The sequence below is a fragment of the Coloeus monedula genome (assembly GCF_965178545.1).
Source record: "Coloeus monedula genome assembly, chromosome: 21".
Lineage (NCBI taxonomy): Eukaryota > Metazoa > Chordata > Aves > Passeriformes > Corvidae > Coloeus > Coloeus monedula.
Genome location: NC_138801.1, coordinates 457624 through 527829, shown reverse-complemented (window position 1 = coordinate 527829; position 70206 = coordinate 457624). Strand labels below are relative to the sequence as shown.

General features: G+C 49.7%; 1 protein-coding gene across 12 annotated transcripts; it reads left to right on the top strand.

Annotated features, from left to right (window-relative positions):
* Positions 1-9660: 9660 nt before the first annotated feature.
* MVB12B (multivesicular body subunit 12B) lies at positions 9661-69139 on the top strand. 12 transcript variants are annotated; one of them, XR_014227011.1, is made up of 12 exons: positions 15502-15620; positions 15765-15887; positions 21230-21337; positions 24359-24455; positions 27243-27372; positions 27666-27788; positions 39782-39879; positions 59207-59262; positions 60617-60676; positions 64456-65699; positions 65968-66061; positions 68539-69139. XR_014227011.1 is itself a non-coding variant. In XM_082295249.1 (11 exons), exons 3-11 carry the CDS (start codon positions 15777-15779, stop codon positions 64540-64542), a joined length of 870 nt encoding a protein of 289 aa, XP_082151375.1. In that variant the 5' UTR covers positions 9661-9792; positions 14608-14725; positions 15765-15776; the 3' UTR covers positions 64543-69139. The 12 variants fall into 12 exon arrangements, 6 of the variants coding, with proteins under 6 accessions (XP_082151375.1, XP_082151376.1, XP_082151373.1 ...); XR_014227012.1 differs by having other exon boundaries at positions 66955-69139; XM_082295249.1 differs by lacking the exon at positions 15502-15620 and adding exons at positions 9661-9792; positions 14608-14725 and having other exon boundaries at positions 64456-69139.
* The last annotated feature ends 1067 nt before the right edge of the window (positions 69140-70206 follow it).

The window sequence follows — 70206 nt, the reverse complement described above, 5'->3', positions numbered from 1 at the left end:
CACTGCAAGGGTACCAGCTCCTGTTCTCCTTCCAAATGGATCCTGACGTGCTGCCGGACGCTCTACCCTGTGGCCCCAGGATGTAATGAAGGGACGAGCATCTCACCTGCACCAACTTCCTGAGGGGTGGCAGCCCCTGGGGCCAGGCTGTGTCACCCTGACAGCACTGTCAGAGCCGTGCCCTGACATTTGTGTCACCTCCACGTGATGCTACAAAGGCGACGGCTGCCCGGACTGAGCGGGCACTGTGCTGGGTGTGAGTAGGGCTGGCGTGGAGCCGGCAGCTCCTGGGGATGCACCAGGCCCCGGGTGGCTCCCGTGGGTACACAGAGCTGAGCTGGCAGCTGGGGCAGCGCATCACACACAGGAGCCACCTCCTCCGCGCTGCTGCTGGCCGGGCTGCCCCGTGCTCCTCCCTGGCAGTGAGCACGGATGGCCATGGCAAAGCTGCCCTTGGCACCTGCTGCCAGCTGGTATCCGTGTGCTTTTCTAGGAGCAGGACAGTGGCATGGTGGCCCTTTTGGGACAGAGGAGCTTGTGTGAGGCTCTTCAGCTTTGTGATGAAGGCTCTTCCTTTGGGTTGAACGAGTTATGGGCAGAATCATTTCAATGAATTTCAGCGAATTACCTGACTCCAAAAAAACTGGCAAGGTGTTTGTCAGCGATTCAAGACTCCTCTTTTCACAAAAAAAAATCCCAAATTTTCCTGAAAGGAGGAGGCTTTGGGGAACAGCTGAGCCAGGGTGAGCCTGAGCAGCCCTGCCTGTGGAGCCCATCTCACCCCAGGATGATCCACTGGGGCCATCCTCACCACAGCTGCTGCCGTGTCTGTACATCCAGGCATCCCTCAGTTCTTCTGGACTTTGGCCGACCCTCATCACACTCCAGCAGTGTCATGAGGGGCTCACAGTGAGGGGGGCTGCCTGACACCCATCCACTCCAACATGTTAAATCAAAACATATTTTTCTTCCACATGGCTCTTATTTTTAACATTTTGAAAAATCCTGTTTATGGTTTGTGTTTTTTCTATTTTTTTAATCTACCACTGGGGATAGACCCTGCCTGAAAAAAAATGGGTGTGCAGCCACTGTTAAGCCATGAAAAGCAGCGAGTGGACTGTTATCTAACACTGTTGTAAGGTTACTATTTATCTAGAGCAACTGAAGTTGGCACTCACATCTGGCGCCTGGTACTTAGTGCAATTATTTATGATTTCCACCAAGATTTAAAAGCTCATCGCCGGCCTTGTAATGCAGTAACTGATTGCACTGCTAATGTAATTAAGAAAAGATTATGATGTCCACGTGGCACACCAGATGGTGGCATTCATAGCAATCGGCACACACAACTGGCAGACAACTGCACAAGGGCAGTGAGGCACAGGCAGCTGGAGCTGCCATGCCCCCTATGAATCCAAGTTGTGCACATGGGCTGCCCCATTCACCCCCACAAACACCAGAGGCGTGAACGGGGCAGTCCACATGCAAGGAGATCCCTCTTGGTGGGTGGATGCATCCTCAAGCATCCTCGCTAAACCTGGGAACCCATTTGGTGGAAGTATCTTCAGTTTGCCACTCATTGTTTCCATCAAACAAAATTCTCTTGGGAATTGGTGACTTTTTCAGCTCACTGAGGTGTTGTGGGGAATGAACCAGATTTTTTCTCATGGGCAGGATCCTGGAGAAAAGGAGGCTCAGGGAAGACCTTCACTCTCTACAACTGTTTGAGAGGAGGTTGTAGCAAGGTGGGTGTCAGCCTCTTCTCCCAAGCAACCAGGGACATGACAAGATTACATGGCCTCAGACTATGCCAGAGGAGGTTCAGGTTGGACATCAGAAGGAATTTTGTCACAGAAAGGGGTTGTTAAGTGGTTGGACTTGATGATCATGGAGGTATTTTCCAACCTAAATGATTGTGATTCTGTGATCATACCTCTGGCTAGGTAACACTGCAGTAGGAAGTGAGCGAGCCTTGTCTCACAGCATGTGGAGGTTCATTCTTGCTATGGAGTTCTTAAAAAGAGTTAAGTCACTGTGGGGTGACAATCTGGCCTGGAAGTGTTCAAGGCCAGGTTGGATGGGGCTTGGAGCAACCTGGTCTAGTGGAAGGTGTCCCTGCTTATGGCAGGTGGTTGGAGTTGTATGGTCTTCAAGGTCCGGTCTAACGAAAACATCTCTAGGATCCAATGCATTGGAGGCATTTCTGCCTGTAGGAAGAGGTAGTTTGGTCTTGCAACTCCAGTGCACAGTCCTGTGCCAGCTGGGACTGGCCCAGCTCCAACTCACTGCAACAGATCTGTGTTGAATCCACTGTTTCTCCTGCCCAAATACTCAGTTAGCAGGAAGGGATCCACAGCCTTGGATCTAAGCAAGACGAGTTTGAAATTTGCTTCCCCATTTTGTCAGATGATTATGGGTTTAGGGAAAATTTTGCTTTCACATAAATGGAAGGTTTCTGGCTCATCATGTGAGTCTGGTCATTGAGGGAGTTGTACCTCTGCACATTTTGGGGTGCAGGGAAAGAGCCCTGCTGCTCTGTGCATGGCTGCCTCAGCTTGCGAGACTCCAAACTGAGAGGCAACTGCAGGTGCTTTTCAAGAAGCAGGTTCAGAAACTGGCAGGGAGCAGTGTCCTGCAGGAGCCTTTCCTTCCACCCATCCTCCTGGGACAGGGGCTCTTCTCCCACCATGGAGCTGGATTTAACTCTTGCAAAGGACAGTTCTGCTGCACTGCTCCAAATGCTGCTGTGGCCAGGGCTCTCCTGCCTTCTCTGGGGTTCTACATTCTCTGTCCTGTCCCTGACACCGCTGGATCAGTTATTCAGGATAATTGCCCGTTCGCTTGTTGCACCTTCTGTCGTGGAAGTGATGCTGCAGCCTTGACTGGCTTCCAGCAGGGCAATGGTGAGAGCAGAGTTAATGCTGTGCCAGAGCAGGGAGAGGTTTTTCCTGGAATCAGTAATGTATGCCAGGAGCTGGTGTCACCTAAAGCCCATTCAACACCCGGCTCCCCTCTTTGCCACTGCCTGTGAATTGAATAAAGCAGCTCTGACTCATCTGCTCGTGGTGCTGGAGCTGACACACGCCAATGTGCAGGATGTAACCTCACTGGAGGTTTTTATACCATCTGTATTTGCAACATGAATATTTCAGCAAATCTGACATTTTGGAGACTTGTGTCTTCCAGGTTTAGCGATGCCAGTATGTGGGTCAGGAGTGCTGCAGGTTCACCCGCAGCATCCTGTCAGTAATTTACTGCTCGGGCGCTAAGCAGCGCGGCCGCGGCGCCGCAGGGTTTGTTGGCTCATTGAGCCCACACGGCTCTGGAGCAACAGAAAAAACAGGTCTTGATCTCTTGCTGCTGGCCTCTGCCTAAAAAGCATAAAGCAGGAGGCAAACCCACGGCAGCTTTCCTGCCAGTGCCACTGTAATATGGATGGTGTTTACTGTCACTTGTAGGATGAAGAGAGCAATAGATGGGGCTGGACGGGACAAGGCGTTTCTCCCTCAGTGAACTGTCACAGCAACGGCCTCTGTCCTGCTGAGAACAGGCACAGGCCATCACACCTGTGGGAGGTGCAGGGTTTCTGGGAAGCTCCAGCCAGGAAGGAGGGCAGTAATTGTCCTAATGGCCCTGACCAGCTCCATACACCCACCACCCACACCCCTTCTTCATGGGTCCAGGAGCTCATTTAAGCTCCTGGCATGGCTAAGGCACTGATTCCTTCCCTCCTAGGAGGGTGGGACCAACAGGAGACATGGAACAGCCCAGAAATTAAATACCAGATAAGTTAACAAATAAATTAATAAACTGTGTAATAAATTGCACAGTTACCAAGAGATGGAGGGAGTAGGGAATCCTACAATGAGATCTGTAACAGCAAAAAAGAATCTCTGTGAGCAGACCTTCCTGCTCAACTCAGGTGAGATTTTTGTTCTCTCTCACAAATTGCCACCTTTGAAACATTTACATTGAAACTTTCCATACGAAAGCTGCACTTGGCACAAGTGTCCTTGGGGTAGTAAGGAGCTGGAAGAGCCCTTCTCTGGCTAATGTCAGCTCATTATGGGTTACTGGTGCGCGCACACATCCTGAAAGCAAAGCTCTGCTGTGGGACTGTGCTGGCTGGTTCCTGCCCTCGCCCAAGAGTGTTGTGATGCCTTTGGGTCAGTGACCTTCTGTCTGGGGACAGCCAGGTGGGGAATGAGGAATGTCTTGCTGTTCCCAATGACCCTTCATTAAGGATGTTGGGATTGCAGCTTTTCTGGTCTCCCAGCGATACGGTAATTGTCCAGTTATGACCGACTTTGGCATCCTTATCCACACCGGGTCCTGTCAGATGGATGGGAAGCTCGCTGGGGTGCTAATATGCACAAGCTGCAGTAGCCAAGGAGCCAAGCAACAGTGTCTAAAGCTGCCAGCTGGCCTGGGAATTGTCATGGAGGGAGCCAGTGTGCTCTTGCAGGAGGGGATGGGGCCCCTGGCATTCCCTGGTGCTGCTGCACAGGGGGACAGCTTGCGGCTGGATAGGGGTGCAAAATCCCTGGCTGCTGCAGTTTAACCAGTGTGTGAATTACTTCTTTTGGTTTAAGAGGAACAAGGGGCGCTGTCTGTGGCCCTGCTTTCAGGAGCTGGAAGACCAGAGCTGTGTTTTTGGGGTCCTGCATGGCTAAATGGAGAAAGGGCTGCACCCAAAGTCTTGCAAAAGCAGTTGAACTGTGCCGACCTTCCCAGTACCACTGCCAAAAGGTCACCTATTAACTGACTCCCTGGCATTCCTTTGTGCAAGCACCTGGCATTGGAATGCTGTCTGCTGCCAGCATGTTCCTGGGACAACAGCTTTGCAACCCTGATAGCCACATCCATGGGTTTCCCTGCACATATCCACAGGGAAAGCCATGGCCTGGCAGTAAGCAGCAAGCTGCTCCATCTGGCTCCCTCGGCCCCACCGGCAGCAGTGGGTGGCCAGGCGCTGTGGGGACAGCACCCACCCTGAGTGAGGAAGCAAAGCAAGCAGTAGCATTTCATCAGAGCAGGCCTGCAAAGAAAACATTATTTCCTCAAATGTGTTCATCATTCAAAATTATTCAAGCAAAGGTTTCCATCGTGCTGTGGCCATTACTCATAATCTGAGGATGTGGATGCGTGGCTCTCCTTGGTAATTAGCTGCATGGCATTCTCTCTGCCCTCCATTTGGTGGAACAGCAGTTGTGCCTTAGTCCCAGGGTGTATCCACAGAACAACAGGGCTGGTCCTGGCTGTGGGGCCTTGAAAAAGGACTCACGAGCCCAGATTTCATCCCTATACCACTAAACAGTGCCAGTGCCTGTGCACCCTGGGCCAGAGGCTCCCTGTGACCCTGGCAAGTCTTAGGATGCTTTGGGCCCTGTTTCCCTTGTGGAGGCAGCTGGTGACAGTCCTACCTTCAGGTGAGGGATGCCCTGAACCTCTTTAGGGGCTGAAACCCTGTCCTTGCAAAAGCCACCACTGGGTGCTACATAAATCAGTTATCTCTGGTAGGATTGCTGTATATTGCTGTCCTGTACATCATAACTGAAGTACAAATGCGACAACTTATCTAGTGCTTAGTAACAACTATGGGATAGGAAAGTTAATGGGAAATAGATCAAGAAACTGCTTTTTCCAAACCACTTCACTTCTTTCAGAGTGGGTGCCTGGGTTAAAGGAGATTAGGACCTCCTTACTTTTTTTAGAATAATCAAGGTGTAAACTAGAAATATAGAGGGGAAATTCTACTGCAAAGAGGTATTTTGGTGCACCAAATTAGAGGCAGCAGGTTAAACCTACCTTCAAGAAACATTAAAACCAGGCAGCAGCTGAGCCATGACCTGCAGCAACTCCAGCATGAAATGAAACTCTGGGCTGATTTTCCTCCAAAGGCAAGCATGGAAAACACGGAATGTGCAGCAATATTGCACTACTGTGCTAAATGTGGCTATGGAGAGATGAATTCCTGCAGCACAAAGGATTTTAAAGGACTTTAGCTTACAGGCAGGATGAGGATGCAGGACTCTTTACAGGTTGTTTCCCCCTGCAAACTGGGATCCCTTTTGGGTTAAGTCTGACCAGGGCTTGCTGGGAGTTCCTGCTGCCCGTGGGAGTAGCATGTGCAGCAGCACTGGGCCAGTGTCCCTGTGGGAGCCGCAGGATTCTGTATTTTGTCTGCTCTCAGCTGAAAGTGTAGAAACCTGTGCACAGTTATTCTTCAGAGGTGGTATCTGGGAACAGACAGATTTTGCTATTATGAAATGCTTGAAATGCAAAGAGGGTGGTGGGGATCAACCACTGTCTCCTGTCTTGGTCCAGCCTTTGACTGAGGAGCAGATTTGGCTGCTCACCTGAGGTGCTCTGGGCTGGCGATGCCAGGACAGGGGCCCTGCCTCCTGCACGGCCAGCCACAGCCCCTTCCTCGCCGGCTTTCCCCATGGAGAGTACGAGCTGCAGTGTGGTGGGCAGGACCTTGCCACAGCCAGCACTGGCAGCAATGAGGTCTCTGGCCACAGCACTGGGCTTCCTCTGGAATGGCTGTGGGATGGGCTCCCCAGGAACCTTCCTCACCCCCACAAATGCAGCCAGCAAACCACTGTGAGGTGCAAAGCAGTGCTGTTGCCAGTATTAAGCCCTGAGGAGTGGCACCAGCAGTCGCCATCCTTCCAGCCACGCCGTGCTGTGGCAGTCACACGGAGCAGGGTGGCATGAACGGAGCACGTCCCACACAGCTGGCAAACCCGGCTTGCATGCACAATTCTTTGGAACAGTACTCTGAGGGATCTGAGTTCTGGCAGCCATCCATTCAGGGATAAGCAAGCCATGTTTGTTCAGCCACAGCCCCAGTATGAGAGCCAAGACTGACTGAAATTCCCCCTATTAGGTGTCCTGAAAAGACGACACTGGTATGAACTGGACAGCATGTACAGGACTGCAGCGTGAGAAAAGACATGCTCTGAATAAAGAGGAGTAAATAAATGCATCTTGAAAAATATGGATGTAAAATATTCACAGGAAAGCATTATACTTGCAAATATTTATGCTTTTGAGTAACTTTACACAGATTCACCAACTCCAGTGTAGCTATGATTCATATCCCCAATACCCAGTATGTGCTGATTCAGAGCCCATGCCCTGTGCCCTGTGGAAGAGCACAATGGGGCTTTTCCCAGCCTCCAAACCTGCCGAGGTTTAAAGGTGCCTGCGGGCAGAGGTGCCAGCACTTGCCCTGATCTGTGCTGCTGTCTGGCTGCAGCCACTCCGATGGCAGCAGCTAAATCGTGCTGGGAGTGACTGTCTCTTTGGAAAACATGTGACTGCAGATCATGCCACAGACACATTGGGATATACGCTTGCAGTGAATCTTTGAATATTTTGTGGATACTAAGCAGCAATTAGAGTCTTCCTTTGGAATCAATTCATTTCCTACCACCGTGGTAGCAGGGAGCATCTTATTGAAACTCTCGGATTTTTAATATTATTACACTAAAGACTCTCTCAGTATCAGCATCTCCGTGGGGGAGCATTAGCACACTGTAATGTGTAACAACTTCTCCAGTTCAGGAAATCTTCTTGTATTTGTAATAGGACATTTGGGGCATATATTATGTATGGGACATATATTTCTCATTTCCACCAGGCATCATCTTTTCTTCTCTCTAAATTACTCTCCAAATCAAAAAAATGCATTGTATTCCTTATCGCTCAAAATATATATATTTTTTTAATCTTTGGATGCAGAAGCCACTAACAGTCATCAGGGTTGTACTCAGTAGGAGCCAGAGAGCCTTGGTCAAACAGGGAGGGAATGGAGCTGCTGTTCCAAACACTCAGTTATTACCATGGTTCAACAAGCACCAGCCTGAAATGCTTTACTGGAGAGAAGCACCAGTCAGGACAGGAGGAAGGTTTGGTCCCAGCCCAGGGTTGTGTCCAGGATGAAGCAGGACACCAGTTTCAGTTGTTTGCTTTATGGACAGGAACACAAAACCACTAATGTGTATGTTGCCTTCCAGACAAACCTCTCAAACACTGACTAATCAAAGCTTATAGTGTTTTGCTTGGTAGTAAGTCTGACCACACCAGGATGAAGAGCAAGGAGCTGGAACAGCCCTGATGATCAAACCCGAGAGCTCCCCTGGTCCTCAGCTCCGCAGGCACATCAGCACCTGGCCAGCTGAGCTCCTGCCTACCCCAGAGACAGCCAGAGAGGTGCAAAACCAACCTGGAGACACCCACAAAAGGAAAGAGAAGGGCTGTTGGCTCAACCACTCCTGCTCGGCTCAGATTTGCTAAAGCAGTGTAGAGACAGTACAAATAGGATGGAAGACACAAACCATTATCCAGGTGAGAAAAGAACAAGCTGAACAGACCTCCTCAAAAGATGGCCAAATCAAGCAAAAAGACAATGGGAGAGGGGGAAAAAAAGGGGGAATTAGTATTTTAGTTAAAGGCAGAATATCAGTCAAGGAAACACCCTGTGACCATAGAGATGGACCCTCTGATAAATGCACCACCCTGCCACGTGGTACCTGATTTTGTCAGTGGGAGGAAATCTGGGTGTCTGAGTGAGATCCTTCTCTTCTAAGTCACAAAGGCCAGGCTCCCCACACAAAGAAAACCCTGGCATCATGGAAAATAGAGTAAACCAGCTCTATAAAGGATCGGGGGAGACCATCAGCTCCAAGGGAATGAATAATGTCTGATAAGAGCTTTTGGAAGGGCTTTCGACTTGACCAGTAACAAAAATTCTCCAAGCTGTTCTTAACCCTTTGGTATTGTAGTTTTTCACTTTCACAGAATCTCTTGCTGCACTTCACACATATCACTTCTCAGCCTCTCACAAAGGGGAAGAGGTTTCTGCCCTTCTCTTTAATTCACATACACATCAACATGTTTCCTTCTCTCTCTTATTTCATTCTTCACCCCAGGATTTTATTATTCTGCTTTGGATTAGCAGCTCCAACTCTCTGTCTTGCACCAAAGGCTACTGATGTCAGCCCCTACACCCATCTTGCTGCTCTCCAGACGATTGTTGTTGACTTTGCTTCAGATAAGGTGCTCAAAATCCAGTGCAGGACAGCTGCAGGATCGGTTCATGTAATGATGGCTATGAACCATGCTCCTGTCCCACGATATGCTGCAATTCACATCATCTGCTAATTCAATGAGGGCATTGTCAGTTTCAACCCTGGCATGTGATAAGGTTGAGCAGAACCAGACCTTTGCAGACCCTCCATTCGGGATGTCTTCCGTGCTGTGCGTGGACCCCAAGGCTGCTGGTCACCCAGCCAGGCAAACCCTGGCCACTTTGGACCATATCTATTTAATGTGTTTTTCAGGCCATGGTGAGACAGAGCATCAAATATCTTAACGAATTCAAGGTAGCTCCTGAAACCACTCATCCCCCCAACCCCAGGGACTTTGATAACCAGCTTGTTTGACACCATTTGCCCTTCCTCAGCCCACAGCAGCTGCTGCCCATCTTCTGGATGCAGCCTGTTTCAGAAGGAAGAAGGAGCTTACATTGACCAAATCACAACTATTCAGCCATTTCCACCTGGCACCTCCCGTCTGCTCTGGGGCCGGGGGGGCTGTTCGGAGCATGCTGGGGAGCTCGGCCGGGCATCGCCCTGTTCCCGAGGAAGGGAGGTTTTCGCGAGGTGTCGCCCCCGGCCCTGCGGGGCCGTGACGGGGCCGAGCCCCGCTGCCCGGAGGCGCGGGCGGGGCCGGGCCGGGCCGGGCCGGGCGGAGCGCAGGAGGCAGCGCAGCGCGGCAGCCGCGGTGAGTGTCCCGTGGGACGGGCCGGACCGCGGGGCTCGGGGCGGGGGTCGCGGGGCGGCGCAGGGGCCGGGCCGGGCCGGGCGGGGCGGGATCTGGGCCCTGCGCGCCGCGGTCCGGCCGCGGTGCGCGCGGAGCGGCGGCGGCGGGAGCCCGAGCCCCGCCGTGAGCCCCGGGCCCGGGGCCGCCCCGAGGCCTGCCCGCCGTCCGCTCCGCTCCCCGCCGCTCCCCGCCCCGCGCCGCTCCGCCCGGGCCCGCAGGCCGCTCCCCCGCCGCCGCTCCTCCCGCCGGGCCGCGCCGCGCCGGCTCCGCCGGGCGATGAGGAGCTGCTTCTGCCTGCGCCGGGGGAGCCGCGACCCGCCGCCCGCCGCACGGGCAACAGTTAAGTGTCCCTGCACCCGCCGCGGCCCCGCTGCCGGCCCGGGCCCGGCGGGCTCTCGCGGCTCCTGCGATCGGCCCGGCGGGGCCGGCCCGGCGCGGCGCGGCGGGAGGAGCGGCGGCGGCGCTCACACGGCCGCGGCGCCGGGCGAGGCGGGCGGGCTGAGCCCCCGGGGCGGCGGCGGGAGCGCCGCGGGCCGGGGCTGCCGGGGCCGCCGGGGCCGGGCGTCGTGGGCTCCTCGCGGCTGGGCCCGGGTTGGAGTGCCCCGGGTTGGAGTGCCCCGGTGGCCTCCGTGAGACCCGGCGGCTCCTCCGAGGCTGGGGTAGCTGCAGGAACGGCCCTCGGGGACCAGCCCCAGTGACCTTGACCTGCTCTGGAATTTACTGTAAATTCTTCTTGGTGTCGGTTAGAGAAAATAACAAAACTCGTTCTGTTTCGTGTGGTCTTTTGCTGCATTGGTAGCATGGGCCTACCTGACTGCCCGTTTTTCACCTGTGCTTAGTGCATGGCTGGAGATGTGACACTGGCTGACTTCTTACAGCCGGGCCAGGGCAGCGACACAGAGTTGCCTGTGTCTTTAAGTATTCGCGCCTTGCATCACCGAGGCTTGCAAGCTTTCTCTGAGGTTTCTGGAGAGATTTTCAACGGTCCAAGAACACCAAACACCAAGCTTCGGTGTTCTCTGCACGTTCCTAGAGCTGGGGCATTCTCAGCTTGGTCACAGTAACACTGAAACCAGACAGGCTGGGTGTCAGCAGGTGTGTAACTGCTCAGGCTAAAGCTTGGGTTTCTCCATTTTGTGTTTTATTTTAACTGAGTGAGAATGTGCTCATCTATCCTTTAGGGAGCCTGTGTGTTGTGTGGCAGGTTGGAAGTGTCATCCCTATAATTTTTAGCTGAGATGGCCTTCCCTGCTAGACGAAGGCATATCTTGAGCTTCTGGAGGTGTGAAATAAAGCAGACAACATCTCACTCTTGTAGCATGTGCTTCTCTGACAAAGCAAATCCCAGGCTCAAGGGTACTGGTAGCCCCCAGGGACCCGTTCCTACCTCTGCCAAGATAGGAATAACTGAAGTGAATTTCATTTCAATTTTGCTGCCCTGTTGCAAGGTCATCTGTGTTTGGAAACCTATTTTGGTTTGAAACAGAAACGTTCAGAAACGTGTGTCCCTAGTTAGAAGTGCTGTGAAGCAATATAGGGTCTCAATTTTGCTCATTCTGTTGCTTAAGTTCCTGTTTCCATACCATTCAGTCACAAAGTGTGGATTCTGCAGCTGGTGCAGGGCAACGGTCTCCTATGGGAGCCTGTGTGCAGGGGTGATTCCAGACATGCCTTCGATGGGGGTGAAATGTGACACTGAAATTCTTCCTGTTTGTGATGGTGGCCTCCAAGGCCCTGATGCTGATTGCCACTGCAGGCTCCTGTTTTTCTGATTGAAACTATGTCCTATTCCATGAACAGAAATAGAAAGTTGGCTGGGGCCGTGTCCGGTTCCCGGACGCGGTGGGAGCGCAGTCGTGCGTAGGAGTGCAGCAGGGTGGCTCCGAAGCAGCACACATTGTGCCAGGAGTGCTGCCTGCCTTCGTAAAGGGATGGAGTGACAGGCTGAGCAGGCGGACGAGGCTTTGAGCAGCGTGTCTGCCTTGGTTTATGGGACTATTTCCCACAGACTGCAGGCACTCAGTGAGGTAGTTGATATTTTTTTTCCAGTTTTGCCTTAGCTCATACTTTTCTGCTTGTGGGAAGAGCAAGCCAGTGTCAAAGTGCAGGGCTTGTAGCTGGAGGAAGAAACAATAAGACCATTCTCCCTCCATGTCCCTGGCTATTTAACTTCAGAGCTTGACCCGCTTTGCTGGCAGCATGATGTTTCTGTGGCAAATACATTGAAAGGCCTGATCTGGTCATGTACTCGCCAGCTCTTGAACTTGTTGAAAAGGAGCACTGAGAGCAAAAAATGGTCTAGAAACTTACAATAATGCATTCATTTCTGAAAGTGGGTTCTTCTGCTGTATATATGTCCCAGCCAGAGCCCAGCAGTGTGTGTGGTCAGTCACCTCAGTGGAGCCAGCAGAAAAGTATGCCTAGGATAAACTAATAAAGGCGGATGAGCTACAAAGGAAATGGGAGAGAACAAGCAAAAAGGATCTAAACAGACAAACTTGGGAGTGCGGGCAGAAGGGGAGGTGTGTGTGACTGTGGGCATGGGCTGTGGGAAGAAGGCCGTGCCAGAAACTGGTGGTCCCAGAAGACCTCTGCTGCAGCTGGGCATCAAGATCTCTGGGACACTGCGCCTCCTGCCTTGAGGCATGTCTGGTTTGAGGGTTGGGAAGCATTCGGGATAGAGCCAGCAGCATGGTGGCTGCTTCTCCGAGAGTGCATCCTGTCCATCTCGTCCTTCGACCATCCCACCCTGCTCTGCTGCTTGGGGCTGGTGCTGGCAGGATGCATGGGGACTTTTTCTGTTAGAGACACATTCTTTCCCCACTGGCTTTGTCTGGGCGGCCCCACAGTGTTCTGAAACTTCTTCCTGCCCCAGAGCTCACATCCGGCTTCCCTTGGCTGCTGGGGTGTGCTGGGGACTGGATGTGGCCCCACAGCTGAGAACGACTTTCAGGGAGCATGCTCCCAACTAATGGGAAAAATGTTCTTCTCATTGTTTGGCCTGTTCCTAGAATAACCCTGCAGTGAGTGGTTTGGCACAGGCAGCTTACTGCAGGATGCTGACGGGCCATATCCTGGGCTGAGTGCTCGGCCACTGTGATGGTAGGTGAGCGTGCAGGTCAAACTCCCATTGCTAAAGAGAATTAAAATAACAAGCTACCTAATATGGCTATTTATAGAATCCTGCTCCTTAATTTAATCTCCTCTTTCACTGTTTGTTTTTTTCATTTTTAAGTTAGAAGGTGCAATGGAAAAGAAACCAAACTTTGTTGACACCCTTGGGAAGACGTGCAGTGTAGCTAATGGTCTGTGTGATTGCCGAGCCAGAGACTCCCCTCTGACCTGTGCGGAGTTCACAAAAACATTTATCCCAGTGTGCAAACAGACTGCTGCTGCTCCATGTTTGTTCTGGATGCATCCTCAGTGCCACTCGTACAGCAGGAAGCTGCCCAGCGTCACTGGCCTGGTGTGGCAGGGCCTGGCCATGCTGCAGTGGCCCCAGCAGGTTCACTCCCTGGGCAGGTGCTGTGCCTGCCATCCCTGTCGGCTGCAGGCACGGGGCAGGGGAAGGTACTGGGCTCGCTGGCACGGAGCTTGGTGGCCCTTGCTGCAGCAGGTGCTGCTTGGGGCCCTGCGCCGGTGCTGTGCCGTGTTGCCCCGTGGCATCCACCACGGCGAGGCGGAAAGCCCCACGCCCGGTGCTGCCGCCATAGAGGGGCTTTGTGTGAGCCAGCACAAAGTGAGGATTGATGCCGTCCCCCTCCCCCTCCTGTGCCGAGCAGGGCTGCAAATGGCTCCCACAAAGGTGCCCTTCTTCCTTCGCTGAGGACGGGGTGCCGGTGGGCTGAGGGGGACTGCTCTGCGGCACCACGCTGTGGGTTGGAGCACCCACCTTCCCCCCGTCTGTGCTGGTGCATGGGACCTCCTTGTCCTCAGCCTTTCCCAGGCTGACCTGGCAGCTGCTCCAGTTCCTGCCGGGGCAGCTGGCCCTCCCCGCAGCAGGCCCCAGCATGGTGAGACAGGACCTGGGCAGTGTTCAGCAGCTGGCACCTCACGAGGGCACATTTGGTGGAGGCTGCTGGCACCATGTGAGCAGATCTGCTTCCCCACAGTGCAGCTGCAGCTGTGTTGGAACCTGCCGTGTGGTGTTCTTAACATGCTGGGGAATACCATAATTTACCTGGATTTCAGTTCAAAATGGCCTAAGAGAAGCTTATGTCAGCATTCATTATCTTCCAGCTCCTCCCAATGGGTAGTAACAAGTCACCACACTGTTGAGAGTGACTTGAAAAAGTTTCAGAAAACGTTCGTGAAGAACAGATTGTAAGCTCTTTGTTAAATTCACATTATGTTTGTTCCATGCTGTATGTTTGGGGTTCTGCATTATTTGCGAGGCACCCGGGTGAGCTGTGGCGTGGCGCAGGCAGTGGCGCGGGGTCTGTCGTGGCTGTGCTGGTGCCTCCAGTGTTCCTGCAGCAGGGTCCTGTGCTCTTCACCCACTCTGAGGACGGGGAGCCTGCTGGGAGAGGAGGGCGAGCCCCTGTGGCTCAGGCTGTGCTCACCATCATGCTTTGAAGGTTTGAGCTGCTTTGGGAGTGAAGAGGGTTCACTTTGCTCTGTGTGTGCTGGATGCGTGTCCCGGTGCCAAAGCAGAGCTCTCTCCTTTGTTTGGTTCATCAGCAATGGTGTCTGCGCCATTACTGGTCACTAGCATCTGTTGTTTTGGACTCCTCAAGTGGTCTGGCTGTTCATGTGACATTATTATTATTTACATAGGGCCCAGACTTGCTCTCTTTTATTGCCTGCAGCACGATGTTTGTTCAGACTGGGCATTGTGAAGTGTAAACCCAGGTCCCACTGGCACCAGTACTCACCTCTGCCTTTTCTAGAAGCAGTAAGTAACCAGCCGTCTAAATGGCCTAGAAATGCTGGGGTTTGATTGCTCTGAGGAGGGAATTGAATTAGGCAGCTCTGGTTCACGGCTTGCCTGGCTGTGCAGCAGTGATGCTTGTTTACACAAAGCACTTGCCCTTTTGTCTTGGGGTGTGTGGGGGGTGGTTTCCTGGGGCATTCCTGCCTGCTGAAAGCCAGAGAAGACTTGCTTTAACTGGCTGCCTCTGCAGGAGACCACATGCTGAGGCAGTGACACCTCTCCCCATCCTCCACCTCAGTTGTTTCAGCCCCTTTCTTGTCCTCTCCTCCTGCTTCCTGCAGCAGCATCCCTCTGAAATTAGTTGGTCTTACCTGCTTCTGTCACTTTTGCCTATCTCCCTCCCCTGATGTTCTTGGTGATGTGTCTCTTCTGGAAGATGCTCGGGCCTCCTCAAGGCCTCTCTGCTTTGCACCAGCCCACCCTGTGCTTCCTCTGTGCTCCCTGGTGTTGAGGCTCCCTGCAGCCAGTGCGGTTCTGCATCCAGCGCCAGAGACATCTGTGCTGCTCCTTGAAAACGGTCTGGCTGAGGGGGGTGTGATGGGACTGAAGACTCATGGGGGAGCCCCAGCATGTCTTAACACCCACAGTGAATGGGGAACCTCCCTCTAAAGCCATTAGGAGCAGATTTCTTGCTGTTTAAAATGACAGAGCTGCTTCAACCAGCCTGACTTGGGGATGAAATTTGTTCTCTTTTTGGGAGGGAAGGGGTTTAGCTTTCGTTTTCCTGTCGTTGCTAGATGGAGACCAGCCCACGGAAGCAACAAAATAAGTCTCAGAGGCTGCCAGCCCAAATTCCAAACCTATTTGGCATTGCACAAGTTTACACTCTTATCAAAAGCAAATGAAAGTGCAGAAGGTGTGTCTGGCCTAATCCTGTGTTTACCTTGGCCGTCTGTGGTGTGTCAGCACAGGCACTGTGGCATGCATGTGTGCTCTTGGTTCTCTGGCTTCTGCTGGGGTGTGCTCCCCAGCAGCCTTTAATTCTGCTCCTTTCTTCCAGGATCACTCCATAATGCCTGAGGTGCGAGACCTCACCGATGCCTTGCCCGACGTGCCGATGGATCCCATCACAGGCGTTGGTGTGGTCGCATCCCGGAGCCGAGCACCGACTGGATATGATGTAGTAAGTAGAGCTGTTTGAGCTGCTGCTGCAGCTAATGCTTTGTTTCTGCACTAATGTGGCTTTATTTTGTTGGGAACAGCAAGTTCCAGAGAACTTGCCTTCAAACTGAGCTGTGAGAAGTCATTTGGTAGCCAGCTGCCCATCTTTCAGCCCACAGCACTTATTGCTTTCCTTCAGCAGGGGGTTGTGGGTGCAAATGTGCTACTTCATCTTTGCCACTCCAGAGGAGCTTAATTTTCTGGAGGAGGGGTTTACAGAAATAGCTGACCACTGTGGCAAGCAAATTTAATAATCCTAGTAACATTCATCCTGAAGGAGTCCTAAGTATTGTACAAATTATATCTCTAAATAAATGGATCCCTCATCAGCTGTTTAATCCCACATACCAGCACTGCACAATGATGATGAGAAGCTCCAGAATGGGAATCAAAGAGTTTTGCATCCAGCTGAAATTGCAAGGATGATTTTGATGGGCAGAATGCAAACCTCTAAGGTTTGGCAGGAGACTGGCAGCAGGAAAAGGCAGCTGGATACAGCAGAGATGAATGTGTGTGTAGATAAAGGGAGGTCACTGTTCAACAGCTGCTTGTTCCTTGGATTAGTCATAGATTAGTGTCCCAAACTGTGAAATACATAATACTGACCTTGCAGTGCTCTACAGAGAAAGATTTGGCCTGTAGTTCATCTGCTCCCCTTTCTGTGTGTCCTGCTCCAACTGTGGTACCACAACATTGGGTTTCCAGAGCCACACAGCTTGTGTGGTGGGAGTGGAAGCCATCTGACTTGAGGCTTTGCTCATACCTCTTCAGCTCTGGATCATTGCATACCTTGTTTACAGTGAAGAAGTAAAATGGATCAGGCTGAAGTAAGGACACAAGGGGGGGGAATTGTGAAAAGGTTTCTTAAAGACCTGGGAGGTTTTTACATTTACTGTGTTTTTCCAAGTGCTCATTACCTGTGTGAGCCAGGCTGTGTAATTAGCTGCTTGCCCTGATAAAGAAGCACGGGACAGTGTGAGACTTGTGATAACAGAATTGCATTTTGCCTAAATGGCTGGGCAGAGAGAGCACTCACCCCAGATAGCCTGTCTGTGGCTTAATGGGGAGTTGCAGTGCTAGCGCAGTTTAAACTAAACGTGATAAAAGAGTCTTCCTGTGGCTTAATCCAATTATGGTGGTGGTGTAATGCTGGTGAATGTGGGTCGCTCTCTCCTCAGGGCACAGTGAGGAGCTGCCTTTGCTCTGGTTCTGCTGCCTCACTGTCTGTTCACAAGGAGCACTGTCTGCCCTTGGAGCAGCCGTGGGGCAGTGCCTGCTGTCTGCTGTCCTTCCCCAAGCACGGCTGCCACGTGCCAACCACATCAGCCCTGCAGTGTGCCTGGGTGCTGCCAGCCGCCCTTGGTGTCCTGTCTCCTGTGCAGCACCCGCTGCCAAGGGGCCGTGCTGGGTGCCACGCTGATGTGACAGGGGACAGTGGCAGGCAGGACTGTCCTGCTCTTGCCTGGGTGTTCGTGAGGGTGGCTTGTCTGTGAGTCAGTGCACTGGAGCAGTGTGTGGTATGCCAGGTTGCCACTTCCCCGTGACTTCTCTGGAACCTGGTCTGGCCCAGCTGAAAGCGTGAAGCCGAATGTGTGCAAGTGCACTGCTGAGCACAGCAGAGAAACTGTGTTCTGAGACGTGGGCAATGTGCAGACCTGGGTGGCCTTGGGATCCGTGTTTCTGCAGATATGCCATTTCCTTACTGAGACACTGACAGCTGATTGCTGTAAAGCCTTGAGGAAGGCAGCTGTGACAGCTGCATCCCAGAAGCGTGCTCCTTGAAGCCCTCATAGTCAGAGGTGCACACTGCACCCTGGAGAGGAGAACCACTCTCATCTTTTGGGAAGCATTAACAGCAGTGTTTCTTGGGATGTTGTAGTCCCCTTAGGGTTCCAGTGGCTTTGTGTGTCACTACAGCTTCCTGCAGCATTCAGTTCTACAGGTGGATTCAGAGTTGCATAGGAAAGTATTTCCTCATGTAGTTTCACTGATGGTTTCAAGTTTTGTAGTGAAGTAACCGCTCTTCCTGAGATACCGATGTTATTTATAGGCTTTACCAGTTCCCCTTCTGTTTGTATCCTTCTCCAATGAACATCCTTTTCCCTTTCATTCTCTTTAAAAGAAATCTCCAGAAGCATAGGTGCTTCATCCCAGGTGTAAATTAAATGCCTAGAGATGTCCAGGTCCATTTCCCAGGTTCACATGGAGCCCCAGGGCTCGGCCTGCTGCCCATCTGGAGCTGGCAGGCAGCAGTGCCTAGGGGGTTGTCTTGGCAAATGGGCCAGAGCTCTTTTTTCCTCTGTAGTTCTTTAGTTAGTCCATAATCTCTATTGCCTTTGTGTCTCCTTAGAAAACAAATCCACTACTGGCACTTGTAATGACTGGCCAGGCCTTTCACAGCTGAAGCACCAAAGACTTGATTTTGCCAAAATATACAAGAGTGTGTCTGAACTTAGATTCCTGAAAATCCAACCAAACTGGCAATACTGAGTGTCTGGGTGGGGAGGCAAAGTGGGAGGCAGGAGCCTGGGATAGGAGAGAGGTGTGGTTCCCGTGCAGCCATGTTCTTTGCTGCAGGCTGAACACCAGCTCTGTGGTGGGGTTTGCTCTGGGGCAGCGCCCGAGCGAGCTGCTCACCCAGCAGGAACAGCCCTGACTCTGCCAGAGGGGCAGATCACCCTGTGGGGCAGGAGGTTTAAAGGCCCTGCTTGCCAAAGAGCTGACTGTGGTAGCAGTAGCCCCATTCTGACTGCTGTGCAGCAGGTAGATCACCCTGTACTTACAGGGCTGTCACTTCCTTACTGCATGTCACTGTCAAGTCCGCTGTTTGTAGCACATGGGTGAGGAGTGTCTTCCCCTGGCTTCAGGAGGAGGACCATTTCTTGTGCCTGGGGTGCTGCGTGCTCAGTGCCAGGTGCCGTATCCTCTGTCTCGCACGTTCCTTGCCTCTCAGCCAAGGAAGGACTGGGCAAGCTGGGCCTGCAGAGTGCTTGTCCTGCTGGCCAGGTCTGCTGCAGCCTCTCCCACTTGGCTCCTGTCCTGAGGGCATGCAGATTAGGCATGGCTCTGCTTTGAGAGCTGCTGAGACTTCTCCTTTGCTTGCAGGAGCCCAGCAGGTGATGCAAGAAGTTTCCTGTTTATATTGCTCTGTTTTCTTTCCCCATGAGTTTTCTGACAAGTTCATTCATGCTTACATTCTCCAGGCTTGGAAAAAGTCTTCAGCAGGATGATGTGAAGGAAGAGCAGAGCACTCAGGGTGCGTTGCTGGGGATGTTGCCTGCAACTGTTGCAGTTTGGCAACTAGAATTAGATATTTAGAATTATATTATATTAGATTTAATTAGAATTATATTAGATATTGGAATGGCAGGGCTTTTCATAAAAAAGGGTCTGATTGGAGGTTTGGAGGTGTTTTCCTTGTTAGGTTGGACTGTGACAGTGCCAGGCCTCCCTCCAGAGGGGCAGCAGTGCCAGCGCGGGGGCCCTTCGGATGCCTCAGCTGTGATGCAGCTGTGCCCTGTCAGTGAGTGGTAGAGAAGATGATACCAACTGAAGTGATGTACCTCAACCTCAAAAATGCGGTATTTTTGTAAGTGAAGTTCCTTAAGCTTTCAGAGGTTAGATAAAAAGGGCATTTGATAGCAAGTTGTAGCACCAGTTTTGCAGTTGGATCTGTTGCTGCTTGTTGATTTTTGGGCATGTTAACATAGCTGGCTAGCACAAAACTTGAACCATGTCGATTAAGAAAGTGATGAAATCTTAGTCTTGTCTTTCTAACTGTTTCTCGCAAGGTCTGCAGTTCAAGCTGACCATCCCTATATGCCAGCAGTTTTCCCAAGCAGACTGTTTCCTGAGTATCTTTTCGCCAGGACTGACTTACTAACTGGGGAGGGAGATGCATGTGGATTTTACATATTCCTAAACTAGCAGTTCAGGAAAGATTTGAATGCAAGGAATTGAAATAAGCAAAAAAATCACCAAAATCCTATTCTAAAATGTGGCTGTTTAAAAATCAGGCATATCTCTTTGCAGAGGCCTGAGCACAAAAGCTGTGTGTGTTGTACAATGGTTCGAGCTGAGCTGGGGCTTGTGAACAGCAGTTGCCAAAATTCGGGGAGCAGTCGGTGCACTTTGCTGCTTTGATCAGACCATAAACACTTGTCTCCCTGCTGCACTCGGGATAATCGGAGGCCTTGTCAGCACACAGCTTTTGCTTCCTGCGCCCTGCACAGTCTCAGCTCAACTAAACACGGGTGCAAATAGTGACAAGTGTCAGCTCTTTGTTATCAGGCTGCTCTGGGGCCAAGGGCTCGCTTGGTGTGATTAGGCTCACAAGAGCTGCAGTGGAGCAGTTTGTCCCATCTGAGAGGCATTAGGCAGAAGTTCAGCTGTGCTGCTGTGGAGCTTCAGGCTGTGCTGGAGTCTCCTGTTGGAGACGTCAGTTGGGTGTTAGTCTGATGGGGTAATCTTGTTTCTGCTGCCCTTCTCCTTGTGTTTGCCTTCTTGCCTCCTCTCTTACTCAACAACAAATGTTTTGGGGCCAGGGCTCTTACCAGCTTGCTCAGTGCGTGGTGAGTGCTCAGCTGCTGAGAGAAGAGCCCTTCCCCAGTGCATGGTGCTGCCTCCTGCCCACTCCTTGAATCAGCTTGAAGTGAGATTTTCTCCTGCACATCATGCTTAACATGCATGTGTTCTGGGGGGGGTTCAGGGTCTGTTTCCTTACCCACCACCATCGTGTGCCATCAATTCGGCTGGATGTGGGATTGCATTGGAAAGGGACATTTTCAGGGTGTGTCCTCGCATGCAGCTCTGCTGCTAAAATCCACCGGTGACCAGGGATTTCCACACCTGCTGGAAGCAGCTTTTTGACCTGGGAGCCAGAATTCCTTGATGGCTTTCCATGAAAATAGTCCCAAGATGGGTCAGTTTCTGTGCTCTGTCTTCACGGACCCTTCCAGCATGCCCGGGGTGCCCTTGCGTGTAGGGTGGTAATGAATACCTCGATGTGCTGACTTTTCCAGACTATTGTTTGGAGACTGTAACTGAAGTTGCAGTTTCCTCATTAGAGTAGCCTTTGTCAGAGCATCTTTAGTCAAGGGTCTCCTGAGAGACAGCATTTTTAGAACTTCTTTTTATACCTCCTCTTGAAAGTTCTTTGCACTGCACCTTGTGAAGAAACTAATGAGATGCTGTGAAAGTTTGGGCTGCTGTTAATTAGGAGAGGTCTGAGGAAGAAGTACTGCACATGTATTAACTTTATCTTGGCTCACATGTCTCCTCTCTCCCTCTGTCTCTTCTTTGCAGGTTGCACAAACAGCAGATGGCTTGGATGCTGACCTGTGGAAAGATGGCTTATTTAAATCCAAGGTCACACGGTACCTGTGCTTCACCAGATCATTTTCAAAAGAAAATGTAAGTCCGTTTGCTGAGTGTCTGCATGATTTGCATCTGTGCCTGGTATGCTCTTACCCATAAGATGATTCATTTTATGGAGCCAATTATAATTCAAGCAGGCGTTTCGCTGAGTTTGGGTGAGTAAGGAGGCAAACTGCAATGGCAGGATATTTGCCTGTCTGTGTTTCTCGTGGAAAGAAATTGCTGACAAAATCTTCTGCAATAAAAGCAGAAAAGGGAACGTTTGCATTTCAGCAGCCTCTCACACTCGTTTCCTGCTGCAGCAATGGGTGCTGCACACTCATGGTCCCGATTGATTTCTAACCCAAATTCCTCAAGAAACAAACAGTGCAGGTAGTGTTCGTGAAGGAAATACTGGTTTCTGAATCCAGGGGCATCACTGATATTTTATTGCAGGATTAGCTTGCTATCTTTGTTGGCTTTGGTGCTGATTCTTGAAAATGTGCCCACATTGTGCATATGCTACCACATTCTTGTAATTTGGTCTGACTATTAAGTATAAATTACTTCCTGATTAGCGGCAGTTTTCTGCCCACACTTTCTGTGGAGGAGAGGAGACTGTGCAGCAAGAGCTTCATGCATTCTGCTGTGGTTTTGGTTGAGGCTACTGTGAAAACTTTCTTTTTTCTGGAGGAACTGTTGACTTCTGCAATGAATGCACTCCATCTAGTGGGTAATCCTGCTTTTGGTCGCGCTTTGGATATTCACGGCGACTCAGTTGGCAGGGTCTGGAAGTACCATTTTGTACTTGTGCTTTCACCATGACGGGAACAGAAAAGTGATGGCAGCTTCAGGGGCTGCTCACGGGTCCTGGCAGGAGAGCTGGGGATTGCCAGTTCCCAGCATTTGACCTTTATTCTATCCGCTTCCCTGCCTGCCTCTAGATTAAAGTAAAGCTCCAGAGCCATGGGAAATATCACTTCCTGGGGTGGATGGACAATAATTGTGCTTTTCATCCCAGAGTATGTGCAGTTGCAGGAATAGTAGCCCTGGAATAGGCAGGGAGGCTATTAAATAGGTTTGTGTGATTTGAATATTAGGTTTATCTGTGGCTACCTGAAATGTGAAGTTGTCAGAAATAATTACAGGACAGTAGCAGCTGCTGGCAGTGTAAATACCCTCAGCTGGTGCCTGTTGGACTTTTGGCAGGAACCCTGGGCTCAGCATGATTTGGGACTACCTTCTTCATATTGATGAGGCATGAATTAAAGCAAAAGCTTCCCCTTCCCTCAGTCCTCTTGGCCACGTGGAATATATGATGCACTTCCCTGTTGGGAGCATCTGAGGGCTGAGAGGCCTCAGTTCCCTCATCTGGGAGGAAGGAAGTGAGAGGCTCCTCTCTCTCCCCCAGATGCTGATGTGTTGCTGCACTTTGGTTGGGAGTTTTACCATTCAGGGGTTTCTTTTGTGTTTAGCAAAACACTGGGAACTCTCTTCTCCTGAAGAGCATGTTGTAGTTAGGAGAGTTAATGCACTTCGGATATCTGGGTTAGAGCAGAGTCAGTCTGCAGTGCCTGGTTAGCAGAATCATCATTCTCAACAGTTCACAGTATGTGACCATTATAAGGACGTTGCTGTGTCTGAGTGTGGGGAGGCCCTGGATGGTGGGTCTCACAAACGGGGGGGCTTTGTCCCCTGCTCCCCTGTGCACATGGCAGAGCTGACTCCCAGGGTTCCAGCAGCCAACAAACTCATTGGAGGCACCTCTCCTACCTGTCTGCTGCTGATGGAGGAGTGATCAGTGGTTCAGCAGAAAGTTGCCACTGATGTAACACACAGACAGCTTAAATAAATAAAACATGAAAGATGAATCAGCAGCAACTACTTTGTCTGCTGTTTGCTGTGCCAGGACCATGTTAACTGACACATTCAGGCTTGGCAGCATCCAGCACTGCTTGCTACAAGATGCCCTGGACATGGGGGGTCAGAGGCGTGTGGGGGCTGCCCGGCTTCAGCCTCTTTATGTGAGCAGAGAATGTGTGCCACATTTGTGTCTGGTGGGACAGGGCTGCAGGTGTGCTGACCCTTCTGGTGAGGAGCTGACCGTAAAATGCAGAACCTCCCAAAAATAAACTCAGACCTGACCTCCCCTTGTTTCAGAGCCTGCAAATGTAAATGTTTTGTAAGTAGTTCAGTGAAATAATCAGAGAGTACAGGTTTGTCTGAAAAACTCTTGCCAGATAAAAACTAAAGTAGGTGCTTAGCAACCAGTAACAGTAAAACTCACTGACATGGTTTGATGGCTTGGGATGAAATTTTAGTTGTTCTGTACTGTGTTTCTGTTTATAAAGGCTGTGCAGTACCTAAAATGTGAAAATCTTTCATATGTGAACCCAGATTATTGGCAGCAGTGCTGGTTTCATCGAAAACTGCAAAGAAAATCTGGTCTCTAAACTATTGTGGAGGCTGTCACTCTGAATTGAGCTCTGAGCTCTTCAAGCCTTGATTAATAGGACAGGGCATGAGTTCAGAATTCCTATGGACTCCAAATGAAGTTTGTAATTCCAAATGGCCTGTGCTTCTGGAGTGCACTGCATTTGGAGCTAGAACCTTGTCTATTCAGTACTAATTAGCTAATGCATGTAATAACTTTGGCTATGTGTGCATAAGCCATCATCCTGTAATGCTTTCTGCTGTTGCTGTCATGGAAATGTCATGTTGCTGTGTAGATGTAGAGTGTGTAAGAACTGAGGGGACCTGCTCAGTGGATGAGTTGGTGAAGGTAGTATTTCTAACTGCTGTGCTTTCAGAGGGAAGAATGTGGTTGTGCTTCCAAGGATCTGGAAGTATGGCAGTGGATGAGGTGTTAGAATTTTGAGTGTTGAAAGTTGTCTGGTATCTCCTAGTCAGTCATTGTTTGGTTCCTGCAGAGAGGACTCTTGCAAGGGTTGGCTTGGTACGTTCTTCCCATTTCTGAAGTTGTGGTCAGATAAAATGACAAGGGTCCAGCAGGGGGAAGATCTGGGGTGTAATTTGGTGACATTGTCATAATCAACTGTTTCTTTTCTCTCTCCAAAGAGTCATTTAGGCAATGTCTTGGTTGATATGAAGCTTATTGATATCAAGGACACTTTACCTGTAGGCTTCATCCCCATCCAGGAGACCATCGATACACGTAAGTTGACATTTATTCCTCAGTCCCACTCCGCCAGTGCCTGTGTGGTCAGGCAGAAAAGGGCTGTGTCCCAGGCAGAGGGTCACTCTTGGCACTGTTGCTCTCTGGGGTGGCATGTACACATGTAGGGGCTGCAATAAAACAGCCTTTGGTTTTCTTGTCCTCCTCAGGCTGTTTAATGGGGCTGCCTGTCTGTCTCCACTCACCTGCTAGAGTCCCATGGCTCCAGGGCAGGAAGAGAGAGTTTATTTTTTCATTTTGAAGGGTGGACTGGGCCTAGCAGGAGCAGAGCTGCTGTGCCAGGGGATGTTCACAAATGCACTGAAAGGAAGGGGTTGTGCTCGTGGTGCCGGGTTTGTGCCCCCCCACCGTACATCTCCTGCCGCGAATGAACGTAGGGCTGGGGGGGTCAGGTATGCTTGTGCTTGCTGAGACAAGGCCCAAGTGTGGTGTCCAGGGGGAATACCATCCTCGTTTCTGCAAGGTAGAATTGCTTCACTGCAGCATTTAAGCGAGCAGTTCCCAAACAGTGTGTTCAGCTCCCCCGGGACTCGTGCCAGCAGCAGCTGGAGCCACGTCTGGTGGCAGCCCTGTGCTGTGCAGCAGGCACAGAGGGCGTTGGGCTGCCAGGGGACAAACCCCATGGGAGTGGAGCATGAGAGGATGGCAGGACTGGTGCTGGTGCTCGGTGTGCAGCTGCTGATCACAGAAGGCTGGTCCCAGTGCATGTCAGTGATGAAATCCAGCCTAGGAACGAGCAGAAAAGGGTTACATGAACCTGCTTTGCAGGGAGTCATTCATCTGGGGCTGCAGCACGTCAGGATGGGTTTTCACTCACTGTGATTTGGTTCTGATTGGAACCTGTGGCCTGGAAGTGAAAGGCTCTGAAGACCATTCCCTCAGGTCACCCTCTGCTTCTAGAAAATTCTTGGGCATGTGTGGTATAAGGTAGAATAGTTGGCTTATCCTGCTCACCCTTGGTAGTGCTGGACCTTACTGTGTGCTGCTTCAATTCCTGTGACAGTCCTGGTGGAAAGGTGGAAGGGGGCTTTGTCATTAATTTGAAATGCATTGGGTTGTAACTGCGACAGCCTTAAAGCAGAGGCACTGCCTGCACTAAGGAAGTGGTGTGAAAGAGAACATAGACAAAAGCAAATAGTCAGCTTTGTACTTGCAGATAAAGTCAAATAGGAGGCACTGATTGTGTTCAGAGTTAGATTTGTGGTTACAGGTGTCTCTGTGCTCCTCTCTAAGTGGCAGCTGACTCGCAGTTAGTACATGTAATACAGTACTCCTTAGTACTTCTGAGAAGATTTTCAGGAAGCCTTTAGGATTTAAATCCTAGACTCCTAAAATCAGTTTTAGGTGCTTCAAACAGAAGCCCTGCTTTTTCAAAGCAGGAGAAGACTAGACTTCAGGGATGCAGGTGTTTACCATCTCTAAAAACAGCACTGTAACTGCAAGCTGCATGCACAGCTGCTCTATTGGCACACCTCACACTGTCTGTAGGTTATTGGTGCTAGTGCAGCAGCACATTCCAGAGGCTGGGATGCATTGCTGTTTCCCAAGGTGCGGATTACGAAACAGGAGGAGCCTGTGGAGGCAGGGCTGCTTACCATCTGTTGAAGTGACAGCATCTTTTAAGTTGGAAGGTATTTATTCATATTAAGATGAAGGGTTTTTATTTTGCAGGCACTTGTTTGTAGTTGCTCGTCGTTTCTAGATTTTCATTCAGCATCTGCTCTTTAGATTTTCAGTGTATCAGTAGACTTCTGTCCTGCTTTCCAAGTGCCTGCATCCAACCAGGAACCTCACCTGGCTCACCCTGAGCCTCCTTAGGATGAGATGGAGCATTGTTCTCCAAATCCGTGTCTGTGTGCCAGTGCCAGCTGTGGTCACAGACAGCACCAGAGCTGGCTGTGGATTGTGTCTGCATGCTGGTAAACAGCCTGAAGGTCTGTGAATTCTTTATATGGATAAGCCTTAACTCTGATGGGCTTGAGTTTTTTGTGATGGATAACATGGAAATAAGTGGAATTGCTCTGTGACACATAGCAGAAAGGGCTGTGCAGTGCGTTCATCCACCCAGAGCACAGGTCAGAGCAGCACAGCTGCCTTGTGGGAGGTCCTGGCAGTTACTGCCTTGTGAATCTGGTTTGTCCTTACAAAGAACCAGGGCAAACATGCTGGGAGTATAATTTCTGTGCCTGCTGACTTGATCAGGAGATGCCACTAACACTTGGGATGTGTGAGATTTGGACAGACAGCTCTTCCACTCAACCTCTCTGCACGGCAGGCTCTGCCTGCTCCTCCTCACAGTGGGTTGGAAGTAGCTGGTTGGAAGCATGTAGCAGAATGAACTGACTGGTTGTATCAGAAGATTCCAGGTACATTCCTAGAGGCAGTGCTTGTGGGAGGAATGTTTAGATATGGCTGTCCAGGCCAGCAAGGCAAACATTACCTGGGAAAGAGCAAGGGAGTGCGAGAGGCATGCGGAACTGGCAGAGTCCCCTGCTGTTCTGTGCTGTGGGGCAGCACCGGGGCACACGTGGGAGCTGATCTCTGCAGCAGGCAGGAGGAGATCTGGTTATTGCAGTGCCAATAACACATCTCCTGACAGAACAATCCTCACTGAATGGCACTGCACTGACTGGTTTGTTGATATATGTCTGTTCTTTGGCACCAGTTCTGCCATAATTATCTGCCTAATATCTGGAGAGTCTATAAATAACATTTATACTCTAATCTTGCATAAAACCCACCCTGTATTCTGGGTTGTTTTTGCAGAAGAAATAGCTTTCAGAAAGAAGAGGCTGTGCATTAAATTCATCCCTCGAGATTCTACAGAGGCAGCGATCTGCGATATCCGAATCCTGGGGAGATCTAAGCAAGCCCCTCCTCAGTACACGTTCATAGGGTAGGTACCCTGCACTCCGAAGCTGTTGGCACGAATGCAGTTAGAGCAAAGCAAGGCACCCAGTGCTCCTGTAATTACCAAGTAGTAGCTTGTAAGAGCTGAAGCTTATCATTAGAAAAGTCCAAGTAAGTACAAGTGTTACTGAGTTTGATGTGCGAATTAACTCACCCCCCCTTTTTTTAATTACTCTTGTTCTCACTGACCAAGTTGTTTGTGAAACGCATCAGTGCCTGCTGCTCGTGCATGTGTGCAGCATTTGTTTGTAGCACTGATGCTTTGTGTTGGTTCCCCAGGGAGCTGAACAGCATGGGTATTTGGTATCGGATGGGCAGAGTGCCCCGCAATCACGACTCCGCACAGCCCGCGGCTCCTCCCGCCCCAGCACCAGCTTCGACACCCGCTCCCAACCTGCCAAGGTAGGTTTTCTGCATTCCAGCTCTTTCTGCTTGATGCTGCATGTCTTGTGGTTACTAACCTTGCCTGGGAAGCCAAGACCAGGGTGCTGCATTGGTGTGGAATGATTGTGTCACAATCTGATGAGGGAATGTGCTGTTCGTTGAAGTATTTGCCTGCTGGAAGTTCCTTTGCCTGTTGTTTTGTAAAGAAAAATGGGTGAAGCCTCCAGAAAAAAATAAAAAGCCTTCAGAGGAAGGGAAACAGCAAAGTGTACCTTTCCTTTGCTTCAAACTATGCAGGATGCTGTGGTTTCCAACACATACATGTGGGTCAGCTCAGGAGGGTGAGCCAGAGCTGCAGCCATGCTGATTGTTCTCCTTGACCAGAGGAAGGGAGAAGTGTCTCTACAAATTTTATAAGGGAAACAGGTTTTGCTCATCTCTGGGATCAGTCCATTCATGGTTTGAAGTACTGGTTCTTGGCTTTTTATTTTTTTGAGCCCAGTTGCTGAGCTCCAGTTATACAGCTGACATGAGTGTGCACAGCAGCATGCTCATCTTGCAGTGACTGATGGGAGCAGCACTGCTGGGCAGTGGTGTCTGTCCAGGCTGTTCTCCCTGTATGACAGACAATATTTGTGTGTGTGTATAAACAGATGTGCTGGTGCATACACTTTCATGTATCAGTAGTCCTGTACTGAGAGCTTACTTGCTGGATACTCTGGACAAAAAGTGTTGTTAAGCAACAGACCAGCCCAGACAGTGATTAAACTGAGCACTTTGCACCCCTGACGTCACTCTGAAAGCACAGCACCCAGTGTGAATTGTGCTCCTGCTGCAGAGGCTCCTAGACTGGGCTGGGCCATTGCCAGGGGACAGCATGTTCTCCTCGGATCACTTTGGGCTTTTGCTTATTTAAGGGTACGTGTATTTTTGCACTAGGCATATTCTACACTGCAGATACCTTTACACTATTACAGTAACTAGTGAGAACTAGAATTTCGAAGGAGACAGCAGAGAGGAATTCCAGGGTCCAGTTTGTGTACAAAGGTCATTGTATCACATGGGTGGAAATGCTCATGTCCTTTAGATTCTTGATTTACAGGTCATTTCAGAGTTACACTTTTAAACCACTGCAACGTGTTCACCAGAAAGCTATCAGGTACCTCCTTAAGGCAGGTGTGTACATTTGAGCCTTCACCCATGACCCAGACTGAAATCCACTGTCCTGTGGTGGCTCTTTGAGCTCTGCAAAGCATTTGGGTGTTTCATTCACTGAGACTTTTGCTTGGTCACTTGCCATGCCGTGGCACAGTGCTTGCTGTCCTGTACTGTCAGGTGTGCTGCAGGCAGAGATGCTGTCATGCTTCTCAGAGATGGAGGCAAAAGAGATGAAAAGCCAGCAGTTTCCTGGAGATTCCAGGCTGTCCCACTAGGACATGAGATGTTATTTTGAAGCTCTGCTGGACATAAGCTAGATGCCAGCCCAGGCCATGTGAGATCAGAGAGAAAGATGTCTTAATTTTAGAGCACAGATCTTCATTTTCTTTCTGCAAGAAATTCTGTCTGGGCAGATTTCCACAGTAATAAAAAAAAAAAAATTATCATAGAAAGAGAATGTCAATGGCAGTGCTTAATCACTGAATGTGGAAGGGTCACTTTATGGCTGACCAGGGAAGGCTGCAGAGCAGTGTCAAAGCTGCTGGGAACAGGGCCAAAATTAGAGCTCAAAGCATCAGTGACAGTCTGAAAAGAAGTGTTTACAAGGCTTATATATTTTATAACCTCTTGTTGTGCAGTTTATGGTTTACAATGGCTGCAAGGAAATTGGATCAGTTTTGTTTTACTTGCCAAATAAAGCAAATGTCAAAATAGTCAATATAAAATGTATTCTAATTTGGCTGAGTTAAACCAGCCAGTATGCAGTGGAATAATTGAATGTTACATTAATGCCTTGTAGTAAAACCCACCTGTCGGTAGCCAGCTCCACTCTCACACCCCACGTGTGATTTACAGGTAACTTTTACACTACCAGTCTGATCATTCAAAGCATCTTTCATGTCTTTTTTTTACTCTGGTTATTTATTATCCAATATATTTTTTAAGAAATAGAAATGTATATAAAGGTGCATCCTGAAAATATTTAATTATTACAGGGAACACAGACAATTTGAAGGCCTCTTCTAACACTATCAGCAGTGTGGTGAGTTACTCAACACAATGTTTGTGGAAGATTGTGGTCACAAGTAATCTGTTATTTTCACGTCACCATAGAGAGAGGAGATTACACTGGCAGCCAGTTTGCTGTTTTATTCCGTGTGGATATATCCTGACAGGAATAGCAGTGAGTTGTTCTGACGCTGCCTCAGTAGTGAGGGAGAATCGGTGAGCAGTGCTGCATGGAGCACTGCAGAGAGTCTGCTGTTGGGCTGGTCAGATATCTCAGCTGCTCTCTTCAGTTGCTGTCTGCATTACAGAATAATTCTGAATCAAGAGGGGGCTTCGGAACAATTGCTAACACTGGATATAAACCAAACCCTTCTGTACAACTAAGCCTTCTAAAGTAGAAGGACTGTTTACTGTGGGATATATTTACTTCTGCGCTAGCCCCTCTGCTCTGTGGTGTAAGGTGCTGATGGCAGTGGATGGTGGCCCATCAGAGTTGTCATGTATCAGAGGTGTGACCTCCACAGGTTGGTGCACATCAGCAGTGCTGTTTCTGCTGCTCGTGTCACAGGGTTATGGCTCACAGTCTGGGCTGCACAAGGAGAGGCTTTGTTTGGTAGTTGTGCTGGACTGCATATGGTATTTTTCAGCCATTTCTTCTCCTTTGTGTTTTCTACTGCAGGCATCTGGCTTAATGGCCTCTAGCAGCAGCCCTGGCATGTCCTGGTGAGGGTGGCATGCTGTGCCATGGAGCATGGCTGTGCCATTGTGCAGGTCATCAGGCTCCTTTACTGTCTTTTCTCTCCAACTCCTGCGACAGCTTCTTGGCACTAATGGCCGTCTGAAGAAATGCTTTTTCAGGTTCCCATCCTGCTGCCTTCTGAAGGATGGCTTTTGTAGGCTCGAGTTCCATGAGGAGGGAGATTGATGTCACTTCCCTCAGTACCTCTGCTCTGTGCACGAGGCTTGTGCTGCATGGCAGCCATCATTTTGGGGAGCAGGGAGGTAATTCTCCCCCAAGAGGCGGTGGTTACAGGTAACTCACGTGACCTTTGGCACACTCTTGCTTCACCCAGCCTGTGCATCCATGATTGCCAGTTCATGGGCTGGGGACTTGCAGAACAGCCCATGTCACGAGTGCTTGAGCAGTGTCTCAGGGCTCAGCTCTGCCATGCCTCAGACTCTGTTGGAGGAGGCTGGAGCAGGATTTGTGGGTGACGTTCTCCTGTTCGAGTCTGGTTCCAGCGTTTTGGGAGCAAGTCCTTGACTGCTGTGAGTCCGCGCAGAGTCAGCCGCGAGCCGTTCTGCCTTGCAGCTCCTGTGTGGTGGCTCCATCCCTCCTGTGGTGCTCTGTGAGCCTGGGTGGCTTCTGTGGCTTGGGAGCACGTTCTGCATCCCTTCTCAAGGTGCAGCAGGAGCCCGTGCCACTGTCACTCAAAGAGCCCGCTCAGAGTTTGTCAGCTGCAAGCAAGATGTCAGTCAGTGCTGTTGAAGTGTGTTTTACAGTGACAGACATAATTGCACTTAACTTTTGCGTGGATGTTATCAATCTGTGATGGATACTTTGGGGAAAGGAGCACTCTGATTGCAGATGATGTGTCACAGGCATTTAATCTTCCTCTTGGAGAGACCAGGATTCAGTCACAACTTCCACTCGTTGATGTGAGGTTTTGGAAACGTAGATTCGCACTGACCCTGGGAATCGTTCAGTCATTTGGTTTGTGAGGCTGTCATCTGAAAGGTTAATGATTTACCTGGAGAGGGAAGATCTGGCTGCAATCCACTTGCATTCCTGCTGTGTGTTAGCACAGCAGTGGGTGTGCAGGTTCAGAAGGGCACAGCCCCTCTGGCTGCGTCCCGGCATGTCTGTGCAGCAGGTGCTCCGCACCGCCCTGGCTGGAGCCGTCCGGTTCCACAGCAGCTCCTGTGTGGCCACAAGGCCCCATGCTGGCCGGTCCCAGGGGAGGTGCTGGTCCCTCTGGACTGCCCCAGCCTGGGGCACGATGGCCGGGACAGAGCAGCGTGTGCTCCCGTCCCTGGTCCTGCCCCACGCTGGGGCCCGGGCCCTGCAGAGCGGCTGTGCCACGCCCGGCCTGGGGCCAGCCTGTGGCTCCGGCATGACCCATGTGGCTGAAAACCTCAGCCCTGGCAGCTGTGGGTCCCTCCCTCCCTGCTCAGAGCAGGTCAGTGTGTGCTACCAAGTGCTCAGGGTCCAAGCGCTGCACTGGCAGAGCGCTACACCAGGGAAGTGCAGCTCTGGCTTTGATTCACAGAGAGCAACTGCTCTGCTTAAATGTCTGGAATAAGAGCAAGATGTGTGAATTTTCCTTCTGAGCTCCCTTTTTTCTCTGAACTCCTTCTGAGTTACCTTTTCACTAGTTAAGCTGGCCCCTCCTTAGGAAAAGGAAACAATTTGTTCCTGTTCTCTGCTCCCAGTGGAGCTTCATGTTGAGGAATGTAAGAATTTCTTTACTAGGCAGAGAAGTCTGATTTTTCAAATTGATTTATTAACGGTGTTTGAAATTGGTGGTGTAAGCTTGGGAAGGGATCACTCTGTGGCTTTCTGCTGCAGGCTGATGATGTGCAATCGAGACAGGTCATAAAGCAACACCAACAAGCTGATGGGGAGACCCAAGCTGGGGCTGGGATGCACCAGCCTGACTCTGTGCAGTGTGGTAATGGAAGGGAAGCCTTCTGCCTTTCCTATTTTTAAAGTAGCTACCCTATTATTTAGAAATAGCTATAATAATTTTTTTCTTTAAGTTCTTTAAAATATATTTTTATGAAGCATCTGTAAGGGAAAAGGTTCCAGGGCTTCATTGCTGTTCTGCTCTGGTGTAGAGAGAAGCCAAGCCCTGCCATTGCCCAGGGACAGCCACTGCTGGTGGTGTGAGGGCCAGGATGCTTCCACAGAGCAGTGGGGGTCTGCCTTAAATCCCTCATCGGAACCCAAATGCTGCCAGATAAGGAGTACTTAGGGATGGATGTTTCTGGTGTGACTGGAAACTGCTCTGAGAAATGTTGCCAGTGGTATCCTTTCTGCAAAGTGCTGCTTTCTTGATGGAGTTGCATTTTTTAATCTGTTTCATCAGGAGAGCTCTAAAGTAAAACCACCTTCTGATTTGCAACTAAGTGTAGAATCTTTTGCACTGGAAAATACCTATAAGATCAAGTAAAAAAAAGTAGTTATTAATTATTATATTTTGAAAATATTATGTGGCTTGAATGCTCAAATCACTTGAATAATGAAACACAGCACAGCATTCGTAGTTTTTAGATTAAATACTTACCAGAAGCCAAGGGTGTCATAAGGGCTGAGGCCACATCTCAGCAGCAATGGATTAAAAACACTGTGAGACTGAAACAGTAAGTTGAAGCCTGGAGGAAGTGTTTCCATGGATCCTCTCTGGTGGGGATGGTAAGAAACGAAATGTAAGGATGAAATGCCCATGATATGTATAGACTGTGCAGATCTGAACATGATGATTTGGGTGGGTGAGGGGGACTGGCACATGTTTCTCCAGAGTCTGGTTCCCATAAACGATTTGTTATGAAACGGCACTGACCATGTGGCTTGCGTCCAGCTCAGCTGGATGAAGACGTGCAAAAATTGGTCACAGTCCAGTATGTTTTAGTGGTAGAAAATGATGATTAGGAAAAAATGTTTAAACAATACAGTTGGTTTCCAGGCACAAGAGTCTGTTGCAGCAGCTAAGAAGGAAAGCCGTGAACTGTAATTAGAAGGAGCCTGATGGATTTGGCCGACTTTGAGGATGCACTGAAAAATTTGTGGAGTGCTCTGAGTGAAGAGGCTTCAATCTTCTTAGAGTCATTTTTCTTTGTAAAGAGCACTGTTCCTGCTATAGCAGTATTTCTGGAGGCATGTTTTCTTTGGGGCATAGCATAGGGTTGTTAAGTCCAAACCGGAGGTATCCATTTGGAGAAGCTGTGCTCTGGGTTGTTAAATAAGCCCTGCAGGGAAACTGAGCTTTTTTCCCTAAAACTTGTGTGTTGTCTGCTATTTAATATGATCTCTGCCACTGCTGATTTGTAATCTGTGCTTTCACCCTGAAGTGCATGTGGTTGTGTTCAGATATTTCCTTTAAATCAATCACTTTCACCATTTTCCAAAACACTTCTTGAGTTTATTGCTTTTAGTAAAGTGTTTGGACTGTCATTATTTATTACTGGCAAAGTGCTGACAATGTGCTCTTCCCAAATGAGTCTTTATGTGGAATATTTGTTTAACGGGTTTTGCAGGGGAGGCGCCGATGTTCCCGGGAGCTGGGCTGTGCCTGCAGCGCTCCAGGGCTGTGGGGTCTGCCTGGGCAGCAGCCCCCCACCATCCCCAGCAAGAGGATCATCTCTGAGAGGGGCTTTGAGTCTGGCCTGTGGGCCTGGGCTTCGTTGTGCTGATTAATTTGACAGAATTTAAAATCCTAACCAAGGAAGCTTACACCATGTGTAATTTATCTTTTTGGAGTATTTCTGCTGTTTGGCAATTTTTCCCTACTGCTTCATTATCTGAAAACTCCTGACTCTGGAGAGCAGCTTGTGAAGGATGTGAAAGCCGCACGCTTGCCGCCGCAGCCTCCCGAGACACGGCGCTGCTCAGCTGAGACAGCCACTTCATAAGCACTTCGTGCTTGCAGGGCGAGGTCTCCGTTCTTAGATGCAGCCTCTGCCTATGAGGATTTAATGGGCTGCAGCTCAGACTTCCAAGTGGCATAAATTAAACTTGTTGGGTTTTTTTCTGTTGTTTGGCAGCTGCTCTGTCCTAGTTACTCAAGTTCTCTGATCTGAATTAATCCCCATGTAGAGGAAGCTGCAGGAGCTTCATCCTGCATTAGGCCTTACATTTTGGGTAGCTGGTCTGCAGTAGATGGTGTGAGCATCGCCGCGGGTTGTGCGTTCAGCCGGTGACTGCTCTCGTCCGAGAGAGGCGCGCAGCATCGCGTCCCCGTGCTGGGGAGGGGGCTGGGGAGGGGGCTGGCGGAGGCACCCGCTGGGCTGTGTGTGGAGTGTGCACTGCCTTCCTCCTTCCCTACAGCTGGGAAAGTTAAATGGGGAGATCTGAATGTGGAAAGAATCGCTCACTCTCTTTTTCATTCTCTCCTGCATTTGGGCTTTTATAAAATCTGAATCTGGCACCCCCAGTTCTCATTGACTCTTAGGAAACAGGATATTTTAGTAGCTTGGAATGAGATGAAATGCTTGCAAAGTCCATATGTTGCTTGTTTTAGGGAAAGGGTCAGGAAGGTTTTAGAAAGTATTTAAATATTTGGTTTACACGATTAGAATAGATTGTCTGGAATGAAGTCCATTACCCGAGGTGATTCTTGCCTTGCCGTTTAGGTTTTCATTGCAGTTCTTTGGAGTATGAGGTAGGTGTTCTGGCATCTCAGTGCCCCAACAGAGTCAAAGTTAAGGGCTGTGAATAAATACTGTAGCTGGGATCTAGCCACTACTGGAACCACAGATGCCTGCTGTGGCAGTGGCTGCGAGCTGCAGCCTGGGAGATGCCTCCTGGTAGAGGGGGTGGTTGCCAAGTCCTCTGATGTCAGTTCATAGAACCCCAGCAGCTTCTTTCTTAGAAATGTGCCTTTTCCTGTCTCCATGAGCAAAGATTTCACATTGGATTACATTTCTTGAGAGCTGCAGCCTGATATTAACTCACTTTAGGTGTGCTTTCAGCTTTCTGCAGCTTGAAATTTAATTGTTCTGTTCTCAATTTTTCGTGAGATGCGATCTTTGCATGATCACTGATTATGGAAAGTAAGGGGGGTTTTTTTGGTGTTTTTTTTTTTTTTTTTTTGAAAGGTATTTCCATGAGACTGCAGGTTTTGCAGCAGTGTTCTGAAGGACACTGAAAAAAATCAACCTTTTCTGCCTGACCGTTCAGATGCTGCTCTGGGTGTCACACTTGTACCACCCCAGACTACCACTGTTGAGTCCAAAGCCCATCTTACCATTGGACTTTTGCTGTGCATTGTTGGTATTTTTATATGAATTATGGAGCATCCTTTGATATCTGGCACTTCCCCTTGTGATCCTCTGTTCCTTTTTATGAGTACTTGCCCCCTCACTTCAAAAGCAGTTCATCACCTTCCTGCAGACAGTTCTTAATAACAGGTTTGGAACTGTTGGGCATTCCTGGGCCTGTTTTATGTGAGTTTCTCTCCAAAAATGTTCAAAAAGTGGCCATAATGTGCACAGACCTCAAATCCCCTTCGTCTGCACGTGAAGGATCTCCTCATCACATGCTGACTTGTTCTGTGGATTTGCTGAATAAAAGAGCAACTGAAGTGAAGAGGGTGATTAAACTTGCTCTAAATTGTCTTGAAATTATCATACACTGGAGAAAAATATGTTTGGTATTTGAGCAGTGTGGGTTTGACTCCAGCTGTGGAGGGAAAGCTGGAGCCCTGGGCCTGGCCGTGCCAGGACCGCCCGTCCTCCCGCTGCACCAAAGTGCCTCATTGCTTGTCTTTGGGAGGAGGAAAGCTGCTTCTGGTGACAGTTCAAAAGGGAGATAATTGGCACAGGGATAGTCTTTGTGAGTTGCCATTCCTCAACATCAGAGACTCACTAAAGTACTAATAATTACTGTTAATATCTTTCAGTGGAAACTTTCTGAGTAAACGAGTGCTGGTTGAGGCAGCATTTAACGGCCGCTGCTGGCATGATCGGAATGCAAATAAGTGTTATTAGCCTAATGATTTTGCTGTCACCACGGTGTGCAGCAGTAGTGTTGTGAATATGTCATGCAGTACCCGTGAATTTGGAAAGTGTGTCAAAACACAACTTCAATTAGTTTGCTCTAATTATGACTCTAGAGAGTTCATAAGTATATCACTCCTCATTAAAAGAGATTTTCTTATATGGATTAATACAGCACATAAAGGGGTGTTTGAGCGATTGGAGGCAGGGCTGTGCAGAGGGAGGATGCCTGTGGGGTGCTGGAGGTACAGCAGGTCTGCAGCAGTGCTGGGGTCCAGCCCCATTCTGTGAGCTCCTGGTGCAGGGCCAGGGCTGGGAAACCTCCCAGGCAGGAGCAAGTGGCTGTGCCAGGTCAGCTGTGGGCAGCAGGAGCCTCGTAGATGGTTCTGGACAGGCTCTTCAATTAAAAACAACCAAACCAACAACAAACCCCAAACCACAAAAGCTCTAGAAGGAACCACGCTTGATGCTAAAATAGAGATGTGGCCCAAAAGCTTTACTCTGGTAAAGGTCAAGGAGCACAAGCAGACAGAAGCGCAAGCCTGTGCCAGCCTGGCCTCTCCAGAGCAGCCCTTCGGGATGCTGGGTGTCTGTTCCCCTTCCCCAGCATGTTTGCAGTGCATTTTGCACTCTGTCTTGTCACATTGCCTGGTCATGTTGCAGCTTTGCAGAACAGGAAAAGATTGTTGTGCTCACAGGTGAGCAGCTGGGTAAGGGTTAAAGTAGTAATTGTTTAAATCTTTTAGGCTTTCCTCCCAGTTCTGTGATAATTTGATGAAGAACTTCACCCTAATTAAATATTCAAATTAGGAATAAGTGTCAATATGGCTTCCCGGTGCCTGGAATGATGATTAATTGTATTCAAAACTCTAGTGGCCGCTGTAATCTAAACCAAACCGTTGTTCTTGATTATTTGTGCAACACATTTACCATGTTTTTGTTTTAAAATTTAAACTAGTAATTGATTTGCCATATGCCACAGAACTGCACATACTTTCACGGTATGTGTTTAGGAACTTGGGGACTTTGTAATTGGGATTTTCTTGCTTTTCAATGGCAGCCTCTTTTTTTTGTCTTCTACAATGCAAAATGATTTGGCTCTCACAACACATAAGGAAAATGCATTATGCAATCAAGTTTGTAGGTATAAGCTGTATTGATCCTGGCCAAAGTTTACATTAATTTAAAATAAATTGGGCTTTGTTTCCCATTCCTCCCTACAATGTCATCTTTTATAAAAAGAAAGGGGGAAGGGGAGAGCTGATTTCCATCCAGCAGTCGCTGCCCTGTCTTGTGGTATTGCAGCTAATGTTCTTGGAGACATCTCTGTGGCTGTCTGCGTGCAGCTGGACTGATGGAATGCCCAGTTGTCCTACCTCAGGGACACCAAGTAGCCCTGGAGCAGGCATGCAGACCATCGTTTCCAGACGCCCTTGTTACAGCCACAGTCAAGACCCTGGTGTCAGACAGGGCTGGCGCTCCTCCCCAGCCCCACAAGCAGTGGTGGGAGTGCTGCCCACTGAGGGTAGGTCTGCAGGTGTACATCTGAATGTCACCTTCCTCACCCCCCTGCCACAACGGGATTCCTTGTGGTGTCTTAGCGTCGCTGTGTGTGAAAGGGAGAGCAGACTGGACTCCCCGTGGAGTGGGCCAGCAAGGGCTGGGCTGGTGTTGGTGTGTGTGGTCAGTCCCTCGGCCGGCGAGCGATTCGTTCTGTTGCCCACGTGGCACGTGCACCCCCTCCAGCACCCGGCACGCGCAGGAGCTGCCTCCTTGCCGGGGCTCCAGGGCCTCTGCAAACCCACGGCCTGAAGCCGTGCTGGAAGGCTGCTGCCTGCCTGCTGGAGCCGAGGGCTGCATCGTGGTACTCGGCAGTGCCCACCTTGAGCCAGCTGTGGGCTGGCCCCATCAGTCCTCTGGCTGAGGGCATGTGTGTCATTTCCCTGGAGTGGCAGTGGGCTGTGCTTGAGGGCTGTCTGGAGGGCAGGGGTCAGCCTCTCCAAGTTGGTACAAACTCCTAAAAAATACTCTCCTTAGAAATGGGCCTTTTAAATAGACCTTTATTTACCTCCAGAGCAATTTCCACTGTGAAGAAAGCAGTTCCCCATAGCGGGCAAAGAAATTCAGTCTTTCTGCTATCTGCCTTGGTGCCTTGAAAAATATTTTTGGATACTTCTATTAAAAATCAAATGAGAAGCGTGTCATGCCCAAAGGCAGTGGTCTCCTGTTTAAAATGTGTTCATAACAAACCTGCCTCTGCTCCAGAGACTCTCATGTGGATTGTGTTTTAAACAGCAAACTGATAGCCAAATTCAAATATATTTTCACACCATCTTTTTTTTAGTTAAAAATAGCTTTGGAAAGCACAAGCAAGCTCAGACTGATGTTTGCTTTTTCTTATTTTATCTGTGCTGTTCACCATCATCTGCATCTAGGGCTAAAAATACATTGTTCTTCCCAAAATGTGTCCTGTTTTAGAGGCAGATAACTTCCAGATGATTCATGTGGTAGATAAAACCTGCTGGCTGAGGACATGGGTTTGGTGCACTGCTCTCACACACAGGGCCCTGTCTCACACACAGGGCATCCAGGAGGACACAAAGGCTGCCTGGTTCTCCTGGCAGGAAGGCGATGCTCAGTGTCTGCCCTTGTTCAGGAGCTCTCACTCAGGTGAGGTGGGAGCTGCTCCCTCTGCCTCAGGCCGCACTGAGCCCCTCTGTGAAGAGGATGCATCTTTATTATGTGTGGCAATGCAGTCCAGAAGATTAATGATAACATTTTATTAAAATTCACACAGACCTGGGATCTGCACTAGAGAAATACAGATTTGGATTAAAGGGGCAAAGCCGCGCTGGCTGTTCATGGGTGCTGCCTCGTGTGGAGCTGCTGTGCCTGGCCGGGGCTGAATGCCCTGCTGGGGATGGATGGCTGCTATTGCAGTCCTTGCTTGTTGGCCGAGCGCAGTGCTCAGAGGGGTGGAGGGGGCTGACACTGGGTGTAGACAGTTTGAGAAGCAATACTGAAATCAGCATTTGCTGCTTCACCTGCCTGGAGCCGTCAGGCTGGAGTGAGCTGACAGGAGCAGAATCTTCCTCTCTGTAGTAACACCTTTCCTCTCTGTCCCTCAGGCATATCTCGCTGACGCTCCCAGCCAGCTTCCGGGGGAAGAGCCACAGCACCCGCCTGGACTTGGAGCACCAGCACTCCAACCTGTATGCCATCTCAGGTGAGCTGCCGTGTGCTTCTCTGCTCTTGTGTCATCAGTGGTGTAACCAGTACAGCAAACCTGCACGTGCAAACAGCCAGGTGTGTGGTACCCACGAAACAACATCCAGCTTTTTATCAGTGCCATTTAATAGTTGAGAGCAGCTGAGGTGCAGAGAGACCCCAGGAAATGCCCAGGGACACTTGTTCCCAGCAGCAAGTGTTCCTGATGCCCAGGGAGATCACAGCCACTAGGGAGAGATGCTGCTGCCTTCCGAGGTGCTGAGTGAGAGCTCTGATGGGAAGCAATGCTGACACATACTTTGCTCCTGATATTATTCATGGTCTTCACAAGTGAGTCATAAGAGACATCTTTGCCTGTTTCACAGGAGGCTTAATCTTGCCCAGCAAGGATGAGTTTCAAACACAGTGGTCTTTGCTACCCTCAACATACATATTGAAAACAGATGAGACCTTTACTCCCTCTCATTACTATATTCCCTATATTGGCCATGCATATGTATTTGTTTCCCAATGTTAGGGAAAACTGGGAGTTAGACGCTAGAAAATGCGGGTTCTGCACTGATTTGTGAGAACCATGTGCTTACACATGCACACTTGGTCTCTCTAGCTGCAGCTTTCGCTCTGTTCATCATTCCAAGCCAGTATACAAGTGCTAGAGCCAGTAATAATTTCCGGATATTAACATGGAAAAAACCTGCCAATGAATATTTTAGCCAGTTTTTATTTTTAACTAGTACTAATCTGCAGGGAGTTGTTTACTGAAATAGACTGGGGAAGATCAAGTCTGTTCCTTCCCCCATGCAGGTAGAGGTACCTGTTACTGTGCCTCAGGACTGCACAGTGGGTTGGGTTGGAGTTGGGGTTCCTGTGAGCTGTCCCTGGCAGCTCTGCTCTTTGGGAGGAGGTTCTGGCTCTGAGTGCTCACTTTCTTAGAGGAGGAGTGAGCTCAAAAGAAATGCAGCCAGGTTCTCTGGGCCCAAGAAGAACGGGCTCTGGAAGCAGGAGGCCAGGATGCTTTAGAGTTGTGCTTTGTGGGCCCTGTCACTCTGGGAGGTGCTCAGAGCTGTGTGGTCTGGGAGGTGTTTGTGGAGCACAGCAAAGGGAGTTTTGGTTCTGTGGAGTAAGAAGTGCTGGGCACAGCTCTGGTGCAGGAGTGCATTTAACCCACCCCTTCTCCTGGGGTCCGGTTTGTGCTCTGTGCTTCAGTTCCGCAGTGCTGGGGTGCAACAGTTTTTCCAGTTTATTTTTTTTGTAGTACTATTACACCTGAACAAATATTGTCATAGGCATGGTAGAATCACACTTAGCACAAGTTCTGCTCTGTTACGTTGTTTTTGCAAGAGGAAAAAGACACTGGCTTTAAACCTGACTCTGTCAAAACTTAATGAACGTCTAGTCCCTTCATCTGGCTGAAGGACATTTTAGGACAGTTTGGAAATCCAGCAGTGGATTCAGTGGGCTGTGCAGTCGAAACTGCTTGTGCATAATCAGGGAAGAGAAGATGGCAAAAATGTACCATTCACAGGTTCTTCCTATTAATAGTGAGTGACACTTGTAACATGGGAACATGGCATTAATTCGTGCACCATAATCAAAGGGTTATTTAAAAGGTAATCTCTGCCTGGAACTGCAGCTTCAGGTTCCTACAGAGATAGAGTATAATAATTGCGTAATCCTTGTCAGTCCTCGTTTTTCTTGTTACTCTCCTACCCCAATACATTTGGAAATGAAAGGGAAGGTGTGTTCCTGTGTTCGCATGAGACAATTCTGTGTGGGGATGGGAAGCTGTGCTTTCTCTCCTGGGAAAGTGCCAAATGCACCAACTGCAGCAGCTCTGTGTGGGTGTTACTGGGACTGGCCTTTCTACAGGATGTGCTGGCCTCTGCACATGGTGCAGCCTGAGGAGGTGCCTGCTTTACGGAGAGCCTGAACGCTTTACCAGATCCTTACAGGCAAAGCACAAAACAAGGCCTGTGGAACTGGACAGGGCATTAGTTCTTCATGTTTGCTTGAGCACATTTTCAAGTATATAACTCTTATTTTTCCTCCAGTTGCACATTCTCCTCCAGAAACACTGTTATATGAGTTGTGCGTGTGTTGTAATGGCTATTTCAGCTGTGAGCTCTTTCCAAAGAAAGGGTCTTGTTATATGACACATCCTGTGCATTGACAGGATTTTCATGCACAGCTCCTGACCACGGCTGCCTTGTCAGCAGCTGCAGTGAGGTGCCGTGACAATTCTCTTTGTGTGCTTAAACCTCGCCGAGGTGGATTAGCCCCCAGACGCGCTCTGGAAGCCATTCCCAAGTTTCCTGTTCTGTCGGTGTCGTGTGCAGCCAGTCCGGACTGCCTGGAGTGCTCTCTGCAGTGCCATGGCAACAGGAGATTTAGGAACAGGCTGCCACTGCCGGCCTGAGCCACGCTGCCGGGCTCCCTTTGCCGGGTGGGTCCCCACCGCAGCTGTGGGTGCAGGGAGGATGTGCGGGCCACGGTGGCACGGGGCCAGCGTGCTGGGTGAGGGGAGCTGGGCCTCCAGCAGACACAGGGTCCCTCTCCATGTATGGACAGGCCTGTGGGCTCCCTCTCTTGGCTCCCACATCAGAAAAGGGGTTCTTGGGGCTGGTGAGGGCAACAAAAGCCATTATGAACAGTCTCTTCCAGTTTTGGTATGGCCTCAGTCTGTGCTTGGGAAGGGAGGGCTGTAATGGGGGTAGAGTGAAGAGCTGCAGCGTGGGCTCTCTTCGCTGTCTGTAGAGACCCAAGATCTTCTCAGTATTCGATGAAAACAATGCTTCCAGCTGCAGTTCAGCATGTTTGTGGGAGGTTAGATGCATTTTGGCTGTCAATCCTACTTTGTATCGCAAATATATTTCAGCAGAATGACCATATCCTCACTGGAACTGCCCATTACCCCTTCGGCACTGTAATGCAGTTGTTGTTTGCACAAAACTGGAGTCAAGGAAAAAATGGTCCTGTAAGCAGCAATTATAGTTTTTAATCAGTCTTTTGTCATTGCCAGTCTTGGCCATGACACACTGGGTGACCAGAAAGTTAAGGAGACTTCTCTTGGCACAGTAAACTGATAAGTGAGTCCCTGGCAGGGTGCAGGTAGGGAAGCACTGCCCACAGCTCATGGCAGGAGCCTGTCACGTGCCACAGCAGCGCAGCACTGGCACTGCTGGCATCATCCTTGTGCCCCACAGCCTCCCTGGTCCCACCCCATGCCATGCACCCCAGACCAAAAGGCAGAATTAGTTCTAAGTTGATGTGCAGAATGTCTGTGGGTGCTGCTGGGAGCAGGGTGCCAAGGAGCTGACAGGTTTAATGTACTTACTGGGGCAGGCAGCTGCTGGAAGAAGAATGAATGCCTCACTCCAGACAGACCTGTTGACAGACATGGCTCAGTATTTCACAGCGCAGTCTTTCCTCATGGCCTTCAGTTTAATTAAGATGTTGTTGTGACTACATACTGCCTTCATTTCAGACTTGAGCATCTTCTGCCTGCATATTGCTTCAGCTTATCAGAGGCACAAGCACAGTGAGGGAGAGGCAGCCCTCACAGGCAGGAACAGATAGTAATATACAGGGAAAATTCCTCAATGAAGTGAAAAATTATTTATAATAATTTATAATAATGGTAGTCAAATAGAAGGGAAATAAGTCACTCTAAGAGTATATAAATTTTTATGATAGTGTATAAACAGCCATAGCTTGCCTTGTCTCCCATCTATTCCTGCAGAGAATGAGGGCAACATCTAGCATAAAGAAAAATACAATAAGAAAATGAAGAAATGAATGGGAAGAGCTGGAGGATTGATCACCCAGTGTATTTGTATATCCTGATGTAAAAGGTGCCGCTGACAGGTGGCCAGGTTTCTTCTGTATAAAACCATGTGTGTGCTGTCAGGGCAGTGTGAGCAGCCTTGTTTCGATTGATGAATTGCCTGCTTTCTTGATTAAACCTTCCGTCACTTACAAAACAAAAAGCCTGTGTTTCGATGGCAGAGTGGGACATGTCAAAAAAATCTGTCTGCTTTACCTTTGTGCAGATGTTGGGCACAGACTGTAACATGTATTATTAAAATGAATGTGGCATTTACTGTGCATTATTTCTTTCCTGGGAGAAGGGACCTGTAAATTATATGCTAATAATAATCTTTAACCCTTTCAGGAGGAACCAAGAGATGCAGGAGTGCAAATATTCTGCAGGCCTCACTAATTGGATGGGCTCTAACACCACTGCAGCACTCTTAAGTTGCTAAGCAGTGGGTTCCAGCCCTTGCTGCCAATGATCTGTGCATTCTGCTGAGCAGGGTTGCTGGTTTTTTCCCCCTGAAATTTTGCTGTAGCCATCTTCAGCGTTCTATTACAGATAGATGTGTTTTGGGGCAGCAGCAGATAAGCATATGTAATTCGACTCTAGAACAATCTCTTCCCTTCTCTTGGCTTGTTCTCAGATTAGGATAGAAATTGTGTTGTATGGAGTCTGTACAACCCCATCAGAATGTGTACACAAAGCAATTAAAGCCTCTGTGCACCAGTTTTGTGCAGGAAATGAGTGTATGAACTTCCAGATCCTGCTGCAGCTGGCAGTGTGTGGCCAGAAACCCAACTTCAGTCATATGAACCTTTCCAAGGATATTTATTCTGGCAGAAATTTGGAGATAGCAAGATGATCAGTTATCCTTGGTTAGGACCAAGGTTCATCTTTTGAACACTTAAATGTGGAAACTGCTGGGAAAGCAGTAGAACAAAAGCAGAACGTACTTTGATATATGTTGTTGGTAGTCAGCCCCAAACAATTAAAATATTTGTGCAAGTACCTTCAGAAGTGAATCGTGTTAGCTGGACATACTAACACGTCATCCATAAATTTGGGCATCCATCCTCACGTCACGTTAATCCATAGAAATAAAACAGGATCCAGAAGCACAGAATCTCTCACCACTTGGAGCATTCTCAGTTCAGTTCAAGACCTTGCTGAGCTGCAGGTGAAGGTTTTCCTTCTCTTTAAGGGGAGAAAAGCCATGTCCTCTGGGTTGGAGTTTAGATGTTAGATCCCAAAAAACATCACACACTTTATGTTCCAATAAAGCAACGTCCATGCTGGGACCGAGGCCGCAGCACCTGCTGTTCATTTTCCTGAGGAGCGATGGGTTTTTGAGCACTCATTTGATGCTCAAAAATACATGCTTTGCATGTATTTCTTACCTGAAAGGTACTGTGTTGTGGTTGTCTTTAACCACTTTAGTCAATACGTATCAAGTTATTTGCGTGAAGTATTTTTCTGTGAGAAGCTGGGCTGAGCATCGGGGAAGGGAAGTGCGGCCGGCTGCCAGCGCAGCGTTGGCTGGAGCGTGCGTGCCAGCGTGCCTTGGAGGAGGAGGTCTCCGTGTGCAGCTCTTACAGGTGCCAGTTTCTCCACAGCTCTGGCTTGTTTATTTTGGAATCAAGCACCAATATTTATTACCTTAGGGAGGTAAATATTTACTTAAATGAGTATATATTGTATTTATATATAAATAGTTTTTTATTATATTTAAATATTTGTTGCCCTCTTTAAGACACTTCCTGTGAAAGGTCAAAGCAAACTGTGGTCTGAGAGGTTGGAGAGGGAAACATTGTGGGCAGAGGCTCTGGTCCAAATTCCACCTGCTGGGTCACACAGGTGAGCGTTCCCAGCAGGAAGCCCAGGGGCAGAGCCCCCTTGGGGAGGGGACAGAGGGTCTCAGCCTGGTGCAGCCCAGCCAGGGCGGGCTGAGCCGGGGTCTGGCCATGGCACGAGGTCGAGCTGAGCTGGGGTTCGTCTGCAGGAGCACGGGCTGTTCCTGCAGGCACTGCAGCGACATTTGGCGTTCGCTCCACGCAGGTTTCTAATCCAGCTCTCTGGAGGCAGCAGAGAGAGTGGAAACTGATGTTAATGATCTGGAAAAACATCAAAGCCAGTGGATTCCTGAAAAGGAAGCCGAGTTGCTTTTCCGTCCTGCAAGCTGCGGCTCTCGGCAGGGGGCAGGTGTCATCTGTCTGGGCAGTGGCGTGGGAAGCATTTGCTTCACACACTGCTCCTAAGACAGCAGTTTGCTTCCTGGTTCCCCCTCCTGTTCAGGAGGGGCTAACTTGGGAATGCCTTGGGCTATCTATCCCCCCCCCTCCCGTTTTTTTTTCTTGGTAGTGACAAAAGAAGTCTCTTTCAGAGGTCTTTCTAGATACAGATCTTGTTATATTTCAGTGCCTATATGTCAGCTTCCTTCTTGTTGTAAAATGCCAGGTTATCTGGCCACGTGTGCCACTTCCTTAGTTGTCTCTTTCCTTTTAAAAGACACTGTTGCTCTCTCCTGTATGTAGGAGGACAGATGTTTTAATCAGAGGTTAATAAATTATTTTCACAAACTATTGTTTTGCTTCATCCTTTTTGTAGATAATTAAATTATGTACTTGGCACAGCATGTCTGCTTTACTAAAACAGGTAATTTTGAAAAAAAGGGAGATTCTATTTTTTGGCTCAGTGCACAAAGGATTGCTTTTATCTTCATCTTCTAGCACAGTTCCTGGTGGTTCTGCGATCGCCTCCAATGTTCAAGGGGTTTGAGACCCCCAGTCTCGGAGGGGAAGGTCCTGTGCTGCATCTTACTGTTGGTCCCCATCCCTTCACTTACGTTCTTGGCACTTTTTAAGAGTAGAAGCGGAACTAAATTTATATTTTGTGACACTGAATTTTAATCAGGATGGTCCACAAGCCAGACAAGTTGTGACACAAGCTTTATTCTGCATTGAAACCTCTTTACTGAAGCTGAGATTAAAGTCAGCCTGTTCTTTACTCTATTGCAATTTCCAGTCTTTGGACTAAGAGACCTGGATAATCTTCCAGCTATGAAAGGCTCTATTAATATCCAACAGTTCAGGGAGGCTGGAGTCTCATGTAAAATGCTGCAGCTGCATATTTCAGAAAGGGATGTGTGTTACTTAATACTATACTTAATGAGATTCAAAACGTATGTTTCTTATTAAATTAGCCCATCCGTGGTGTACAGACCCTTGGTGTGCTGTGTCAGCATGGCCCACATGTTATCCAGGCTGTGCTGGGGCAGCAGCCCCAAATGGGGATGATGGAACCATGAGTTCTCCCACAGGTGACATTTTTAAGACAGACAATTTTTTGATGAACCTGCTGTCACCTGAAGTGCCATTCGTTGTTCTCCTCTGCTCAGCACCATGTGCTGGTGTGGGAGGTGGAGGCCCTGGCTGGGTGCTGCCCTGCCCTCGCATCGGTCCCAGCTCCCTTCGGCGCGGCAGGCGGGCAGGGGAGCCGTGTCCCCTCCTGCTCGTGTCCCTCAGCTCACACGTCACCTTCCAAGGAGGCTGCTCAGACTCTGCCGAGAGGATTCTCTGGCTGTAACCCCGTAGCCTTGAATTATGTATGAGCAGGTGTACCGGGGACAGCCTGGGGGTACATGCGGGGGCTGCAGTGGGGGTGATGGAGGGAAGGGGGGTGGCGAGGTGACGTGGATGCCCCGGACAGGGGTGCCCTTGCTCTGCACGCCCCGCAGCAGCAGTGGGTGAGGGCCAGTGGCTGATGGAGGAGGATGAGCTTGCGGGACTGGCGCCGTTGCGTGGAGCACAACCTTGGCGTGGCCTGTGCTGTGTTTGTTTTGCTTTGCCGAGTGCCAGAGTTTAATTTTTTTTAAATGGGAAGCCGCTCAGAGGTTTGGATATTTAAACAGTTATTAACCAAATGACAATTAACAGATTGCAGAGACAGATTTTCTTTTCAAAACCTCCAAAATTGAGTACAGTTTGCAAAACTATCACAGCATAGTAATGACAATGAATTTTGATTTCCTGGAACTGATATTAGACTCCTTATTAAACTATGTGCATCTGCTTTTAATTTACTCCAAATAATTGGAAAATGCAATGAAGCTTTCCAATTAAAGCTTGGCTTTATGCTGTTTAATAATACCCCCCATAATATTATAGCTTATGAAGTGACAGGTGAGTTGGTGTATGAATAAAACATAAAGGCAGCAATAAGGGACAGAAAACCAGAGACAGTTGTTGGGGATTTTAAATGCTGGATGTAATTTGCATATATTAATCTCTTCTTTTCAGCCTTATCAGGCGTTCTTCAGTATTTGAAGTTAAAATAGCATTGACAGGCGGGAGTACGCTTAGTTTTTTCAAGGATTTATTACTTGTATAATTTCTGATCTTTAATAAGCAGATATGACTGATCCTTATAGTTCTATAGAAATCGGTTAATTGTTCCAGATGGTGCATACTGATTATGCAAAATTACTTTTCACACCATTTTTTTTTTTTTGATGGAGTTTGGAGTAAAATTAAATTTTTTATAGCCTTCTTATCATGCTGTTTTACAGTGGGTTTTGCGCAGAAGTTGAATTTAATCTACTATATTACATTGACCAGCAGAGTTATCCTAATGTAGCATTCTGTGATTTGACAAAGAATAATAGAACACGTTGCTCATTGTGCATTTCTGTGCTGCTAATAAAAAGGAGTTGCAGTGCAGCAAACCAGGCTGTTATTTATGAAGAATGCTTAATTTGCACAGTTAAAAATGCAAAATTGTTACAATGAGATGTTCGCTCTTTTGGACAGAAGGCTTGGGCAGAATAAATGTAAATAGTCTTGTTGCTACGGATTCCGTCAAATAAAGCAGGAGTTTTTAAATGCCTGGTGTGGCTGGGTGGGATGGTACTGGGAGGAGCAGCCATCCAGGCAGCACGTTCCGGCTCCGAGCAGGAGATGTCACTGGTGTTTTCCCTGATTATCACCATCCGGATATCTCAATGGCATCATTTCATAATTGAAAACATTTGTAAAGGTTGTTGGGCTTCATTTATCTAATGAAAAGCTGTTTATACAAAATAAGCCACACATAAAACCCTCTTGCTAATAAGTTTATTGCAATTTGTTTTGGCAGTTATTTGAGGGAGGTGTCCCGTGGCCTTGCTGTCCTGGCTGTGCTGCACCAGGGCCCAAGGTGGGTGCCCATCCATGGGCATGCTGTGGGCAGGGGCTCCTGCCAGAGCAGGGGGACAGTGCCATGGGCACTGCTCTAGGTTTGTCCAGAAGTACTGTCAGGCCGTGGGTAATTTTGGTAGGTCCCATCCCTCGCCGGGCCACGGGCAGCACGCAGAGCAAGGGTCCTCCTTGGCCTCGGGCTGGGGTCCACCCTGGGGGCTGCACTGCCACCATGCCTCAACCTCTGGAGGGCCCAAAGGGGCCAAGCCCAAGGCATCTTACTGATCCTTGAAAAGGAGAACAGCAAATGTTTAAAAAATGACCTTATGGTGAGTGGATAAGTGGGGGCACTGTAAATGGACTTTTATGAAGAGTGCATATTTTTAGCTCAATAGAAAAAAAGACAAGTAATTAACTCAGCTATTAGAAAGCTCAGAATTTCTCGTATCTCCTTTTGAACTAGAAAATTGTTTTGTGTGTACTTTTATATGTACATATAGATATGAATATATAATATATATGCAGACAACTAATGGCATAAATCAGAAATTATTAGAAAATATTTGTTCTAATGAAGTAATAATTTGGTGGTAATGTATTTCATCAGTGTAGCTTAAGGCTACATTAAGTGGACAGACTTTATATGGATTCTCTAATTTTAATTTTCAAAATGCTGTCTAATGTCTCATTAAGACTTTCATATAATGTATCTTAAGTACAGTCATTAAATATAGTTTAGGGAGATGTATGTTCAGATATTGCTTAAAGATGTTTTAATAGGCCCATTTACTCTGATGATATTAATGAGCTCTTAACACATATTAAGCTTCTAAAACTAGTGGTGTCCCCTTGCAGTGAGCAAATCAACATAGGAATTGTGGAGGAATTGGATGCTCCAACAAAGCCAGTTTTCCACGGAGTCTTCAGGGCCCGGCTCCATCCCTGTAGCTGTGTCAGCACAGGGCGGTGTCCCCACTGCTGGCGCGTGCCTCGGGCCTGCGGGGGCTTTGCGTGGGCGGCTGCTGTGTCATCACATCCACGCTTCAGAGCTGCGGGCTGGGAGCTGGCTGAGCCCGGCTCAGTGTCTGTGGCGTGCTGCACACATTTGGTTGCATATCTATTAAAATAAACAAATCACATGGGTTAAGGGAAGAGCCAACTACAGGCCCGTGTTTAGATAAATTCTGCTTTTTGATCGTCTAAAGTGAAGATGCAAGAGTCGTAATTAAGATAATAAAAACTGCTCATTCTCTGTTGTCACTTCGGTTCCAACTCAGAAAGTTATTGCAAAGAAAATTCTCTGGTTTCATCACTCAGCTCTTCTTAACAAATCCTTCTGAGTTCAGAGACTTTTATAATTACTAAATTGGTTTGTTAGAGGGAGATAATGGCAAATTTCTTCTTTTCATAATTGGACACTTCTTCCCTGTAGGCTAATGCAGGCGCAGCTCTCACATACACAATGAGCTGTGCTTTTGAAAAACCATAACTGGCTAATAAGTGCCGTGGTGTCATCGGAGAGTAATGGTGTGCTGATTAGCATAATTAATGACAAATGGTGGTGCAGAGTGGGTGGATTGGTTTAGCAGATGATGAATGCGCTGCGCCAAGGCCGAGCCCTGCCGTGGTGGCTTGGCAGGCTGGCAGCGCTGCCACTTGCACCTGCTGCCACTCCCCACCGGCCCAGGGCTCGGTGGCACGGCCACGTGCGGGGTGGCTCCGGGTGCTCCTCGGCCTGGCTGGGTGGCACGGCGTGTCCCTGGGTGGGGCTGGTGGCCGATCCCCACCGTGCTGGGGCAGGGAGCTCTGCAGTGCCGCCACCAACGGAGGGGAGCCGGGGGCTTCTGTGGGCCACCAGTGGCCCTCATCCTCCGAGGGCTGGAGGGCCACGCCAGGCACTGGCCGTGCTACAAGATGGGCACATTCATCTGTGATTTGATTAATCAGGGCTAATTTGCATTCACAAATGAGACTGGTAAAAATGAAGTTACCTTTTCACCTTTAGAAGGGAGGAGGGATTATTTCTAGGTTGTCTCTTTTGTAAGTGATAAGCAACTCTTTTACCAATAAGGATGAAAATACTTAATTTGCATTAGCAAAAGAAGCTAATTATTATATAGTTAATTAGCATCTGGAAATGAGGATTGTCTTAATTACAAAGCACAGTTTCCTTAATAGCTACAAAACTGTAAGTTTGATGTGTGTGGAGATTGGTGACTATTATTATGTAATTACTGATCATATTAATGGTGCAGTGTATTTAGATATCATTTGCATATGCAAATGAAATTTACCTGATAGAAATATGTAGTTCCAGTAATGATTTTGAGCACTTAAAAATTAAATCCCATTAGAAGATCTGGATCCCGAGTGGCGCAGTGGATCTCCTCGTGCAGAAGAGCTTCTGGCTCGGCAGGGCTGTGGCTCTGTCTGGCTGTTGGGAGGGGGAGGGCACCTCCCCTGCCCTTTCACCCCCAGCCCGCGGTGTCGGGGCCTTTCCCCTGCAGCCGGGTGGTGCTGTGTGCCCGTGCCCTGTGCCATCCTCCCCAGCACATAAGGGCTTAGCTGTGGGCCTGTGCCCGGGCTCTTCTGGCAGGGTGGATGTTCCATGGCATGGTGGAAGCATGTTCTGTGCATCAGTGAGCTCCAGGGCAAAAGATGGGTATCCCCACATCCTTCCCAGCTGTGCTCGTGATGTGTTTCTTTCCACTAACATGCAGGCTTGCTTAGAGAATGGAGAGCACGGTGTTATGAGGGCAGCTGATCCAGCTTCTTTCTCCTGCTTTTATTGGAAACACAAAGCTGCTGTGTGTTAAAAATAACTTGAGTCCCTTAAACCAAAACCATATAAAAAGAGGATGGTGCACTGTTGTCTCCCCTGGGAGTCCTGTGGGACAGATGTTGGTCACTCGATGCACTGCTGGAGGGTGTGGGGTGCTGCTGGGCAGGATCACAGCATCATTGCAAGTGTGAGCATCTGCCCCTGGCCAGTGACCTGGCTGCTGTCCAGAGAGTCTGGGAAGCCCAGGACTGTCGTGGTGGCAACAAATCCCATCTCACACCCACCATGCGTGGCTCAGCAAAGGAAAAAGCTTCCGGGGCCAGACACTGTAACAATATGCAGCGTGTGGATTTAATACCCCCTGCTCCTACCCTGCAGCACTGCGAGCTTTGTGGATGTTTCTCTCATCAAGCAGCAGAAATTTACAGCTGCTGGCCAGGGAACACTGCAGCCATTGTGGGGCTGCCTGAGATGCTTTTTGCAACTGCTGCTCCAGCCTGTGCTGCCCGGCTGCCGTGGCAGACAGACATTACATGTTTAATGACTTCCAAGGAGTCTGTCATTACAGCCAGAGCTGAGGGGAATGGAAAAGCGTCTGGGTTTCTCTTCAGCATGCAGCCGTGAGCAGACGCTGGAGTGCCTGCCTTTGCCTTTGCCTTTGCCTTTGCCTTTGCCTTTGCCTTTGCCTTTGCCTTTGCCTTTGCCTTTGCCTTTGCCTTGCCTTTGCCTTTGCCTTTGCCTTTGCCTTTGCCTTTGCCTTTGCCTTCACCTCCCCATCACTGAGCTGGCCCTGTCCCGGCTCTGCGTCAGCTCCACGTGAGTGCCCTGGTTTGTATCTGCTCTGCTCTAATTAATTAAGGGTTGTGGCTTGGAAACACCACATGCTAAGGTGTGATCTTTGAAGTTTAGTGTAGTGCAGAGACTTCAAAGGGGACATTTTATTAAAAAATAATAAAATCAAGAGCTCCTAAACACTTGCAATTTGAAGAGCTTGTTTGAAGTCTCTCCATGTTCTCTGGTGCTGATGGAGTCACAGTGCTGAGGTGCTCCTTAGGCGTCACCATGCAGTACTTAACCTTCACTTTATTTAAAAAAGAAAATAATCAAATCCAGGGGTATTTTTTCAAGTGTTTTTGTGGCTTGATCTTAGCAGTAACTAATTGTGCCATGTCATGAGCTATGCAGGAAACAGAGAAAATCAAGGCTGACAATCAAATTAGCAAAAATGAAAATTTAGTCCAGGTCTGGTTTTTTAATCAAAGTCATTTCAAGACGAACAGGAAAGCTGTAAACCTTTCCCAGGGCAGAGATTCCTTCCCCAGCTCAGGAGGCCTCTGCTCTCCCACTCACTGCACCAGGCATTGGGTGGTTTGAGGCTGCTGCCATCCTGCTGCCTGGCCAGGCCCAGGCACAGGGCACAGGGCTGGGCATTCCCAGCTAGCTGTGCCCCTGCTGCCCCACGACAGCCCTGGTGCGAGCTCCTGCTGCCCGGGAGCCACGGGACCTGCAGTGCAGCTGCCCCCGGAGCCGCATGAGGTGCTCAGGGGCTCTCGCGAGCTTGGGCTTGTGCCTTGGGCTAGTGGAGCTGAGCCCTGCACCCCTGCCTGTGCCCCTGCCTGCGCCTCCGTACTTTTTTGTATGACACTAAGAAGTTGTGTGCATGTTGGGGATGGTGTTTGCAGCTGGGGAACACAGCTGGGGCAGCTGCAGGTTCCCCGTTGCAGCCAGCTTGGCAGGAGCTGTCAGGAAGGGCTGCTTTTGTTTTGGCCCTGAGGTTTTGCCATCAGTGATTTGGTGTGGTTCCATCTGGGCCTTGGTGCACACTAGCACAGAGCACACACATTTACTGTTCAGGTTGCTGTTTAAATCTCTGTGTATAGAAATACAGGAGGAGGAGGCTTAGCATCGTGGGGAGCTGGTTTGGTTTGAAAAGCTCACACCCTTCTCTGGATGCATTGCAAACTATTTTAAAACATTTTCTCATACTTCTGAATGGTTTCCCCTGTGCTAAGGCATGCCTGGTTTGTACAGCTGTCCTGTGCTACCTTCCATGCACGGGTGCAGAAGAAGCTCAGGAGTGCAGAGCTCACGCCGGGGCGTGTGGTGGGAAGCAGAGGGGCATGGGCAGGAGCCAGGGCTGTGTGCTTGGCAGGGGCTGCGAGAGGGCACCAAGGGTGGGTGGCCTGGCTCCAGCCTGCCCTGGCCAGCACCACGCTGTGCCACCAGCTGCCCGTGGCTGCTCAGCCCGCCCAGGTAACAGCACATCCTGTCTGCTGGGGGTCACTGCAGCTGAGCCCCAGCCATACCCCAGGGCTCTGATGCTGATGGAGAGAGCAGTCACTTGTCCTCGCCAGGCTGGGCACAGACTGCACGTGGCTGTGCTTTCCCGCTTCAGTGAGGTGGTGCTCAGAGCCTCCCACGATCTGGGGGCACCCTCTGCTGCTGGGCTGAGCGCTGGCGGCGGAAACTCTTCTGTGGGGGCACCGCTGTTGGCCACAGCAGACAGGGGCTTGCGTGTCCCTCCAGCCTGACCGTGGCTTCCCTCCAAGAGCTGCTGTGCCTGAGCTCTGTGCCAGCCCCTGGTTCTGAATCTGCTTTCAGATTCCTCCGGTGCCATTTAGCTGAAAATCAAGTTTTCCCTAAGCAGGGGAGCTCTACTGGTTTTATGGTGTTGATGTAGGCTGTTTTATGAGATACTCTTCTTGGTAAAAGATGAACACTCTGTTAGCATTCAGGTCTGAGGAAAATGGGAACAGTTCTGTAGCATTAGGGAAAGCCCTTTCTAAAACCTAAGATCATTTAAATGTTAAAGGTAGCAGTAGTGCACTCAGTGTTGGGGTTTTTTGTTGGTTTGGATTAACAGTTCTTCATTTTCAGTCATGCAGGAAAATGTTTTGCAAGGCAATTATTTATTTATTTAAATATTTTTAATACCAGAAATTGAAAATTCAAGTGTAAAAGGCTATGCAAAAACAGCAGTAAAGAAATCCAAAGCTATAAAAGCTTATGGTGAGACTTTAATGCAGAAACAGCTGTTATTTCCTTGGGAGTTAAGGTATATAAACTCTTCCGTGGCTGTGTATCCGCACAATCTCGGTGTGAGGAATTAGCGCTCACTGCAGTGTGCAAACGGAGCCCGCCAGGCTCTGAGGCAGCGATTCATCTGTACCCAGGAGTTAAATATGACAATGTTAGCATTTTTCATTTCCCTGACGTTACCATTAATAAAGCAATGATCCAAAAGAAGCTTTGCTGAGTCTGTTCTTTATGCTTCCATCACTCACAACTAGATAATTTCACACAGGATCGTTTTTAAATTAAATGACGATAAAAGCGCTCTGCTGTCCTGTGCTCACTAGTTCATAGAAGTCTATCAAGTCATTAATGTGTCATGACAAACTGTGAGTTGGATACAAGAGTAATTAATTATTTGCATAAATAACAGGTTGAACTTCGTGCTTTCAACCACAATGACACGTGTCACACCATGGACGTCCTGGAACCTCTGGCAGAGGTCACAGGAGGGTGAAGGCTGAGCTGGCACACGGGTGATCCCATTCTCACACACTTTTAGCTTTGTGTTCCCAAGTTCTTCACTGATGGTTGCTTCAAGAGAGCATCTGATCTTTGGAGCTTTAGCGAACAATTATACAGATTTTCATAATCACCATTAATCACCACATATTTTTCAAGATAATTACAGCAACTATTATTTAGATTTCTCTTTTATGTGCACATTGTAGAAAAGAACAAGTGCTTATTACACTGGGTAGTGTAGAGAGCTACCGTCTGAAGTTCTTTGTCATCCAGAAACTCATTATGTTAGCTGATGCTGCTTGTGAAAGTTCGTCAGCGTGTTTAAATTAGGGTAGCATTGGCAGGTCTGATTATTTAAATCTGGTAGCTTGGCTAAAAATATAGTTATTCAAGAAAGATGAATTACTAATTTGACAACTGAGATTTAGTTGGAGTCTGCAGCACAGAAGGCAGCATCTCTCGAGTGCTTAGAGGAGGGTGACAATACTTTTACAGATTAAAGAGAGGATTTCTAAGTGAGCTAGCAAGCTGGATTTATAGAGCATGCTTTGGTGTCCTCCCTGTTAGAACCTGAGAGCAAGTCTTGGTAAGTTAGAGTGAAGGAGCCTCCAGGTAGAAGCTGGTTGTGTGTTCCAGTGGTCCTGCACTGAGGAAGGGGCGCGTCCACTGTGCCTCACCGAGGCATCCATGCACTTCCTGGCTGCTGTCAGGGATTCGTGGGAACACTGTCCTTTGGGGCTGGGCTTTGGGAGGTTGGTTTTGGCTGCTGGCTCCTTTCAGCTCTTTTATCTAATTGCAGTGACTGAGTTAATTAGCTGTGACCCTCAGGAAGGAGCTGGTCCTGGGAGGCAACAAACAGCCATTGGAAAGAGTTTTCCTGCTGAAATCCGATTTTACTTTGTTCCGTTTTGAGGGAGAAGAGCACAGGCACCTCCCTGACCTGTTGCAGGTGCTGTGGATGTAGTGGCATGGACAGAACCTGCTGCCTCCTGTGCTCAGCCCCTGGGTGCAGGGCCCTGACAGGCAGCTGTCCTTCTGGCAGCGAGGCTTTGAGGGGCAAGAGCAGCTTTGCCTACATGTGCAAGGAGGATTTAATCTGCAAGGTGCAAACATTTTATAGGTCTTCAGAAATATTTTGAAGTCCCAGCCTTTAAAGAAGTTGAAGACTCTGTGGGTCAGTGGGTGATAATATGAGTAATATTGTAAAATTGGAATTGTAATTTTTCTTTGAATTGTCATGGATACCTTTGGAAAGAACTGTGCTTCATCATTCACCAGAACCAGTTCCTTTATGCCCTGGTCTCAAACATGGCACAGGTTGAACATGGAGGAACCTGGTACAGCTTTTGGCCAGACTAGAACAGGAACTGCAGTTCAGGGCCAGGGCCTGGTCTGTGAATGTGACACTGCCCATGGAGGTGGTGACACAGGGCAGGATCTCAGCACAGCAGTCACTCTTCAGAGCCTGCCAGGAATGCTTTAAAGGCAAGAGGGGGAAAAAAGAAAAAGGAAAAACTGAGAAATCAGAGGCTGCTGCTGATGTTTATTTACAGAACAAAATCAAAACAAGGGACATGGAATTAAAATGCCCTCCTAGACTTCTGGTTTCATTTAATTTTATTATTAAATTAGCTGCTACTGTAAACAGCAGTCGTGTGCTGCCTCACAGTGTGCAGTGGGAGCAGTGGCCCCCACGCCCAGTCCCTGGTGCTGGACACCCCAGTGCTGGACAACTGGTCAGGCTCCTGCACAGCAATGGGAGCTCTTTCCTGCTGTTGCTGGAGTTGCCTGTTCCTGGAGATCATTACGAGTCTCCATGGGCTTCTGTGGGAGTAGGGTGCCTCACCCTTGAAGCCTCGTGAATGTGAAAAACCCATCTTGGGCAGCAGCAGCTGTGGGTGTCTCATCCTGTGAGCAGGGCACCCCAAGGGTGAGGTGGGGGGCACAGAAGGGTCCTTCCCCCAGACCACTTATTTTGTCTGGGGCATTTGCTCAGGCTGGGAGCAGAGGCAAGGGAGGAGCACTGCTCCCCATGCATCTTGTCTTGGGGGTCCCCACTGCCTGCCTGCAGCCCCTTGGGTGGCCAAAGGGCTTCTGGAGCCTGGCCAAGCCACGGGGTGAAGGGGTGAGGGCTGCTGCCCTCCTGGCACTGGGGCAGGCAGTGGCAGTGGCTGCCCAGGGCTTCGTTTCTGTAAAGTTCCCAGAATTGGTGGTATTTAAACCCTCGTGACACCGGTGCCTGGCTGTGAAAGGAGATGCTGAATGAGCACCTTGTTTTCTGCTTTCTGCCTTTAATGCATTTTAGCAGCAGGCTGGTGACGGGCCTGACACGCCGGCTCCGCACACGCTCCTGCGCTTGGGGAGTGCAGCATTAATAACACACTTCCATGCATCATGCCATTTTTAAGCATGATCGTTATGATAAAGGGCATATACTTAATTACAGGCCTGCTTAATTACAGCTCTGTTGAAGCTCGTTTGTTTAGGAGAGTGCTAATTGTGCTGCAGAGCCTTTGGCTCACCCTGCTTTTATCTGCTGCTTCGCTCTGTAGTTCTGAGCTCAGGGTGGGCTGGAGCGCGTGGCCGAGGGACGGGGGGGCTCTGGGGGCTGCGGGGACACGCACACTTGGCATAGCTCAGCCTTTAGATTACTTTACAAAAGCTAGCGTGTGGCTGATCAAAGTGGGTTTCTGTTGGATAACAAATGCAGATGGTCTTTCAGGTTTAAAACTTCCTGGATTTGGTGATGCTGCTTTTCATCTGTTTCCTTTTGTTTCCCTTTGTGCTGTGGCTGCCACACAGCACCTTTGATAACAAAATCACTCCTGTGGAGGGGGGTTTTTAAACTGAAAATAGACAAAGCAAATGTAAAATGCTGAGTATTCTTAAATGACCCTTGTTTAATCACTAACATGGTAATTCAGTGGTGCTGGTAGAAATTAGAAACAGCAAACGGAGGAGCCCTGGGTTTGTGGGTGCAGATGCTTTCTGAAAGAAAACCCTATTTGAGGATCACTGGAGGGCCTCTCAGGGCTTAAATTTACTCTAATTTGAAGTTTTCATTTCTTTCAGAATTGAAATTTAAAGACTTCAGATGTTAAAGGTGTAAGTGCAATGAAGGAGGTGTATCTGGGGTGCCTTAGAAATGTGCCCTTTTCTGTCTTGTGCGCAAATTGCTGAGTTACATGTTTTAAAAATAAGTGTGTCCCTTGTACTACCACGTCTTGTGGGAGGCTTCCTGTGACACGGTGATAACAAGACACAAACACTGAACATCATTGCACTAGGATGAATATACAAAATGGCATAAAGACAGACAGTGCTATGAGTACCAGTAAGGTTATGCTACAGAGAAAGCTGGGCCCAGTGACATGAGGCTGTGCCATGTGGGGTGTCATGTCCTCACGTCTGTCCTCATATTCCACAGGTTTGCATCCTCCAGATGTGGTTTGCAAGTGTTTGAGCTCCACTGCTCACTGTTGAGTTTGCACTGGCAACAGCCAGGCCAGGGAGGGTGCTTGGCCCCAGGTGTTTGTCATCATCCTGCCCAGGTGGTGGGAACTTACTGCCTGGTACGCAGGTGGTGGTGTTAACTGCTTTAGGGGCTACAAGTGCCCTGAACCAGCTGTTCCTTATTCTCTTGCTCAGACACCACCGAGTGTGCTGAATGGGTTTGGTGAGGAGGTGGTAAGTAGAAGTGCATCCTCCTTTCAGTTTCAAATACTATCCTGCTTTGTCAGCTGCACAAAATTGGAAAATGCAAAATTGAGGCCATGAAATTGTATCTGGATAGAGCAGGGAGAATTCATTGAACTCCTGGTTTGGTAGGGACTGACCCAGCTATGTCTTACATGGAAAGGAACCACTGGCAGTTTCAAGGGAGGAAAAGGCTGGCAATAACGTTTAGGAGCAATCAGTCATGTGTCAATGCTGTGAATACTTGGTCTGTCACTGGGAATGTGTGAAGTTGCATGTCAGAAGCCAGCTGGAAATGTCACATGTGATGTCTTGTCCCTTTCAGCAATGGATGGAGTGCCTTTTATGATTTCGGAGAAGTTTGCCTGTGCTCCTGAAGGGGTGAGTTGCCTTTGTTGTTCTCCCACTGTCTGAAATTCATTGTTTCATGGAGAGCGATCACAAAACATCAAGACAAATTACCTGCTTCTGGGAGCTGTTCTGTTGTGGGGCCAAATACATACCCAGTGCTTGAGATGGGCTGAGGTTGCATGTCACAATAGCTGCCCATTAGGTGGGAAAGGCTTCTGCCAGATTGCTTCTAAAACTGAATTTTCCTGGGATTTCAAGGTTTATTACCATCAAAAATAGGAATGGCACTGGGACTCCCTGGTGCTGAAAGCATTTCTAATTTCTTAGCATAGATTGTAAAGAAAGCTGCAGATGTGGAGTTCTCCTGGATTTACCTGTTGTGGGATGGCATAGTGCCATCAGCTTTACTACTTCCTGTTGGCACTCCAGCAGTTCAGGGCAGTGGTAATGGCACAGTGCCCTCCAGTGCCATCAGCTGCCACGAGGGTCCTGCCTGGCTGTGGGTGAACCGGAGAGGGCACTGGGTGGTGCCTGCCCCACACGGGGCACTGCAGGGCCACGCCAGCGGGGCACGCTGCCGACAGCATGGGCGGGGCACGTCTGCTTCACCCAAACAGAAGCACTGGTACTGGTTCAGGATGACCTCTGGGTGTCACTGGGCCAGTGCTTGTTAAAGCTGATGATGCAGAGCTCAAAGATTCAGCATCCCACTACCAGTTCCCAAATCCGTCTGATCCTAAAGCAGCATCTTTTTAAAAATCAATTTACAGGAAGCTGTTAAGGCAAACACTGGGCCATCAGCTGTGTCTGATTTTTCAGTAGTGCTCCAGCTTTGTGCTTTCTTCTTCCTGCTGACAGGGGTTTTTCACATCCCTTGCTTTCTGAGAGGGTTGTTTATGGGCCGTTATTCCCAGAAAGCTGAAGTCCCTGCTGTGAGGACAAATGCAGAGAGATTAGGTCGTGCTAATCCTCCCTGCAGATCCTTTAGACACCATTGCCACCATATGGTCAGTTTGGTCAGGGCTTCCCGCAGCTGGTGCCGCTCACACCTCCGTGCTGTGGCCACAGAATTCCATCCGGTGCTCAGACTGCGTCCTGCAGTGGGAAGGTGGTGGCAGGTCCTCCTGAGCAGAGCGACACAGAGGTGAGTGTCAGCTGTGGCGCTAAGGGAGAACAGTGTTGAAGCTGGTAGCCCCAACCCACCGTCTGCTGCTTCACTCTCCTAGTGGAATGAGGAACAGGATCATGCCTGTGTTTACAGATGGTGCCTCTAAATCTCTGGTGATAGAGTGTTTGCTGACTCTAAACAGAACAAAACAACAAACAAACAAACACACAACCCCTCCCCAACCCTGAATTTGACATTTTTGTTTCTTTCTTGCAGATGCAGCCGGTTGATCTCTTGGGTATTACAATCAAAACCCTTGCAGAAATCGAAAAGGAGGTAAGTAGCCAGCCAGGCACTGAGCAAGTCACAAGGGCTGTTTTCACTTCTTTTTAAGAACCCTTCCTTTATGGAAAATACTTTTCTTATCTTTCACAAGTCACAGAGTATGGATAAAGTCAAGCAGTAAACCCAGGGTCAGGGATGCCCTCCGTGATCCGTGATGAGTGAAGACACTTCAGGTGGTGAATATAATGGCAAAGTGTGGGGCCTTCTGTTTAATTCCAGATGTCTGTCTTGGTTAACCTTTCTTTCTCATGTATTAACAGTACACAGTGCAGGCAGGACACTCTTAGGTGCCTCTTGCATGTCAGGAAGGCAAATGGACTTGACTCAGCAATGTCAGGTAAACACCTTCTTCAGTTCTGATGAAAGATGCTGGGAAGTTGTTTCTGTGAGAATTGGGCTGCACTTCTGTGGATGTGAATGTTTGAGGAGCTCAGGCAGGAGGCAGCCACCAAACCGAGGGTGATTCTGAGGGACTGTTCTGGCACATGCATGGTGTACCTGGCATGGTGCCAAGGAGCTGCCTACTCTACAAAGGTTGCTTCACATCTAAAGGCTAAGACCGGGAAGAAACTTGTCTCAGCAGCACATGCTTCTTCAGGCACCATTAGTCACAAAGACCTCCTCTTATGCCATCTAGCTGGGTTCAAGGGAGAGAGTAGGAAGATGACATCACAAAGCTGCCAGATTCCTCAAGGCTTTTCCACTTTTTATTCCACTTGAGTCCAGTTGCCTAAATCTACCCTCTTCTGCCTGAAAATTTTGTCTGAGTACAAGAAGATGGTCAGGCCCAGTTGCCAGGGCTTTCGCAGGCACCTCATGGGACTGCAGTGGCCGCAGTAGTGGATCTGAAGGTGCTGCCTGACAGGGGCAGTGGCTGACAGATGGAGCCATTGCCTCAGGCACTGCAGTCTGCCACATGGCCCTCACAGGCCTGTGGAATGTGGGGACACCCGCACTGGAATCATTTGCGTGGGCCAGGCAGGAGAGGCCGCTACCCGCCGGCTCTCCCACAGCTCCTGCTCTGGAGCAGGCTGTGTGCGTTCCAGCGTAATGAAAAGTATGATTATGCAGCCCATATTCCTTGATGAAGCATCTTGTCTGCACATAGAGAGCTACACATATAAATATTGTGAATTTCGGCATGGCTTTATTTCCCTTGCAAGCAATAGCACCATTACAGCAAATCTTCTGGATATCCAAAGCAGCCAGAACATTCTCCCTGGAGCAAGATGCCTTGCAAAAAATACTCCAAAGAATTCCAAGAATTACTGTTCTCTGTCACCACATTTGGAGATGTATGCACCCATCCTCCAAGCTGCAGGCAGCTGAATTTCAGGACTCTACCCTGTCAGGAAAATGATGGAAATAGGTGCAAATCCTGGACTGCACCTGAACTGCTGTCGTTGCCCCAGGATGGCACAGCTGTGCCCGGGGGAGTACACAGAGAGCTGGGCTATGAGGAGGTGGTGAAGTGCAGGTGTAAGTGGCACATGCCGTCACTTCATGGCTAATTTGGTGGATGTAGGACAAGAGAGGAGAGGAGAGAAGCGGAGCCCTGGCAGTGCTGCTGCCAGGTCTCCCAGCAGGGCTCTGGGGGTTTGTCCTTGCTACTCCCGCCTGTCCTGGGTAGGGTAGAGTCACTGAGTGGGCACCTGGGCAGGTGCAGGTGATAGCACAGGTGCTGGCATGGTCGCTGTTCACAGCTCTGTGGCGGATGCTGCAGCGCCTTTGGCTGCGGCGGCGAGGGCAGTGGTCTGGCTGCTGGCAGGGTGCACCCTGTCTTCGTTTGAGCTTGGCGTGGTGTAAAAAGTCTAGAGAGAGCCTAATTAGTAAAGGGAGCATCCAATATTCATCATTCCTTTTAAACTGATAAGGAATGCAGTTCATTTAACCACTAAATTGCTACAAGTTTTCATGGGCTGCTCTTTGCAAATATATTTAATGAAGAAATTGTAAATCTAGAAGAGCTTAAAATTTTAATTTTACACAGAAATATTTTTCCTTGTTTGCATGTTTGTAGTCAATTCTCCTGAGTGCAGTCACATGAAATGTTCTTTAAATGAACATATTTGCTAACTGGCATGATTTCAGATTTTAAAACATTGGTTCCAGCAATTAGGAGTTTCCTCAGTTCCCCAATGACTGGAGAGATTCGTCTTGATTATAATTGCTCTTAGCCACGCATATCTAATTTGTGTCTTTTTAAGTGTTAATTAGTAAACAGTTTGAGCTGACATCTTTATGCGTTTGGGTGTTGAAAAATGAAGCCTATTGCGTGCCACCGGCTGCGGCATCGCAACAGGGAGGTGCGGCCGCGGGGGAGTAAAGGCCCGGTACGGCCCCCGGTGTACAGCCCCGGTGTACGGCCCCCGGTGTACGGCCCCCGGTGTACGGCCCCCGGTGTACGGCCCCCGGTGTACAGCCCCGGTGTACGAGCCCCGGTGTACGAGCCCCGGTGTACGGCCCCCGGTGTACGGCCCCCGGTGTACGGCCCCCGGTGTACGGCCCCCGGTGTACAGCCCCCGGTGTAGAGGCTCTGGTACAGCCCCCGGTGTACAGCCCCCGGTGTACAGCCCCCGGTGTAGAGGCTCTGGTACAGCCCCCGGTGCAGCCCCGGTGTACAGCCCCCGGTGTACAGCCCCGGTGTAGAGGCTCTGGTACAGCCCCCGGTGTACAGCCCCCGGTACAGCCCCGGTACAGCCCCAGCGGCCCGGGGTGCCCCATTCCCGCCCGGCCCGGCCCGGCCCGCCGCGAGCCCGCGGCGCCCCCTGCCGGCCCCGCGCCGCCTCGCCAGGGCCGGGGCCGGGCTCACCGGGGATGGGGCTCACCGGGGCCGGCCCCCTTTGCTTGGCAGGAGCAGGGCTCCCGCAGCTCGGTGTCGCGCCGGTGTCCTCCCGAGCCGGCACCGAAAGGAGGTCGGCGTTGGACGGAAGTGGCACAGCCCTGGTAAAACTGGCACAGCCCTGGCACAGCCCTGGGCCGGGCACCAGCATGGTGGGTGGTTGCCGGGACCGCCTCGCTGGCAGCATGTCCCGTGCCCCAGTCCGGCTGGCGAGGAGCGCGCAGGGGGATGTGTTTGTGACATTCCAAGAGCCACAGATGGGACACTGGGAGATGCATGGGAGGAGAGTCCGTGTACGGGGCCATTGCAGTGGATGTGCCAGGGTCGTGGGCAGCTCCTACCCCCGTAGCCCTAACATATGGCACGGCTTTGGCCGCTCACTTGCCACGGGAAAGCCACCGCTACGCCGCTCTCCTGGGGTGCCCTGGCAGGGACCAGGGTGGCCGCGGACCGGCGGGGTGCGGCTCCCAGAGTGCCACGAGATGGCACTGCTACAGTGCACGCCAGGCTGCGAGGGATGTCCCTCAGCTGCAGGGGTGTCCCTTGCCTGCAGTGACATCGCGGGGGCACAGGATGTGTATATAGGGATTTTCACCCTCTTGCCAGCCAAAAATGTTAATTCTGATGGTAGCAGCTTGTGTAGACCTGGCAGGGGGAGTGTTTCTGAGTATCTGCTTTATGGGCAGGATGAGTGTGGCCATGTTTGTGTTGATGCTGGGTTTTGGGGAAGGGGGGGTGAACCCTACCTGGGGAGGTCACTGATGTGGTGCCAGCAGGTTCACCTGGCATTGCCCTACCTGGGCCAGCTGCCGCCACGCCTGGTTTTTCTCTCATTTTTCTGCTTCTTATATTGTCCCACTCCAGGCACGGGCAGTGTGGCTCTGTGGGTCTGTGCTCCACGGTTCCCTCTCTCTGCTTTGCCCCACAGTACGACTACAGCTTCCGGACGGAGCAGAGCGCGGCGGCCCGCCTGCCGCCCAGCCCCACCCGGTGCCCGCCGGTGCCGCCGTCCTGAGGGGCCGCGGTGCTGGAGCGTGTGTGCGTGCATACTACTGAGCAGGACACAGCGATGGAACCAGCCTGGCCCCCACGTGTCCGGCCACCGCCACCACCCTGCGCTGCACCACCCCCTGCACACACCGCTCCTCACATTGGGACCGCGCGACCCTTCGGCAGCTGCCCCCTACCCCCGCCCCCCTGCTGCTGCAGACCCCTCTCCGCGTGAGTACAGGACTGGGAGCCTGACGCAGCCCCTTGCTCATCCCCACTTTGTAACCCTGCTGCAGGACAGTCAACAGAATCCAGAGCTGTAGCAGACCTCTGCAAACACAGCTGGGAGCTTGTGGAGCATTGAGAAATCTTAGCCCTAAAAGGAACAAATAAAAGGCATGGCTGGGTACTGCCACACGAGCTGCCATGGAGCTGCCTGGCTCTCAACACCTTGCAGCAGGAGGCTCCTGTGGCGCTCAGTCCAGTGCAGAACTGAGCTGCAGTGAATGCCAATCCCTCTGCCAAGGTCTGGGCACAGAAGTTCTGCTGTGGCTGGGATCAGTCACAGATCCACTGTGGTCACTGGATTTGCTGTAGGCTGAGGGAGCCAGGGCCCCTGGCTGTCCCTGGGCACTGGCAGGGCAGAGCAGGTAGAGTGCTCAAGGTGCACTGCAGGTCCCAAGATGAAGCACCTCTGCTTTGCACAGGTTGTCCATCTGTCTGTATGGATCCGTGGCAGCAAGCATCCCCTGTTTCTTTCTGGATGGATGCTGGCAGTGGCATCCTGGCAGGCCCTGGCAGTGCCCCACTGACCCCAGCCAAGCTGCCTGTGAAGGCGGGGCCCTGCTGACAACTGGGATGCCATCACCTGCCCGTCATTGAGACAGTTCTCTTAACGTGTTCCCCTCTAGCTGCTAAAACAAAAGAGATGTGCCTGTTTCCTGGGCATTCATGGGGAAGCACTGAACACTGACATGGCACAGGATGAGAGTGGGATGCATTAAACCCTGATCTCTGCCTTCCTGTGATTGCTGACTGGGCTTGCTCCCAAGCCAAACGCATGTCTTGAAGAAGTCCGTTGCTGTAATAAGTTATTTACAAGTGCCCATCTGACTGTGCTGCTCTTTCAAGTCTCTGCTGTAGAACAAAGATACATCATGGCAGCAAAATGGCAATTTTTGAGTAAGTGTTAAAACGTACAATTTTTTTGTAAAATACTTATTCCCTGACCCCACTGAAATGCAATTGCCATGGTAACAGTTGCAGTGTTGTTGCTCTCAGCCTGGGTCGTACATGTGTCCCGACCCACTTTGCACTCACTTGGATTGATCTGGCATTTGCTAGTGGCACAGAATGGTGACTAACAGCAGCTTTTGTACTGTCGGCTAATATTTTTTATTTGTACATAAGTAAAATAAGTCTTGTCCAAAGATCCATTTCTGGTTTTAAGGCACTGCACTGTACTGCTGGGATAAAGAGCACAAAATACCGTGACCTTTGGGACAAACTGAGTCCAGATCTTTGCTTCAGCTTCTTCCAATCAGGTAAATAATTTTCTGGAGCTGCCTCTGTAGAGCGGCCATGTGGTTGGAGAGCGGAGGCCAATTTGGTTGCATGTGTGTTGTTTTTGGGCAAAAGAGTTAAAGCTGTGCACCAGCTCTGGAGCCCTCGAGCGACCCCCTGGAAGTGCTCATTTACTTGGAGCTTGCACCACCATTTTTAGTTATTTATCCTGCAGTAAAGAAAAGCCAGATCTCACTGCCAGGCTTCACAAAGGCCAGATTGATGATGCCGACATCGACAAATGAACATACCATGGCAGCTTGGTCATTCGGCTCAGGTTCACTTCAAGTTCAAATCCACTCTATGCTGTAGTGCTGTGCCCATCTCATCCATCTTTTGTCTTTCTATTTTTCTGCTTGTAATTTGTTTTGTAGTTTTCTGTGACATCCATTTATAGCTTCTCCTGAGGCTCAGTGGTCACGGCAGGTAGGCAGGAGCCATCTGCAGCAGTGCATTCCTCATAGCTTTGGGATGAGAGCTGACCTTCCCTGTTGATGGTGGAGGAACGAGGGCTGCGGACTAGCACAGGGCACAGCACAGCCAGCAGTCTGCAGAGCTCCAGGGGCAGTGCCTGCCACTGGGAGATGGAGAGACAGCTGTCAGGAGCCCCTCCTCGAGCCACCTCTGCCTGTGTGAGGGCAGGGCTGCCTGCGCAGCGGCCGGGGGGCTCAGCAAGGAGCAGGTTCTGAGAGCCACCGAGTGCCACGCTCAGTGCCACACTCCCTGGCACTGGGAGTGCCTGTGTCTGAGAAAATGGGTGCAGAGCTTTGAGTCCCTTGTGTAAGAGAAAATCAATGCTTTAATATTTATACCAACGGCTAGGTATGCTCAGCCTTCTTGGACATAACAAGCTCTGCTCTGCAACGACCTACAGGAAACACTGGATACTTGGAACACTGGCAGGACACGCAGCTGGGACAGGCATCTGCATCTTCAGGATGTATTTGTATACCTACTTCTCCCTCTTTAACACTGAGCCAGCAAAGCTGCTTCGGGACTCACCTGCAGAGAACCTTGAGAGGAGTTTGCTCTCCATAGTGTGGTCCTGCACTACGGCACTGCAGGGACAGCCTGTTCCGAATGCACACAGGACAGATGCAGTTCCTGTGGGGCAAACACAATCAAGGTGTTTTGAACAAAAAGCTGCAGCTGCTGAGAGCCAGCTGAGCTCTAAGCCCTGCTAACCACAGGCTGGAAAACTAGGCAATTCCAAAAGGGAGACGGCTCAGATCCAGTGCTTGGAAGCACAGCAAGACACAGTGCAGGGTGGTTGACTGTGTCAGCTTCTCAGTCCACTGATCAGAGGAAGCTTTTTTTTATTGCACTGCTGAATTCCCGAGATCTGGAGTGTCAGGTCAGCATTTCCATGGGAAGGTTTTATTGGCTGTTCCATAACTTCTGTACTCACGGCAGCTTCATTGCAAGGCTGGTCCTTGCATCATTATGGTGAGTCCTCCATGCTGGCATGTGCCATGGTCAGTATCAGCATCTCTCTGCATCTTCCTCCCTGGCCGAGAGGCGACTGTGGAAGAATTGGCCCAGGCAATAAATGTTGAGAGAGTCTGATGCGGATGTTGTCTGGCTGTGGAGAAGCCTTCTGGAGCATAAGGGGAGGGGAGGAGTCAGTGGAAAGCAACAGAAGTGGATTTGCAGAGCTTTACCAGATGTTCTTGGCTACCTTGCCTGAATTTGTAGAACAAAACTGGTCTCTGGGTAGTTTAAACTTGTGGCTGATGGAGAAGTTAGTTTGCCAAATTAATATACATCTGCAACAGAGACAGAAAAGCAGCAGTGAGGGGTTTGCTTACTGTAAAATACACCTTCTGATGTGAATTCATAGTGACACGCTGCCTCCTGGATTCCTCACGGCAAGAAGCTGGTCGTGTGCCGAGGTGACTCGTGGCCACCCAGGCCAGGCTGTGCTGTCTGCTGTGTTAATTATGGAAAGGCAAGAAGTTAGTTCAGAAAGTGATGTAGAGTGTGAACTTTGTGATAAAATTCAAGTGTGAATAGTTGTAGCAGGTGTCTTCCCTTATGGGAGCACCTCGTATCTGTAGTTCCATACGAGTAAACTGTGTCAGACTTTTCCTGTGACTGTCCCTGCGTGTCCCCATAGTGTTTGTTGGAGGTTTCCCGGGAGCCTCCTGTGCAGTGAGAGGTTGTTGGTAGTCTGTAGCATTGGGCTTGTTTGGTTTCACACCCAGCACTGCCCCCTCAGTGTCCTGAGCTCTCCAGACTGAACCCACATGCCACCAAGCCGGGAGAATTCCTGTCGTGGGCACTGCATGTGCCAGGTAGGTGCTAGTGGCAAGAGGATGCCTCCACAGGCCTTGGTGCCTCCTCTTCTGTGGGGCCTGAAATCTCCTGGGAGGAGGGAAAACGGGATAGAGCTGGCTGGTTCCGTGTTGGCCTTCACCTCCCCGCTGCTCCCCAGGTGACTTCGGGTCTGTCTCCCCAGATGTGCCCGCGGCCGCTCTCCCATGGCAGCCCCAGGAGCCCTGAGAGCTGTTTCTGCTCCTCCCAAAGGGCAGGCACACCTCACTACATCCAAATGATTACCTCAGCCTTGGAGCCTTGACGAACAGCCGGGAATCCATCCCAGCAGCAGCAAACCCCCTGCAGCAGGGCAGCCGAGCGGGCTGGTGTCAGCCATCCCGAGCCTTATCGCCCGGGCTGTGGTAAGAAAGGAGGAGGGAGAGGCTGCTCCTCTGCTCACAAACAAGCTCAGTGAGGTGCTGCTCGGTTCATTCACCACAGGGAAACCAAACACTTTGGATATTCTGGTCATTTGTTGTAAAATTGTTTCCTAACAGCAACAGATTTAAATGTTATCATACAAATGGCAGAGAGAAGCCTTTTATGCAGTTGCAAAGTGGTTTTCTAAGATGGTTGGGTTACTGAAAGTGATTTTACTGTGCATTAATCTTATGAATGTTACTATGTTTTATATTTATTTTAGATGACCCTCCTGTATTTTACAAAGGGAAGTTTCATTGTGTGATAACTCAGTCTGTATTCTTAATATAATTTGTTAAATGAAACTTGTTTTAATCAGATAATTCTGTGTGGTTTTGTGTTTTAATTTTCTGACTGAAACAACTACCTGGATTGAAAGGGTGAACTACAGAGGTGGCAACACGATCCCGTGTAGGGAACACGCTTGTGTTTGTGGGGTTTCTTTGTTGAAAATTGGATATAAAAAGCCTTGGAAAATGTGTCCAAAATGTCTTGCTCTACAGGTATGCTGCAAAGTCAAAACAAGCTCAAATTACGTGTTTTATGGGGAAGGATTGGGCGAAGCCTGGCAAAAGCAGTTCTCAGTACAGGGATGGTGCTGGGAGCAGTGAGGGCAGCACACGCCACCTCAGCCCATGGCACAGAGCTTGGGCTGCAGTGGCCCTGTGGGCAGCAGTACAGGCAGGCAGGTACCTGTGTGGCCAGGGGCAGCAAGCCCTGAGGGGAATGGGCTGCTCAGCCAGGGAGAGGCCAGTACTGCACTACACTGAAAATTGTTATTCTTTGTGCTAAATTATTTTTCTTCTGAACTTGACACAAGCTAGTGGTGCACAGTCTGACCTCTGGCATCTTCTCACCCCAGACAGTATTTCTGTCTCGCTTATTTTGAGTGCTCTTTGAATTAAGGGAGATTAATACCCAAGTTCCCGACATTCTCTTCAGGCATATGTTTTTATAACCTTTTGAAAGCAATACCACTTGTTCCACAAAAAACTAAGAAGCAGCATCTTGGGGCTGCCGTGGGAGCTGTCACCAGCACCTGACTGAATGTCCCAGCTGGGGAGGAGGTGGTGTGGGGAGGACATAAACCAGAGTGGGCCCATCCCATGCCAGCCCATGGCTTCCCAGGCAGCAGGCAGGCATGGAGCCACACAGAGTCGTGGCTGCGCTGAAGGCGCCTGCGAGCATCTCTGTCACCTGCACCTGATCAGCTGCTGCCACTGGATGTGGGCTCAGTCCTGTGGCACAGGACACCCAGTGCCTGGGAATGCAGCTGAGCCAGCCAGGAGGACCCTCATCCCCCCACCATTGGGCTGGGACTGGAGCTGGCTTACATCCATCATTCATGGAATTTGGATTCTAAGGAAAATTTCTAATTTCTTCTGCTCTG

What these genes read in the sequence shown, in the direction of transcription:
- MVB12B (XM_082295248.1), top strand. Translation starts at nt 10,108, where the DNA reads ATGAGGAGCTGCTTCTGCCTGCGCCGGGGGAGCCGCGACCCGCCGCCC. An exon ending in CAACCTGTATGCCATCTCAG is followed by an intron (nt 39,880 to 59,206) that starts GTGAGCTGCCGT and finishes TGTCCCTTTCAG; the next exon opens with CAATGGATGGAGTGCCTTTT. An exon ending in TTGCAGAAATCGAAAAGGAG is followed by an intron (nt 60,677 to 64,455) that starts GTAAGTAGCCAG and finishes TTTGCCCCACAG; the next exon opens with TACGACTACAGCTTCCGGAC.